Raw genomic sequence first — 72,089 nt, forward strand, 5'->3', positions numbered from 1 at the left:
TCTGTTTTTGGTGTATCTGACCAGGAGAAACGTGTCGTAGATTGCGTTGCGCACCATAGTCGAACATCCTCCAAGCTCAGTTGGCCGTCCGTCATAGTTGTGGTCATACGACAGAGTCCCATTCCCCAGCATCACCGATACATACGGGAAAGCCCTCTGGGAGGAGGAGAGGAGAGTCAGACACAAATCACTGTGACTACATCACAGACACGTTCATCTGCTTAGTACACCATTACAATGATGTGTAATGTGGATCAAAACACATGTATGTGATGAGACAACATGGGACGGTGCACTGATAATGATGATGATGATGATGATGAAGAAAACATTCCCAGCTCATGGAATAAAAAGCTGTTTTTGATGCTACCTGAGTTCCAGGTTTCGTCCTCTGCACATGTTGCAGAAAGAGAAATATGACAGTTTTTCAGATCTTTTTAATATAGTAAATAAGGGACTAGCAGGCTGCGGTGCCATGCAAGGCTTTTCTATTACAAAATACAACAATACGATAACAAAGACATGAAACGGCGGTTACCAACTCACATCATGGCTCTTGTCAGCATTGGGGTAAGTGTCCACAAATATCCCAAGTCCAACAAAGTTATCGGTGCTGCCAAACACAGGACCTGGGGAGAAATGGTGAGGTACATCAGGGTGTTTCCGCACAACAAACAGCAAAGAGTTTTAAGAGTTTAAAAAGCCCAATAATTGTGATGCTCTTGATAAACAAGGTGAAAAAAACAGAGCTCCAGCCGCAGAGAGGTTCTGTCCCTCTTTGTTCCTCCTCCTTTTTCTGTGTGTATGTCGTGTTACTGCACATATGCATGCATTTATGTAGCTTTTGAATGTGATCAAATATTTATTTCTGAAGCTTCGCTACACCTCTATAGCATTCCGGTTTCTACTTACCATTCTGCATGCGATCTTTGGTTAACCAGAATGCCAAGCCGTCCCCATTCAAGTTCTTCTTTGCCGGGCCGTGGATCTTAAAGTGCACCTTAAGCTCCCAATCCTGCAGGGTGAGAGGCTAGAAGGCAACAGAATGAAATGAGACGGGTTGTATGCAGGTGTAATGTAGTAAACAACTGACTATCCCTTTGAAACAGGCTGAGCTTGTGTAATGAATAGCGGCAGTAAATAAGAGTCTCCATTGTACATGTTATCTAACGTTTATATCAAGGTCATTTTAGGTGGGCATAATAATGTGTCCTTTAATGTTAATTTCAGTGTAACAAGGGTGTAGTGAGGCAAGATGTGAGAGGTAAAGATTATTATACAATTTAATCAGTTTTGTGATGAGACTAGATCGATTAATCGATACATTTTTATGATTGTAATATCATAATATGGCATAAATGATATCTTTTCCTGGTTTTAAAGGCTGCATAACAGTAACATGATGTAATTCTCTGAACTTTCCAGACTGTTCTAGCTGGTCTATGATCTGCCTTTACCCACAAAGTTAGAACATCCACATCACTGATGATTATTTATCAAAAATTGACCCTTCTATATCGCTTCATTATTGAGGTATTTGGTCCAAAATGATCATAAGATTTGATGATCTCCATTCTGCCCAGCCCTTTGTTTAGGGTGTGGGATGTTTACAATGTAGTGTGGGTGGTGATTTGAAGTTTGTTGCAGTGGTCTTACAATCCGACTCCACACTGCTCCCTGTCTGCTCGGCTGGTCTGGGGTCAGCCTCACATGGTCAGGTGTAACCACGGCAGTGCCCATCAGATCCCAATGTGAAGAACTAGAGAAACCCAACCCTGCAAAACAGTAACATACTAGTAAGTGATGGCATTCACAATAATTATTCAACTTTTTGGGGATTCAGAGTCCAACTATTTTGTCGATGAACAATGCAACACTGAACTAAACACTGAGAATCACTTAAAACTTCTCGCTCTGCTTAAAACTCCCTCAGGACCTTCCATTCCTGCCATCTGTTACCCGGTGTCTCCATCCTAAACACAGTGTAACCGGGGTAACAGCTGCGCATTTTCACTTTTTGTTAAACTGAGACAAAGTGTTGTCTGGTATCCAGTTTTTCATTTTAAAACTGGTAGATGCGTGGCTATGATTAACAAAGTAATGTGAAAATAAATTGTTTGGCTTCCACCCTCTTTCAGGTGTGATAATTGTTAAAGCCGTAAAACCAGATCAGGAGGGTGCCAAACCCATGTTGGGTAATTTCGCCTCCTGACTCCCTTTGGAATGAGGTGGGATCAGAACAAATGCATTATTTACAGAGTGTTGATATTTATTCATTTATTTATATAAAAACTACCAAAATTAGCCACAAGCCACGACCCCCAGGGTTCTCCCCGTCATGACACACTGACGGTCTACAAATCCAGTAGTGTTTTTGCACCAGCATCAAACTGGCATCTAACGAGCGGATATGACGTAATTCTGGTTTGACAGCGCGCAACGTCATCCCAGTTATAGCCCGCAGCGCTGTGCTTTGTTTTCTAGCTCCTCTAGATTTTAACAACTCGTTGTTGGCTAATAGTTCCCCTCCTCTCCCGTATTGGGACATCCGGGGCAAAGTGTTCTTAGTTAATAATTATACTCTGCCGCTAAGCTAAGGCTAATTTAGATATCCACGAATGTCACTAAATCGACAAAAAATGCTCATGTACGATACGAGGAACGGCTACTGCTGGATAGCCCATATTAGCTCGGTTTAGCTAAGCTACACCTGTTAGCTAATTGTCGTTCACGTTAACGTAACGGCTAACCTAGTTGACAGTCAACTTACCTCGGTACGGCTTTGCCAGAGAATATTCGCGCTTCAGAAACTCTTCTATAAAGTCCTGTTCGTCCGCCGACGACCGGCTCGTCAAAATACAAACGGTAACAAACAAACATGTTAATTCACGGACGTTTTTAAAATGAAACATTGGACATAAAGACCAGAAACTCCTCAATTGATCCAGATTTGACTTGGTTACGGTGGCAACCATCTTTACACTCCCAGTTCAAACGGGTCACGTGGTTTCTAGAAAGGGAGGAAAGAGGGAACAGTTATACTTCCGGTTGTACTTTACAAATTAAAAGCTCTCTGGCGAGCTTGATTAAATGCGTTTAAATCAAACAATGTATTCAGAAATAACTTTTTCTCTAGAGCAGTAGTGGGAAGAATATTTAATATATATACATTACTTGTATCTCAGACTTAAAATGTAAATGGCATAAATAATCAAGATAGCGCACTACTCATTGAAATGCATATTTAGTATCATTATATTTGCAGAATGTAGAATATGGTGATGATGACCCATGGAGGCTAATGGCATGGAGGTTATATGAACCGGAGTGGAAGTGGTCATTTTCCCTGACCTCTGTCAGGAGGTCCAGAATTGTGTTGGGTGTAATTCAGCTCCATCTCCTGGCAGTGGGTTCTCATGTCCAAATGATCTGACCTCTTTATGACAAAACCATACAGTATTCATAAGGATATGCCTATAGATTTTAAGCTAGATTCGTTAACACTTAGAACAGTGTGTGGGGCACGCAGGTAGTGCTGTACGCAACATTCACCAATCCACACACACACACACACACACACACACACACACACACATTCATACACCGATAGCACAGCAATCGGGAGCAATTTGGGGTTCAGTATCTTACTCAAGGTCACTTGAACTGGAGCTTTGCTGAAAACGGCTCTCTGCTGTTGCTAGAAGTGAGGTTGGTAAGAGTGACGAGAACAAACCAAAACAGTATGTTTGTGGGCTATAAAACCAAAGCAATGAAAAGACCCTAAAAGGTTGCGGTGGATCTCTCACCGAAGTACCTCTTTCACATTGAAATACTGATCAGAGCAGCGTCTTTTATAGAAAGTTGGGTTGGACAGTGACGAATAGTCAGATTGCAGCAGCACTTCGACAGTGAGATGACAGACAGGGAGGTAAACTCTGCATTTTTTTTAATGATTTCCCTCATCACAGAAAACATCTTAATGATGGCGTCTGGATCAACGTGAAATTCAATTTGACTAAGGCACAGTCAGCTCGCTCGCTTGCCCCTTGTTGTGTCTCATAAACGAGCGGCGCTTGGTTCGATTAATGGACGGAGCCAAGTATTGACACGCAGCGGTGGACGGCGGCCATGTGTCAGGATGTAGGGAGAAATTACAGTAATGCGGGGTGATGCTATTGCTCCTCGGAGACAGACAAAGAGACGTGAGTGGGAATAAGAGAGCAAACGTGAAGGTGTTTATGATCCAGCGGTGACCCGGGGGCCTTCAGCGTTTCCTGTATACGTCCCCCGGGTGGATATCATTCACTTACACTGAGAACGCTGCAGGATTCCAGCTAAACCTTGAAACCTGAAACATCAGCGTCTCGCACCTCTCCTGACAAGCCCGCGTCACCACTTTGTGTAGCCCGTAATCCGTGGCGGAGACGGTCGCGTACGCCGGGGGCCATAAATTCTGCCTCAGCTCATTGAGTGGAGAGGATCGCGGGGCACGCTGCGTGCTAGTCGCCTCCCGCTGTGACAGACTTGCAGCGTAATCCTCGTTTGCAAGGTCAAAAGATATTTTGATATCCGCCGGTCGCAGTCACAGTCGGTGTTCATCTATATTAAAGCCACCCACACCTGTTCTAGTGTCAACAATTGAGAGTGAATGTTTCCCAGGGGAAGAGGAGGCATCGCCTTTACATGACCACATGCTCAGCGTTTTCAGCGAGGCAGCCAATGTGTGTTGTACAGGTTTTAGCAATGATGGGACAATGTAAACACTTACACCACGGATTTCATCAACAATATGTTGCCGTGGCGTTTTGACGTTTTGGCGCCAGACATCCTGACGAGTTGGAGAGCTTCAACCGTTGAATTAAAACTGTTCATCGCCTAAATATCTGGTTGTTGCGTGTTCGGTGGTTCTACGAAACACCGTCAGGATCACGAGCAACAGGTGTTTCAGTTTAACAAGGGACTGTGTTATCTGGTGCCTTTCAGCTGATGGCATCCATTAAGGTTCATGGCCTAGATCATCGCTCTCTGAGGCTGACATTTTGGCGTTGAGGGAGACGTGATGTCACCCGTTGGTTTGTGGACTGACGTTTTGGCCGTCGCCACCTTGGCCTTTATGAAACAAATAACTGCGCCAAGTGGGTCATTTTTGGTGATCATCTAAAGATATGTGTTTAAAAGTTACTTGAGTTCCAAATTTGTGAGATTTTTTTCTCCTTTTTTTCCTGCTACGATTACACTGGCATTTATCATCATCTTGTCAAACTGTTTCTTTTATTCTTTATTCTATCTTGAATCTCACAATGGTGCCTCACATCACTCAAAATAAAGTTATTTAAAAGGAAAAAGGGGCACAAATAAGCACATCCACCCAGGTGTGATGATTTCCATCATTGGAGCTCAAACCAGTCATTTGTCCTGGAAGGAAAGCCGATTGTTCTCATGACGTTTGTGGGTTTTTTCTGTCCAGTGGGAAAAAGGCTTAATTGTTACTTGTGATTCGGTTGCAGCAAACGTTACTTTAAGGTTGTATAATTAAAAGTGTTTATAGAAGAAAAAGGGGCAGTGAAGATCGTTGGTGGTTTGTTACAATGACATCACCTATGTGAGCTATTGGCATTAATCATACTGCAGTTTATTTGATCGACGGTCACTATGTGGGTTTACATTGCACATACAGTATACAGCAGCCTTCTGACAAGCCTGAATGATTAAATAATGAGGAGACCTTAATGCTTCCTCTGGCAGGACGTGCCTCTGTTAATATACGAGCACTTACAGACAATAACTGTCCTTTTTGTCTGCTTAAAGAGCACGGGCATTAAGAACAGGCAAACACCTCTGGACATAAATATTCACACTATTAAAATCAACAGGCCCGAGAGAATATTGTCCGAGCGGTTACCGGGGTTGAAATATAGTGGCGGCTCATTTCAGACGCACTTTAATGAGCTTTTCATCCTCTTTGTGCTGACAGAAAGGAAAGCACATCTTCTTAATTGAAACACTCATTTCCGAACACTTTTCTCCTCAGGATGTGTTTCCCAGAAGCATGTCAACATTTGTTTTTTGGCCAAGGTGATTTCATGAATGATATTTACACAACGTAAGCTGAACTCAAACAATGTGTCCTCGTCATGCCATTCTGTTTGCATGGGTATTATAACGAGACACCATTTTCACGTGTCGATACTGCCGGCTGGTGTAAGATGGAGAGCAAGAAGTTGTCTGGCGGTTTTTGAGCACATTTGTCCACTTCAACACCTCCTCTTAAAAAGATTGACTTCCTTTTGCGCAGTGAAAAGCTACTCCGGAAAATTAGCGACAGTCTGCCAGCTTCTGTAAATTATCCTGAAAAGTGCAGCGGTGCTGCAGTTCGGGCCACTGAACTCGAATGCAAGCTGAAGAGAAAAGACAGGAGATTTAATTGTCACGGGAGATAAAGGGTTGCATCAATCACTTAAAGGTGCAATGTGTAAGATACGGCCACAAATTTACTTCAAAACATTAAAAATAAGCCTTGTAATACCATTTGTTTACCTCCGGAGGTGATAGTGAGTCACTAAAGGTCTGTTCTCAGTCCAACACAAGAGGACGAAGAAGTCACAGTCAATCATATTGAAGGTATTTTCATTTATTCATTGTTAATATAAAACATTTCCATGTCTTTTGTATTCTAAAGCAGGTGTAAGAGCTGTATTAATACTGTAGAAGTATTGAAACGCTTAGTTTAATTCATGAGTCATTATAAGTTTGTTAGTTTGTTAGAATAGAATTGTTAAACATTTGAAGCCGATTCCTCTTCGTTGGACGTAAAATCTAAAGAAAGAGATGTCGGCGTGTTGCTCTTGACTTTGCACAGAGCTCATCAGTGGAGAAGCTGTTTTACAGTTACAGCTCTCTTTCACATCCATCTCTCACCTCTCAATAAGCTAATAGGTCTAATGTGTCAAAATTGATTTCTGGGGGCCTTTTTGCCTCCTCCTCCCACGGCTCTTTCTCATCCCCTTTCTTTGCTCACCTTACTATACGGCTGATTTATGGTCTTGTTGGTGCTTGGAAAACAGCATAGATTTGTGTTTTTTTCACAGCATTGAAACTTTGTTTGTTCTGGAAAATAAAATAAATTGTAACGGTTCAATAAGAAACTTAAATAGCATATTTTATCTATTTAGCTAATAATAATTATAGGATTGATAGGTGCTTTTTTGAATACTCAAAGACTCAACAATAGTTGTTTGCTGCTATGTTAATGCTTAGCACCTTTAAACTCTAACACTCCATCTTGTAGGAGAAATAGGGCAACAACGTTGTTTTCAGGTCCTTTTTGTGCTGCAAACATTTCACCAAGTCATCGCTGTTAAATGTAATTCCTCCAACACAGTAGGTTCTTAATAATCAGATGACACACCGCTACAACACTGATGGATTATCCATGATCACCTTCAAGCCAGCCGAGCAAATATGTCTTAACTGTGATTTCTTCCAGAGGAGAGCTGGGAAATGTGAGGAATGCTTAGCGTCACCTTGTGAATCCTCTGCTTCAAACCCCCCCCCCAACTCATCCCTGCAGCCCAAAGGTTATCTGCTGCTGGCCTCGCCTGCATATACACAGTTTCATTCTAAAACACTTCGGACTGAACCGCGCTGGTGTGAATCTTGTCCGACAGCATCTCAAATAGACATTGAATATACCGAGAGCTCCACGTTGTTTACTGCTGGCTGCTTGTGCTTGTTGAAAGAGCCTCATGGTGAGAACAGAATGTTGTGAACGTGCAGCTAAAGCTAGTGTATTTAATAAAGCCAGATGCTTACCCCGGTTATATATCATATTATTACGTAAGTACAACCACAACACTGGGCCTCAGGATTATGTATGTAGGTGTTGCATGAAGGTCCCTATCATTTTAGTTTATAATGGCTTTAGTGGTTGTGATGGGAGTGACTGGTGCAATTAAATGATCTGTTATAAATATATAAAGTCTTTAATGTTTAACGAATGTATTGAATGCATTTCTTCCTTATCTCCAGATCCGATTTTCTTTCTTTCTTTTTAATTTCTAATGACAAATTAGACACAACTTTTAATATTTTATCAAATTACATCGTATGTCGTTACTGTGATCCCGTTATTTTAATCACCTTCTTCAATTCTTGGATATAATTCCAATGAAAACCTGTACTACAATGTGATACCCCGGAGCAATTTCTTTAGTCTTCAATAAAATTGAAATATTCAATTAAATTCGCCGTCACTTTGTTGGACTGAATATGACATGAAGGGAGTTGTGCTATTTACCGACTGGCTACACTTGACTTTCTCAGGTGTTGCGATGTCTGGCCCACCTCAAGACATGTGGCCTTGTCTCCTTTAACACCTCGGCTCGGCTGTTAAACTACATTCCTCCCACCTCCGAAGCCCAACTATGTTCACTCGCACTAACCTGTTACCATTCGGCCATTCATCAATGTTCGACCGTCCAAACATGAGAGGTGTTAGGGAGACGGCACGGCCAGAGCGGGTTGGAAGCGTTCCAGCGGTGCTGTGGGGAAGATTTCCAGTCAGAGGACATGAGGTCTGCAGGGAAACCACAGGGAGAATAGATCAGAGGTGTTGAATCCCAAGTATTATTAATTGTGAATGAATGACGCTTGATATAACAGCGGACTAAACTTATGTTGGGATGCACTGACTAAAAAGCTTCATATAACTGTAAAGGTCCCCCCCCCTGCCAGAAAGCAGCAGCTCTGACTTCCTGATGGACTGAAACAGTTGTTTTCATCTTTCAAAGTTATTTTTTGTTACTCTTTACTCTCATCTTTTTAACTTCCTTTTGGTCCTGGTCGCCTCAGTGGCTGCTGCGTTTTTTTCCATTTACTGTTTCAATATTTCCCTGCTCTCCCAACAGACTCTTGGCTTTAAATTATTCTGAATGCAGTGGACTCACTTTAACTTTAACAGTTTGATCTGAATTCAATATAAAAAGGTGTCGACTGTCTGCACGGACAAAGTGACATCACACCATCAGACACGCCCTTTCGTTGGGTTTTCACCTGTCTGTGCACATTCCAATATTTTCTAATTACATGGATGCAGAATGGTGGAAACCAAGCTGTACATGTCATGTTTGATACTCCATCCTCTTCTGGGTCGAGGTGGGGCCAGAGACGATCCCAGCTTTGTGATACCAGACAATCTGAAATCTCTGGAAAAAAAACAAATTGAGGCTTAATGCAGAATTAAAAATCATGTGGGATGTTCTGAGATAAACAAAAACCATTTAGTGTGTACCGGTTTGTCACTTGGTATAGCACTGAAGACTACAAGTTGAAAGAAGTGAGCCTACCAGACCTCTACAGGCATTAAACACCCAAATCTCTGACCAAACGAAGGCAGTTTAAGTAACAGTGTTGGTATCGGAGAAGCCAGCTTTGGACAAGGAAGTATCCGTTCATTGGGATTGGGACCACTTTTACCAACAATGTTACCAGAGTACTAAACCAAGCAGGGACCGTATCGCCACACCCAAAACGGGAAGGTTTGAGCAGGGAGAGTGTTTGGGCAGCGACCCAGTAGAGATCTGCGGGTTTATCCTCAGCGACAGGTTTCACACGCAGCTTGTGGGCCAAACCCACAAATAACAGCCAGGCGTCTTGTTTGCCATGATTCCCGTTCCTGTTTCAGATTACCGACTGGCTCTTTGAAGTTGGCTGATGGACAGGCAGGGTTTTCCCCTGCTTCTCTGCCAGAAAAAGATTGGGTCATCAACAGCTTTGCCACCCACTGCATATCTTGAGTGACCTCCGAATAAGAAGTGTGCTTACTTAGGCATCTGATCAGAGAGCCATCGGGGAAGCTGGAACAAAAAGTCCGGTGTGAGGTATTTCCTGATTTCACAGCAAAGTCCTCGGTGAAATACAAGCTTCAGTGTGATGCTTTTAGAAAAACTGCTGCTACCCTTTACTATTGTTTCACCAAAGGCTGTGACTTAGAAGTTGTGATGGGCTATAAATAAGAAGACGCTCATTGACAACAGGCACAGAGGCTAAAACTCCTGTATCTTCTAAGGCAAATAACTCATTTCATGATCCAGGTCATCGCATTGGTGGTCCCGTTTCTGTAAGTTACTGGTTTACAAAAAGCAGCACAATATGTACAACCTGTCATCCAGATTACAATTACATTACATTCATTTGAAGATTTTGTTTATATTGTCGTATCTTTCACAATATTTCCTGACATGAGTTTGAGTTGTAAATGTAAGTGCAGTGTTGGATCCATTGGGGGTTTCCACCACATATTCTACCACTTTCCCATTACTAATCATATCAGAGTATATGGGGATTTGTCACGCATTTACAGCAGCTATAAACACTATTTTTCAAGTAATTTGAGAATGAATGGCTAAAAATCTAAACATAATTTAGTAAAAACATGATACATATTTTGTATCTTATTTTCTCCAACTCTTGCAGGAAAGAATTATGAAGATTTTCCCTCCTGCCACCGAAGAAGGTGTAAAAGAAATATGCCTGATATTGCAATTTTTTACATGACATAGAGGGTGAGAATTTAGCGTACGCAGCATTACTACTCTTGAACCCTATTTTCGTTACAGTAGGCTGGGGTAGCGATCGCAGCTTATGAATTTTTAGCTGACAAATCTGCTACAATAGAATCAAAATGCCACAATAATCTGATCTGCTCTAATTGCAAAGCCAGGATCCTGAATGTAATGTAACGTGATATCCAGCCGGTGTCATATAATGTCAATGTGATGTCTGAAATTCTTCTTTGAACAAAGTAAAAGCCTCACCACTTACTGGATTTCTCTCTAAAGCGTTTCAGACATCCTGGAGCCTTCACCGTTGGATGGAGATGACCGCAGCAAGGAGCTTTAATTTCTACTGAGACGATTGTTTTTGTTGTATTAAAACATGCGTGAGTAGCCAACCCTTTTCACACCATGGTATTATGTGACTTCCTATTGAAAAACGCCTCCTCATGTTGACATACTGTAAGGTCCCTGCAGTGCTGCACATCACAGGTGGCACACATGTATCCTGAACCTGCCGCCCTCACTCACAGAAAGTTTGCCCCGGGACGTTCCTACGCTGTCATGGACCGTTGGGCAATAAAAAAAGGCCTGTAACCAAACCCAGAGCCTAATCCAGCCGGGACAATCGCTGGCCGGCCTGCCACGGATCTGAATCCCTGCAGACTATCCCCATGCAGCGCTGCATGGGAGGAGAGACTACACCAGTGGGGCTTAACAAAACCGCAGGCCGCTGGAATGATGTAGGAAGGCAGAGAGTGTGTGTGTAGCAGGATCTGGGCTTGATGGTGAAGTTATGGTGTTTATCATAACCTCAGGGTCACCTGACCCTCGGATGGGCAGCACATAAAAGAGTCGATCATATCTTAAAGGTGGAGAAAGTCAGACGTGCTATTTTTTCTGTCTGATGAAAGTGAATGTGCTTAATTGGTTACGTTTTGGTTTGTGTAATTTGATAACTCACTTAATAAATCTGGATTTTATTTTTAATGCCAGCAGCATTTTTTTTTCCTGCACATAAAGTAACATCAGTGAAACTCCACCCACTGTTGGGTGTCGTACTCCGTCCAAACGTGTCAAGGAGCAGAAAACAGCTTGGACACAAGCTGGAAAAGGCATCTGACCGCACAGGAACAAACTCTGAGAGAGAGAGAGACAGAGAGAGAGAGAGAGAGAGAGAGAGAGAGAGAGAGAGAGAGAGAGAGAGAGAGAGAGAGAGAGAGAGAGAAGCCAAATGTCATTAAAGAATATTTCTTTAATGATTTTCAGCGCCTTTTAAAACATGCAGATGCTTGTGTCCGGCAGGTATCAGCGGTGCGTCAAAGTGTAACCGACGTGCGTAAAAGTTCCCCTTTTATTCCTCTGGAGACCATGCGCAGCCTCTCGGAGCCGCGCACACGAGTCGGAGACGCAGCCCTTCACACCGGGACTATCTTGGCCGGACCGTCGCTCTTCTCAGTCGTGACCTTATCCTCCCGAGACTCATCAGAGTCCGGTTTGGATGCGGACCCGATGATCCGCGCGTCGCCACCGGAGCAGCCGTCTGTGGTTTTGTGCGGCGGCCCTCCCGACATCCTGGAGGACGGGACGGAGGATGAGCCGAAAGTTTATCTGGAAGCCAGCGACCTTTGGACGCAGTTCCACAGACGCGGCACTGAAATGGTTATTACGAAGTCTGGGAGGTACAGTAGGCTAAACGTCTCCCACTCACGCACGCGGCTGGGAAGCTTTTGCATCACGCCGTTGTCTCTGCTTCCCATACAGGCGCATGTTCCCGCCGCTGAAGGCCAGGTGCACCGGCATGGACAGGAACGCCACATATGTCTTTCTGATGGACATCGTGGCCGCCGATGACTGCAGGTACAAGTTCCACAACTCCCGCTGGATGGTGGCGGGGAAGGCGGACCCGGAGATGCCCAGACGCATGTACATCCACCCGGACAGTCCGGCGACGGGCGCGCAGTGGATGTCCAAAGTGGTCAACTTCCACAAACTCAAACTGACCAACAACATATCCGATAAGCATGGATTTGTATGTTTGGAATTTCATTGTGAAAACGAATTTCAGCCTATAATAATAATAATATGAAATAAATAGGAGATGATGCATGAAGTACTTCTATTGAATTGCATTTAATGTTTTTTTTAATCATAAAACTTGTTCACATTTTTATTATTTATTTACTTTTTATTTTATTTGCAGACAATTCTCAACTCTATGCACAAGTATCAGCCACGATTCCACATAGTGAAGACCAACGACCTCCTAAGGCTGCCGTACAGCACCTTTAGGACGTACGTCTTCTGCGAGACGGACTTCATCGCAGTCACAGCTTACCAGAACGAGACGGTAGGAGCTCTTTTTTTGTTTTTGTTTCAAATATATAATTATAATCCACCACGTGACACACAAGTTGTTTCTTTCTACCAATTTCCAGATAACGCAGCTGAAAATAGACAACAATCCTTTCGCGAAGGGTTTCCGAGACACGGGCAATGGGAGAAGAGAAAAGAGGCGAGTCATTCATGCATTGCATTACAAAATAAGACCTTCATATTTTTTTTTCTTTTTTTGAAATTTACAAAAAATAAAAATGCACGTTGTGCAGAATGACCCCTTTCTGTACGTGTCATTGTATTACAGTATTATTGTTATTGTGTGTGTTAATGTAATACTACTACTACTACTCCTAATAATAATAATAATAATAATAATAATAATAATAATAATAATAATAATAATAATAGTAATAGTAATAATAATAATAATAATAATAATAATAATAATAATAATACATTTATATAGCACCTTTGAAACAAGGAAAATAGTTGAAAGGGCTTACAAACAAAGTTAATAAGATAATAAATAAAAATAAACAGATATAAAAATAAAACCAAGCAATAACAACAAAGAAAATCATAATTACAATAAAACATGTTAAGTATAAAACAAGGTAAGAGTAACGGAAGCCTTTGCTGAATAAATATGTTTCCACTTCTTGTCCACATTGTTTTAAGACTGCTGCACATACTAAGAGGCTGTGATGTGAAGGATTATAAAGCAACAAAGAATCAGTAATGTGGGCAAGAAAACATTCAAATCCATTCTAAAAGACACTGAGAACAAGTGGCTTAAATTGTGGGTGATGCCCTTTCCTGTTCAGCTTGGATATCATTTTGTCAGTGGATTGTTGTGGAAGACCGGTGAAGGAATCTGTTCGAAAGAAAGCTTGATTTTTCAGCATCTTGTTGGGATAGAAAGCTTTTTGTTTTTCTCTTTTCTAACTGTTTAATTTGGATTATTTGATGTAGCTAACTTTGTACATTTCTGAAAAACCAGTTCCTCTTGGGTCTTATGGAATATGCAGCTGGTGAGCCCTTTCTTTAAAATGACATTCCCATACCACTGAACTGCACTCACACATTTTGTTTTTGAGCAGGTGCTTTCATTGGAGGGGGACGTCACTTTTAGGAGACAGGGCTGCAGCATAAAGCTGTGGAAATACATTTCAGCATTTTGGTTTGGAAGCCGGTTTCCTCGTGAGCCTCTTTTTAATACAGTTGGGTAGTTTATTGCAAAGCAATGCTTTTTTTATTTTACATAAAGCTGGAAGATACATGAAGCAGAGCTTCCTATGAAATGTATGAAGCTCTTCTTTTCTTCTTTGATTCAGTCCGGTGTCTCTTACGGTGATTACTCCTACTTATTTTTGTTGTTTAGTTGTGCAAAGGGCCGTAGACATGATCTGTCATCCCCCAGTGCAAGCGTTGAAATAATTAAGATTTGTCATATTTTATTCACTTAAATGTTCAATCATATTTCCTGTAAATCATTTTTACTCTGTGCCAGGAATAACATACGATAGTGGGGAAATAAACTGAATCATTTATTTCTTGTAGTCTAGAAAAATAACTGTTGTCTTCACAAACTGTTTAATTATCTGGTCTAAAACATGGCAGAAAAAGGTGTAATATACCCCTAAAGCCTGAATATGTATTCAAGACAGTTCCATCAACAATAATAATAATAATTAAAAAAAAATCATATAGACGATCAGCTGAGAATTATATAAAACAGAGAAAATCCCACATTGGAGAAGCTGGACTTTGGAAATGGAAAAACAATTAATTGACAATCAAAACAGCAAATTCATTTTATGTTATTTCACCTTTTGAAGAGCACTATGTCTGGAAAAGGTCAACTTTAAATTTTGATGAATCCATAAAATGATACTGAATGACATCAATATCCTTTACTTTACTGTGCAGCCACAGAAAATAAATCTCTAAAATTTCAATATAAAAAAAATTAGTTAGTTAGTTAGCTCTGCAAGAATCGACTTAATCTGCAGAGAAAACCCTCATCGTCTGAGTAACAGTCAACCAAATTCGCTGTTTCATCAAGTCAGTTTTATACGGCTGCTCCGGAGTGATTCTGTCACTCTGAACAGACAAACAACACACTTACTGTCAGATTCGGGGTAAATATCTCCTCACATTCGCCTATCTGTCCGTTGTGGCCCCGGCTCTGTACATGGGAAATAAACAGAGAGTCTCGGGCCGGCCACATTAAAACAGTTGCTCATGCAGCAGACTGGGAAACGTACAGAAGCCCTGAGAGGCAAGTGAGAGAAAAAAATAGTAGTGATCAAATTTCTAAGTGTGACCTCACTTATTTTCTCTCCTCTCTTTATGACTAAAAGTTCATGCAGGATAAGCTTGTTCCTTTTTTTCCCATCTGGGAGTTGTAGGGAGGCAGTTGTTGTAATACTTATTTTGGCCACAAGAGGCTAAATTGCACCAGTTTTCTATACAATTAAAAAACATCACCAGAATCTTTCCCCCCATGTATAAAGAGAAAAAGCAGTGGGAGAGAGATTGTTCTTTTAATGAGACGTAATTTCTTCAAATAAATGATAATACTGTTGATACTATTGCTTCTGTTAATACCACCACTACTGTTAATGCTACTACTACTACTATACTACTACCAACACCAAATGCAGTTGGAACCCAAGGGCCTGGGCTGCACGAGATTTCTGCCTAAAAGCCTATTAAGGCAGTTTTTTCTCGCCACTGTCGCTGTAACGCTTGCCCCTGTGTTGTTGGGACTTTGAAATTGTGTTGACTCTTGAAATTTTGAGCGTATTCTAGTCCTGCTCAATGTGTTAAATGTCCTAAGATGACTTCTGTTGTGATTTGACACTATAAATAAAATTGAATTGAATTGAATAATCAGTCAATTATTTTGACTTTCTTTTGTTAGGAAACTCCAACATCCCTCACAAAAGTCTAAAGAGATGCGGATGACTGACGTGAAATCTGAACCTCTGAACGAATCATTGGCGCAATATTCAGACGACTCCAAATCTTCAGGTTTGGCAAAACCTATCAAAAGCTAACTTTGACCATTATGTGAGTCTACAAAAGTGAATTAACACTAACTTTCCCATTCATCTTCTTTTTTTCCCTCTTTTTCTAAAGATGTCCATGAAAGCGATAGCGACAAATGTGATAATGTCGAGGAAGGTCCTGGACAGACGTGCGAAACACAAACAGAGCCAAAGGTTTCCATAACTGGGAGGACACTACCGAGTCCGGTTGTGGCTCGGAGAGAAATGGACCCCGGGCAAAGCTGTGCCATCGGTATATTAACTGACGGAGCGGATCTGTGCGTACCACGAGACTCAGAGGAGGAACAATTGGGCAGATTGTGCAGCGGCGTTGTGCACAGCTGCGTTTACCCACTGGGATTAAACGGACATGTTCGGGATCCCAGTGTTCCCAACGGCCTTTTCCACTCTGCTCAGGTTAACACCTGGAACAACCGTGTTGGAGACCTGAGTCTGAACAGGACTCCAAGAATGCCAGGGTTTCCCCTCGGCCTTCAACAGCACACACCTGTGCAGGTAGGCCAAGGAAAAAACATTCTAAAACACGTTGAAAAAGCTGTTGTAACCAGTGATGATAGAAGAATTTAGATCATTAGCAAAAAAGAAGCAAGACCACTGAACAGGAATAACCCAATATAATATATTATTTAAGTGCAGAAGAGGAAGCCGTAAAGGAACTTTGGCCCAAAAGTACAAGTATCTTAAATTCCAAAGTGTATTGAAGCTGGTGTGGGGCCTGAGTATTTATAAACTCATTATTTTTCATGCATTACCTTGATTTGCAAAGCCGGAAAGCCGTCAAATAAATGCAGCACAGTGCAATATTGTAGCATAAAGTGTTAAGTGTCTTTTTGTTATGAATTGAATAAACGGATCACCTTTTGTCTGTATTTGTTTTGCCTGTTGACAGGACCTGCTGAGCCTGTCGCACTTCGGAGGCTTTCTATTTTATCCCGGCTCCAGCTTCTCTCCAGCATCAGCCCAGTTCCTCGCCCCGCCAGCGCGGCCCAGAGTGGATTTCAGAGCCTATCCAAGCTTCCACGGCCGGGACTACTTCACCTCTCCTGTGATGGCTTCACCCGTTCCTGTTTTGGCTGGTGCTGGATTGAAATATCTCACCCCTGATTTGCTAATGCTACCTAAAACAGACCTGAAGGACGCGGCAGACGGAGCTGAAACCGATCGCAGTAAAGACAAGTCACACATGGCCTTCTGACTTGAGAGCAACAACCCCCTGATTTAAAGTGTTCCTGCTGGCTTGTGGTCTGCCCACAGAATCCAAATGCTGTTCACTGAATTTATTTCAGAATCAAAGCTGTGTATTGTTGAAGTCTCATACATTGAATTACATGACAGAGGACTGAATCACTGTGGGGCAAAGATTACTTTATTTCAACAAATGTAACTTAGTTTATAAATAACCAATGAAGTTATGATTTTATTGAAATTCGGTGCTGTTAAGTGGATAAATATGCTGAATTAAATGCTCTTTTTAAAAAAGAAGGAAAGAAAATGTCTTATCTTTAAACCCAGAAACATTCAAATGGCATACAAGATGAATAGCACTTAGTAAATTAACAAATAATTCAATACATATGAAGAGTTTCTCCTGTAAAACTTTTAAATTTTGTCCCATTTACAAAAACACAATTTTGAAATGAATATCTTTTAAAGAATTCTACTTTCTTTGAATTAATCTATGAGATTGTATGATTTTTTTTCTCATGTTTCTTCCTCAAAGACTGAAATGAATAAATGATGAAAAATGATCCAAAGAGTTTGTTTAACTGGTTTGAAAGCCCCATAAAGTTGGCTTCACCTGTTTTTAATAAAACATTAAATTCAAGGCAAAAACAATTATGAGTTTTTTAATTAAGAGTTTAACAGTCAAAAATGATTTGATCAGATTTCATTGACGGTCACCAACAACTCCATCCAATTCTGAATCAAACTAAATATTAATTGATGAATGGATGTATGGGAAGAACACAAGTAACACAAATGGATATAAGTGGATTTATCCTCAGCTGTGTCTCCCGAAATGATCAAAGACATAAACAAACAGCATTTTTTATTTATTTGAAAAAAAAAAAAAATAGCTATCATTACAGAAAAGAAAATCATGAAATCATGAATGGAATATTAAAATTTAAGTGGGTTCAATATTGTCTAAGGAGGTGTGGTTGTCAATAAATCTGGAGGTGGGCTAATATGACTTTGTTCAAATGTGATTTTGAAAAGTGTATATTGCCTTTTAAACTCTGACTTTCTTTTAAACTATTCATTTCAGCCTTAACAATGTCCAAATGTGGAGTCATATTGAGTAAAAGAACATCTGTATTTATTGAAGACTAAATGAAGAAACACATATGGTAAATTAGTATTACTATTATTATAAAAAAAATTAAGGCTAGAAATTATCTAATATCTAACTATCTATAACACCTACATTACAAAATATATGTATGGATTCTGTTAACACAAATGATGTAATATCTTTCTAAGGCAATATCTTAGGCTATAGCCTCCAACGCACCCTGGTTTAATGAGAAGACTTAACTCGAATGTATATAATTGTCTTTATGCTTATAAAAATATATTTATCTAATGGAAATCTCTCTAAATCCATAAATATAGATTCCATCTTCTTCAAAACTATAGTTAGGGAGTAATCTTGATAATATGATTTAAATATTTCGATCCTGTTCATGTATTTATTTATTTGGATCTTTGTGTGCAACAATAACGACTTTATGAAAATTATGTGATTTAGTTTTGAACAGGAATCCTTACTTGAAGTGTACAGCATTTTTTGTCTCTGTACTTTTCATCTTACAAATAAAGTTGCACTAAAAAAAAAGAACCTACGTCATAGACACGCGACCCAAACAAACCGTGGTAGCTAGCTAGCTGAATGTTGTGAAGTTGAATGAAGTGTTAACCTGAAAGGCTGATTTGTTCGGATGAATGTGGTGTTTTGAGGGAGACCATGATTTCAGTGAGCTACATTCTGCTGTGCGGACAGGTCCTGCTGCTACTGACGGTCATTCTCTTACAATGTCTGGGAGGAATTCACTCCCAGAACTCATCGACCACGGAGCCTCCGTCTGCTGCCCCCGGTCCGGGAGCTACATCCCTCCCGTTCAGCGAGCAGCCGCCAGACGTGGGCAAATATGAAATACCGGCGGAGGGCACGAATGATACCGAGCACTATGAGTACAAACCGCCGTCGCCAGTTGTGCTCTGCAGCTATCTGTAAGTAACGCGACGCGTCTTGCTCGAACGCCACCGTTAGCATGTTTAGCTAATGCTAACTACAAAACAAACCACCTTCAAGAAATCTTTCAAATCACGCTCACCTGTGCATTAATAATCCGGTTACGTCACCCCAAAGCAGCCCCGCTCCCGAAATGTTCCAACACTGACGTCACATTTACAATGTAATGTATGAAACAAATAGTTAGCAATTTGGGCGAATTACGTCTGAGAACATGGAGGCTAACAGATGTCTTAAAAATCCCGAAACAGGAGTTGGCCGTTGTGACATTCGATCGCCAAACTGGATTATGTAATGCATGTATCTGGAATTCAATTATTTATAGTATAAAATAACATTTCATATACCCACAAAATGACAGGTTTTCATATTGAATTGTTATTGTAGATATTCACAACATCTTTGTCTCGTTTGCCATTCGTGTGTATTGGGGCTTTCACGTTCAGATATCCACAATGGAATTTTTGATAACTGCAATAGAATTCAAACTAGATTCCCATTTCAGATATCTACAAACCAGTTGTTAATGGTCATAACTGAAGTGACGCTTTGGGGAAATCCAGACAGCAAATAATTTGTGGATGTGTGTAATTGCATTGTTTGAATGTCATAATGCCAATGCTGGATGTTCATTTTTGGTATTTTAAATTAAAATGGGACGTGACAGTTGGATTGTAGATATCTGACATGCAAATGTTTATGTTCTGTATTATGGACCTCGATGACAGAACTGCAAGAGCTTCTCTCAGGGCAGAGAGTTTGTAGAGAGCGAATGGATCCATTAGCTTTTACTGAGTGAGTGATATAGATTCTCAGCTGAGAGAATATGTTCTGCTAACATTCATGTGTTCTCCACTTAGAGGAAGTAATGGAATCTATAGTTTCCTGTTTGCATAGCAGTGTCATTAGCTCACATCCATCATTCTTTGTCTTTTGTTGTATTTATGATGAAGACCAGAGGAGTTCATCTACTGCCAAGATCCTGTAGATCATGCAGGTAACATCAGTGCCCTTCAGGAGATGGGCCACGGTTGTGTCGGGGTAAGTGTTGTTGTTTTATAAAGAACGTATTGAGTTGTCGATCGCCAGGTAATTCATTAATTTACTCTTTCTGTGTTAGTGGGGTGGCCAGACTAAAAAAGAGGTGAACCACACCCGGGTTATCTGCACTGCACTCGATGGTATTGAGTGTGCCGGACCCAGAGAATTCCTCAGAGGAAACGTACCCTGCATCAAGTAAGAACAACAAATTGTTAATCCATTTAATTCAGTTGAACATCTGTGGTGTCAGGTCTTCACCACTAGAGGGCAATGTTTACAAATGTATAGAACCACAACTTTACTTTTGTTTTGTTTTTTTTTGCCGTGTTTTCACAGTACACAGTGTTCTCCCATCATCTCTGCATTCATCAGCACATGAGCTTAATCTCTGTAGTATCTGCAGATCAGAGAGCACCTGTACAAAAACACTGCTGCTATCAACTACTTGGATAAATGCTACCATTTTGTGAAGCTTTCAATCATCAGTTTCGGTTCAGATTGTGTCCACCCATTATATTGTAGAGAACAGGTTGCTTTTTGTTATATCAGCTCATTGTAGATCCAAACTGCATGTTTCTTTTGAAGTCTTGTGGGCCGTTTCATCATTATTATATAAATATTTCCATTGTTTCTGCTTCAATATTGGCACAGTTGTTTTGTAACATATTTAACTTCACACGGAAAATGTATCTGCATAGGTTTAAAGAGTATAAAAATAAGTGAGGTTCATGGTATCAAGGGTGTTGGAATTAAATGTAACATTAAATGTTCTTTAAATATCTTCTCTTGTACCTTTCTTGCCTTGACCTTTGCACAGATACACCGGGCACTATTTCATCACCACGCTGCTGTACTCCTTCTTCCTGGGTTGTTTCGGGGTCGATCGTTTCTGCCTGGGCCACACCGGCACCGCTGTCGGAAAGCTGCTCACCCTGGGAGGCCTGGGAATCTGGTGGTTTGTGGACCTGATCCTGCTCATCACTGGTGGCCTGATGCCCAGCGATTACAGCAACTGGTGCACCTACTACTGAGACGGACAGCAGAGTGTGGCCAAGGACTCCGGGGGGGGCCACTTCTCAGTCAGACACGATCAGTTAAATATTGAGAACTCCAGCGACGTGGCCTCGTTCTGAGGGGATTTACAGCTCTGCAGTGCTAAGTGGAGTCCAGGGACATCCTGGGGACGCCTACAGGATTCCCATGGATCCTGAGGAAAATGAGGATCCATTTAATGCCACTCTAATTCAAACACTTGAATGTTCCCAAAGAATGCATACGAATGACAATTGTACTCGCAGCTTCTACAAGAACAGCGATGACAGATGATGACACAAAATTGTCAACCAAGATCTTTTAGTTCTGGTCTGCTTCACGAGTGACTGAGTGATTGATTTTATGCAGCAGGACACAAGGACACAACTGTGTTTCAAGTGATGTACCAGGGAAACGCATCGCACTCATGCTGTGTTCCCATGGTTACCAAATGGTTTGCATAAATGGATACATTGCTTCCTCGACAGTTGACGATCACTGGATGGATTTATAAGTAGCGTGCGGTAAAATAACACATCTGCAATTATAAAATCAGGTGGTTGGTTGATTTGCTTGCAGTCAGACTGAGGCTGTCTGACAAAGAGAGTCTTGGTTCAGTTAAGTCTCCACCAGAAATGACCCGAAATGGTTCATTTGTGGTGTGAAAGAAACATCCCTCGTACTTGTTTCTCACTAAGATATACAAGGTGCGGTTTCCTTCTTTACTAGTAAAAGTCATAAGCAGTTATTTCTTTATGAGTCACTGGCCTCGGTTCCTCATGTCCTGGATAATTTGGGGATTTGATGAAAGTCTGGCGCGCAATTATAGAAAATGCTACTTACCCTTCATGTACATTGGGATCCACGTTTCTAAATAGTCAGAGCCAGTTCTCTACTTTCTCTGCTGCTTTTTAATGTCGTCCAACTATGCTGGATTGGATTAACATCACAGCCTCAAGCAAACTCAAGATGGCCAGTGTGTCGTGTTGACGAGGTGATGAGTTAGTGGTTTCCAGTATTGGCCCGAGGAACATTATGAGACAGGGCAAGCTGTAAATTCCTTTACCTGGAAAATAATCTCAACTAAATCTGTGCAGTGAGGGAGGATTTCTCCTGTCTGTGCGAAAGTCTTCAGCTAAAAACATTTTTCTCCCCCGTTCTCCAGCCAGACTCAGGCCTCACATTAAATATTAAAATCTTCATCTTCCACTTTGTTAAATTTCTCATCTTTACTCGTACTGAAGGTTTATGTGCTCTTTCATAGATGGAGCAGGTTTCATTACATAAGGATCCATAAAACTCTTTCAGATCGTAAAAAGTTGAAGAAGACACGATCGTCAATGTGTCGACTCTTCTCACCCGCCGGCGCTAATGTGCTTCTAGCGGGCAATATATTTTCAGCTGGCTAAACATCTTTTGCAGGAGGAAACATCCGAGACACTGTTTCACATATTGCAACTTCACACTAAATTCACATTACGGAAATTCATACGCCGTTTTACACACATGCAGAATATGCACATAAGACATGTAATTCTCTCTGAATGAGTATAAAAACATACTGAAACATAATGTCTTCATGCTGCTTTGACATAAATATTTTGAAGTCTCTTGAGATGTAAATTGTATATAATATTTATCCGCCCAACAGAAGATCCACTTGGGTTTTATAGTGTTTTTATTTAAATCCGCTGTTCTATTTCTGTATTTGCCTGTTGTGTTTCATGTGTCGAGTCGGGAAAGACGCGTTTCCGAGAAACTTTTGTTGATTTGACAGTTTTCCCTTTTGAAATGATCTCAATTGGCTTGTTTCTGAGAGGGAAAAAAACAACAAAAAGAGGAAAATGTATGCCATTTGAGATGAAAGGGGTATATGTTAAACCAGATTCTGCTATTGTACATCATTCCTGTGCTCCTCAACTTTTTAATTAAACCTACATGTGCTCCTGGGAAACCTGATTTCCCTGCTGTGATGGTGAGAAGCATCTCATGTTGTATTTATCACCGTTCAGCCGTTATGACTCAATAAACTTACCTCTGGTACAGTGTGTTCTTAGTTTTCTGCTTAGATTTAATGGGCTGTGGTCGGCGAAGGGGAGAACGTCAATAAGAGAGGTTGTTGTCTCGACTCACTACGTCAGGATATTTTGCAACCGGTTACGAGATGGGATTGATTGATTATGTTCAGGTCCTCCACACCACATATTATTCTTAACAAAGAGGAACATGTAGAGTGAAAAAAATTGTCCACGGTGACCGTCGATGTGTGACAACCCCTCCAAACCACTAGGTGGCCCTATGTCCAGGTTTCTGGCCCTTGGTCTTACAGGATCTGGCTGTCGTCAGCGTAAGGAGCCACACCTGGGTCGCTATGGTTCAGGGATAAAAGCTCACCACCGCCCTCAGAACTCTTCTTTGGCCGACTCGGCTGCTGTTTTCTTTGCTCTGACTTCTGTTGTTTTGGTTTATTTGTGACGAAATAGCTCTTTATCACTTGTTGCAACCCTTGCATTTGGGGCATTTTTGACATGGTGGGAAAATCACAAACATGTTCCTTAATTTCCACAAACACACCGTTCATTTTAACACCAACTTAAAGTAGTCACTAGAGCACCAATGGTGGATTAATCGGGTGAAAACATTTGATCGTAACCACAAAGACCAGCTGTTTCAAGAAAATGACTAAATAATTGTGAGCTGTTTCTAAAGAGTTGCGTCTACGTTGCTGAAACAAACGTAATATTATTTAGGATATTAGTTGGTGTGAGAGTAAACTAACAACGGCCGAAATCAACCAAGACACTTAATGTTGGTTTTCCCTTTAATTTGATCTGTATTAATCTTTTATGTATGCAGTTGATGTTTGTCAATATCAAGAAATACATGTAGAATCAACTATAGTACAAAGTAAAACTCAAATGCACATAGTGCCGCTCGCCCTGGATATCAATATGTTTACCCTGACCAAAGTATTCAGTAGTATTTCTCAGAAAGTGTATATAATGTAGTATATATACAGCAACATGCAACAACCAATCAAAATACTGCCCAATATTCAGTCGACTTCTACCTGATTTGGCCAACGCTGACAGTGATCACTTCATAGTGCAAAACTTTTTTCTTGAAATCCAATAAACTGGTTTTCACCCTAAAAATGATTTCTGCTTTCCAAAGGAGTTCTGGGTAAATCTATTTTGATTCCGTATATTCGCTTCATATATTGAAGAACAATTCAGTAGACTTTCGCGGTTCGAGGAGCAACTTATTGCATTTCACCGTCTCAGTACCTGCGATGACAATAAAGTTGAAAGTAATCTAAATCTTATATAGTTCACACTGTTTAAGTAGGTTCTGTATTTTATTGATGGTAGAAAAAAAGTTTTTTTATCTCGACAGCAGGTCTATAAAATAACCTTTATTATAATATGCAGTAAAAAAGTGAGTGGAGTGTTTTATGCAGCAGTTAAAATGCGTGAACCTTATGGAACTTGAACATGTAGCATGTAGCATGTAGGCTGATTTTGCACAGGGCAGATTTTGTGCAGGTTACATATCGAACTCCCCCAACTCATCCTGAGAAATGCAAATGATGCCCTCATGATTTCTCATCAGTTCTCGGATTAAAATCATGAGAAATAGTCGCACGGTACTCTAATTCTAATTGTATCTACATGTATGCAGATAGTTGGCAAGTTTTCAAGATATCTGTCACAGTTGGCTCTGCGGCGCCTCCCTGATATTGTCTGCACGCTGATTTTAAGTTCGATGTCATAATCCTGACGTCTCAAGATGAGCGTAAACAAGCGAAGAATAAGTCTTCTTGTTTTCACGCCCCTCTCCTCGGTGGTGTAGCTTCTCTTTGCATAAAAAAGACCTGGGCAAAGTCCAGTTAGTCAGGCAGGGGTTTCCCTCCAAGTACTCAGCCACAAGGCTTCATCAATCATGGCTGAAATGACCACGATCGCTGCTTTGTACATGTCGTGGCGTCCTGATGAATTTCATTGACACATCGGCTGGTTTACTGCAGCGGTATGAACCCAAAACAAATCATTTTGTTGTGTTTAATTGCAATAAACGGATAAAAAAAGGATGCGGAAGTCACTACAATGACCTGCAGCCGACCTCTGTTGGGATGATCGGAGGTAGGACATGCAAACACTGTAGCTGCTCCATCGACACTTAAAATAACGTCATATCGGCATAAATACGTCAGTCTGTGGTTAATACACGTAGACAGCTGTAGCTTCCAAAGTAAATATTCAGTCAGTCTCTTCGGGAACGATAGTCAATGTAACGTCCTGATCCTTTCGTCTCACTGTCACCGAAAGTGCGGCGCCGCTCTGGACGGCGTCGCTGACTTCCTGCGTGGTGTGGACGGGCCGCCCGTTGATGCCGACGACGACGTCGTGATCCATCATGCCAGCGCTGCGGAGCAAACAAATAAAGCCTTACTCCACCAGACCCAGCCCAACTGGGTTCAGACGAGTCCGTTCCTGTTCCTTCCTCCTCCAGAAAGCAAGTAAACACGGGGTCATAACTTCGCCGCGCCCATGCAATGCTTTGACATTTATGTCGGGGGGATTTAATCCTGCTAATTTCTGTTATGCAGCCTGATTGACGTTACAGGAAGGGGGTGCGGAGTAAGATCAAAGATTACATTCTGAGTTCAGCAGACAACAGCGGGGGGGGTCACGTCACGCTAAATTGAAATCCTCTGCTGCTGTGTGGCGTTCAGGCTGCAGGCTTCAATGTCACGGGAGACACTGTTGGACTATTAAGAATATAGAGGGTGTAAAGAGTCAGGGAGGGAGAGAGATCCTGTCTCCACCCAGAGAAAGATGTCAGAGCTCTGCCTGCGGGAAGCACAAGTATAATGAGCAGCCGGACCAAACTGCAGCGACGCTCTTATTCCAAAAACATCCAGAGGCCTCCAGCTCACAGCACTGGTGTTGCATTTTGTAAAACCTCGTCGCATAAACAACCTCTGTCCACCACGGCTACGGTTTAGCTCCAGGTTACGCTTTCTAATGAAAAATACAACAAAACAGCTCAGTGCTGAGTTACTTTGAAACTCACACTGACGGGAAGGAGAGAACAAAAGGCAACGTGACGTCTTAAATGCGAGAGCAGCTAACACGTTGGGTTGACGTTTGCAAATAACGTTGAGATGTGTCAAGTAGGCGCTTTTCTTTAAGAAACGGGTGATGCTGACATGGAAAACTGCACATATTCATTGTTCACTCCTAAATATTCCATTATGTGAACGCACTAGTCAACTGAAAGTGTAAAAATAATCAGAATAAAGTTGCACTTTTCATATCAACAATGGATCAGATCAATTCTAGAGTGAAGGCTGTTTCTACAAAGCATTTTAGGGTCTTTTAGCTAATTTGGTAGAGTTTTATATCCCCTCCAAAACGGACTGGAACCCTCTAATAAACATTTTGTGGCTAAAGAGCCAGATGTGTTTTTCTGAGGATCGGTGAAGACCAAAAAAATAAAAGTGGGTATTCATTCTCACTTCCAACTCATCAAAAACAACCGTCATGAACTGTAGTGCGACTCCCACCTGGATGCAGCTGTTCCAGGTTTGACCTCATGAATGTAAACCCCTGAGCTCACATCTGGAAAGTTGACCTCGCGCTCCTTGAGTTCTCGGATGAGTCTGGACAAGTGGAGAAGGAGGAGGATAAGAGAAATCTGGGAACAGTCACTGAATGGAATCTGAGCCATGAGGTTGGACAGAGACGCTCCAGACTTATTAAAGATGGAGGTTTTATCAAATGAACATGTGGTATTTAGGAAATTTGATCTTTTGATGTTCACTTACGATGGTGAGAGCTGCAGCATCCGGACACCGATGTATTTCTTTTTCTGTTCTGTGTTTCCTAAAGGGACATGAATGAGTGATTGAATGAATACATTAGTATATAGTAATTATACAGACATCGGATCCCTGCTCACCGTTGACTTGTCTGTTGTGGAAATCAGCGAGGAACTGACGTATTCTGTCGGCCGGGATGGCAAACGCGATTCCTGCCGCCACTTTCAGAGTATTAATGCCGATAACGTCTCCGTCCTGTAGGAAGGAGAGCTAGAGACTAACCTACATTTTGGGCAAGTATTCTCATGTTATACAATAAAGGTTTAATCTGTTAACAAACATATGTTTGTGGTTGATAATAGTATTCAAATATTAATATAGCCCTCATCAAAACCAGCAATTACAACGTGCTTTACGAGAAGCAGACAAAAAAGAAAAAGGGAAAGAATAAAATGCCAGATACACACACATAAATAAACCCAAACATGTTTTTTTTTTATATTATTATTATGAATCTGCAGATAGCGTTCGGATTGCATCTAACTGGATGTAACTATTTCTGTGACTCGAAATTTTGTTAGAATTTGCAATTAATTTGGATGGAAACCGGGTAATTGCTTAAGCGTTTCATTCATATCTTTGATTCCCGGTGAAACAAAATGTAGTGCGGCTTACTCTTCCGATGCACATCCCATAGCTCATGGTCTATTAAATGTTCTTTTTACCTTCAATAAAAACCATCAGTCTTAGTTATTGTAGCAACCAGGGTTTTCACAGTGAAGGGCCATTTATAAAGCGCCCCGTCGGTATGGCAACTGTTCTCCTTAAGAAAGAACTGCATTTTTAAGAAAAAAGGAAGCTGGAGGCAGCAACCTTGATAAATGAATGTACTATCTGTATGATTTTATTCCACAGTAACAATGCAAGGACCTCCATAATCAGCTCTTGTCCTAAAATACTGTGAGGAAGGCTTAAATCTTGAACCTGAAGGAGCAGACGGGAGGCTTTGGGTATTAAATAAAACAAAATCATGACCTTAAGTCCTCACTGTCATGAATAAAACAAGAAAGATTGCCTACGTAGCAGAAAGCATAACAAATATGCAAATGATGGATAATGGTAGCATCACTTTGAATGCGATATAGCTCTATAAATCCTTACCAAGTTGACAAGCGGCCCACCGGAGTTGCCGTACTGTGAATCAACAGAGGAAGAAAAAAACACGTTATTACTCATTGTTACAGTGGAACAAAGATGGAGAAGACAGATGTAATGATTCGGTTTTAACGGCGGTCCTCGCTGACATTGATGATGGCGTCGGTCTGGATGTAGTCCATGTCCGAGTCGTTGAAGCCCAGCTCCACGCCGCGGCGCTGGGCGGTGCTGATGATGCCCGTGGTGACGGTGTTCTGCAGGGAGAACGGGCTTCCCACCGCCACCACAAACTCCCCGGGGCGCAGGTCTGAGGACTGGCCCAGACGGAGCACGGGCAGGGGACCCTGCAGCAAGGCACCAAAGAGGACTTGATGAATGGAAGAAGAAGGATTACTTACTTCCTAGCCCGGCTCGATGCTTTATGCACCATGGCATGATGAAACACAGAAGTAAGCATGACCTCAGACTGAACTGGATTGTGGGTAGCGTAGGCGGAAGGTTTTGACAAGAGAGAAGAAAAAAATGCATAAAATGAATAAAACATCTTTGGTCCTGCCGCATTTATCAATTTATATTTAACTAACGTGAGTCCAACAGCGTTACAGGAGTGTAATATTTAATATCTGGTTCGCTCTTTTAATAAGGTTTTATCCCATCAATGAAATCATTTCTGCCTGCAGCTCTGTGTGGTAGAAAAAGGACTGTGAATATTTGGACTGGAATTATAATCAGAAACCAGGACCTAATGGACCTGAGAGTCTCCTTTATGTTCCCCAGATATAATTGTCCATCCAGTCTCTAGGGCGGTGTGTGTGTGCAACCACTGCACTTCCAGCAGCAACATAACTCAATCTCTGCGTTATTATTAATTAACTGAGTTTCCTTCTTGATCTCTGGGTAATAACAGCTGCTCTGCTCGACTCTCTGCCTGCGTTCCCGACACCGGAAATGTTTTAGTTTTCTAAGCGCCGAGTACACACAAACTAAACAGAGCCTGAGTTTGTCTCCGCCTGACGCCGTTCCTCTCTGGGGGTCGGCCTGCGATGCTCAGCTGAATTTATAGCCACATCTCCTCCCGGAGCACGGAGTCTTATTTCATCCCAAATTTGCCTTTTAGGCAAGCTTTTGAACTCCCTCTGCAAGGAATGTAACACGGAGAGTTATAGCGTTGTAGAGCTGCCGCCGCTCCCCGATTGTTTTCAGACAAATCCCTTCACCTATAAAGCAGTCAAACACGACGATTTCCACTGACTTACTCTCCGGGCTCTGGAGGTATTCTTGTATTCAGATCAGTACTAAAAAAAAATGTTAATCATGCGCTTCATGCTGAGTGGAGTCTGTCTGCGGGAGGAGGGAGTCACCCTCTGCCATACAAAGTGTATAGCATGTCTGATCAGCGACATGTTTTATTCAGGACGACACCAGAAAAAAAAATCTGAGGCTTTGAATTTACGAGACAGACAACAAGTTGAAGCGAAGAAAAGAACGTGTGTGAAGTTATTCCACGTGTGTTCTCTATGGAACAACTTTAAATGGTGTTGACAAGCTGCGAGGCCGGAGGGGAAGAACGAGACGGACGAAGGGAAAACACTCACATCCGGTTCGATTTTGATGAGAGCGACATCGACCTTCCGGTCCACGTCCTTGACCGTGGCGTCGTACCGCGAACCGCTCTTCAGGTACACTTTGATGCGCTGCTTGTTGTTGAGCACGTGAGCGCTGGTGACGATCCAGCCGTCCTCCGACACCACAAACCCAGAGCCGCTGGACACGGAGACCTCATCGCCGGAGAACGGCACTCTGGCGAGAGGAGAGGCGAAACGAAAGACATCGTTCTGGATAGTGAAGCCAAATGTTTTCTAACAGCCAGCAAGGGGCGACTAATTGTATAGAAGTGTACGAGAAAATGACCCTACTTCTCACTTGATTTATTAGTTTATTAAAGTTTGGTTGCTCAGGGAATATGAGTGTTGAAGGTAGATTAGTTTTACCTTAGGAAGAGCTCCAGATGCACCACAGCTGGGACGATCTTATCCACCACATCAGCAATGAAGTTGAACTTGTAGCGCATGCTTTCTTGATGGTGCATTCCTTTGTGACATAGATTACAGGTTAAGACCCTCAGTTTAAAAACTAAGATTTATAATATATATAAGAATGTATATCAGCCCACCAGACTGAAATATCTCTACTTTTCTACTACGAAATTTGCCGGTCCCTTCGTGGTCCCTGGAGGATGAATGAAGCACTACCGTGACCTGAAGAGTTTTGGTTTTGAGAGCGATATCTTTAGAAGGTTCAGCAGACATGCTTGCGGCTATGACTGTTGACCCCTCATCTAAGCCCCGCCCCCTGATTCTCCTCCATTAAGCTGTCTGAGCTACTGGAGCCCACACCGTTGCGAGGTTAATTTATTGTCATTGTGCAACAGGGTTGTGAGAAGAAATGCAATTTGTAGTCCAATTTTGCTCCATAATAAAAACAAACACGCACATTAAAAGGACGTGGCATGTGGAGGGCGGGGGACGGATTTAGGATTCTCGCAGCCTGAGGAAAGAAGCTGCTCTGAAGTCTGGTGTCACTGCAGCAGATACTTCTGTAACACTCTCCAGATGGCAGCGGGGTGAACAGGCTGCAGCCAATACTGGCTGACTTTTCTTTTTCTATTTGGAAAAATAAAGAAGTGATTTCACAGAGACGCAGACAGAAGGGTCGGCAATATGCATCTGAAGGATCCGGAACGTGAAAAATGATTGATGCAGCAGCAAAATCAGACGACAGTCAGTTCCTTTTGTCCACCTTAAAACGTATTAGTGAGACATTAATTGACATGGATGCTGCAGAAAATAGCAAGAGGTATTACTTGAGTATTTCTCGCTATAAAGTAAATGATTAGACGGCGTTTTCAGTGCACATCATCACTCTGCCGCTGTTCGTGGACAAACGTCAAGAAAACATCAACAAGAAGATCAGATAGAGAATAGTACGCGCCAAAGTCATCTATTAATCTCTGTTGCCTGGCCACTACTTAATTCCTACATCTTATTAGCTGTTTTTATAGATATGAGAGTTGAAGGCCTACAAGAGGAAGTGGAAGGTCAAACCTCAAAGGTTTAAAAGGCTTGTAACGGGCTGGGCTTCGTTTAAATGCAATCTGCCCCGGACACCTGTGTTTGTGTCATGAGGGCAATCTGATAATCTGCTCTCCTCCTCTGCTCTCTAAGAAAACATGTAGTCGCTCTCCTGAAGCCACCTCGATCTGACTAATGTGTTTACAGAGATGTAAAAGTGAACTTGTCTCTGCAGAAACAACCATCCATTGCCAGGAGCTTCTTTGGCACCAACTAATTTGGCCCGTCAAAGAGCTGAACCAACAAATCAGATCCCATAACATTTACACTGTACTTCTGTGTCAGCTTTGGCATCCGTGGCTCATCCATCAGAAGAATGCCATTTACCCAACCTGTCGTCTAATCCGCTATCAGCTCTCCAAACTGTTGAACAAGTGTAGATCTGCTAATAGGACGCCGCGTCGATCACACTTGTTATGTTTGACCCTGGAATGAACTTGTGGATATCTCGTGGAAAGATTTGTAGCGTTGATACCCTGTGAGGTGTTTGGCTCCTGCTAGTGCTTCTTTTTGGATGTTATTTAAAGTAATAATAATGATCCAAAATTATGCCAAAATTGCATAGTTTTAGGTGAAAAACCTTCCAATGTCATACCGGTCCTTCTGCTTGCGATGTCTTTATTTAACTAGACCTTTGATTGTCTTGTGTTGCCTTCTTCATTGATGAAGTTCGTATTTGACTGTGAGTTCTGAATTAAAGGTGCATATGGGAAGGCCCTCAGCGACATTAACCAGGTTACACTGAGGTGCCTCCATACATCATGCCTGAGAGGTGGGGGCATGAAGAATTCTCTCTCCTCCGCTGATGGCTATGATAAGAAAGCGCCCGTTATGAAAATAGATGGAAGCAGCTGGGAAAATGAGAAGGATATATTTCCACTGTACGGCGCCAGGATTCCCTCAGGAGGAGAAAAAACATCATCATTGGAAAATTTGTGATGGCATTTTGTCTTGCTCTTCCGGGCATGAACATGCAGAACGTTGGAGGGACACTTTATCAGGCTTTCTGGGAAAAGTTTCACAGATGCATCTTATGCAAATTAAAGAGCAGGTGATTTCTTTCTTTTCAGCAACATCATTCCTTCAGTCCTGACTCATAAACCTCCACAGTCTGTCAGGTCACAGCGCATCTGCAGCTGAGGTTTTTTTTTCATAACAATGACAGACTGAAACAGATTTATTTTTAAAAGCATGCAAAGTTGAAGCAATGCAGATGGAGATAGCCTACCCTGATTTATCTCCAGGAAGGGTCAAGCTTAAAAAAAAAAAACACTACAGCTCAGCCTCTTTCTTCCGACCCTTCTGCTGCTTCGAGTCCACGGCTTTCACACTTCACACTCCAGTTTGTAACGCAGGCTTCCTGTTAAAAAACGTGGAGTTTCTAAGGCAAAGCGGAGACAGCTGAGTTTATTTGTGGAGACTTGGCAGCGCTCCTCCGGAGCCACGGAGGACACGTTTGTCTGAGTGCTACTAACCATGACAAGTAAACTTGCTCGTATCTGGAAAATTGGTGAAGTCGTTCTTTCAGAGCCTCATCTGAGACTCGGTTGTTGCCAGGTTGTATTATTATACAAGGTATGTGAAAAGCAGCAGGAATAGCATCAGTATCATTCTTTTTTTTATTATCATTATTATTATTAACATCTACTTCTACTAATACAAATACAAATACAAACAATAATAATGTAAATAATACATTAATATTATTAATAACAATTATAATAATTTAAATAATATATATTATAATATATTATATATTATTTACATTATAAAAAATAAAATAATAAATATTATTTACATTAATTGTTACAGTAGCCACAATAATAACAATAACAATCAAATTAATTGATCATCAAGTTTGCTAATCAACCTATCCTAACTTGCAGGTAAACAACTCACCTGGATCACACCAGCCTCTCTGGATCAGAATGACCGCGGGGCCCTCACCGAGCTCGGCTCTCCGGTTCTCGGCTCTCAGGCGGCAGGTGCTCGGGTAAGTCCGGCCGTCGCTGCCGCACACCGGGCCCGGGGAGGCGCACACGCAGGAGCCCGGGCCGGACTCGCACAGCAACCCTTCACCGCAGGAGAGGCCGCCGCCGCCCCTCCGCCCCCCGCATGCTTCGCCCTCGCCGGCCGCGCACACCACGCAGCAGCCGCACGCGTCCTTCGCCTCTCCGTAGTAACAGGCGCGCGGCGCGGCGGCGCACTGAGCTGCGTCGCAAACATCCGGGCAACTTTGTCTCTTTCTCAGCACCCCGGCATGAACCGCAGAGGCGAGCAGCGTGAGGTAAGATACGAACCTCATGATGTGAAGTGTAGCTGCGTTTCCCCGCGAATTGTCTCCATACTGATGCAGGTGAAGTCCATGCAGGTAGGCCAGCAGAACTGGCCCAGGGCCAGTTTCTGTCTTCCAGTAGCAGCATGCTGATGCTTCATCCCTATGTAACCACTATGGAATGCAGCCTCATCAGCTTTTATGGTTTATGTTATAGATTGAGACCCGGAGGCAAAGTAGCCTTCTGTAGTCTCTGTAGTGATGAATGGGTTTAGAAGGTTTTTTCCTTTTAGTGTGAGGCCTCGGGGCCAATTAAAAAGTAGCATTTCCAGAAGTTCATGATTAGCATTTTTTGTCTGAAGTGCACTTGGCGTTTGTGTTGTGGAGATGTCACTTTACCCACATCCCACAGCAATCAATAAATTCATAAGGTCATCGACCATGACAAGAACAAAAAACCTGTTATCTGTGGCCCTCACAGAACAATATAAGACCAATAATTTAATTTGGCCCAATTGAAATGATTGGTCGGGCTAGCTGCTTGTCTACCTGTGCACAAATTGTGACTGGGGGTCTGAAGACCAAAGACTGTAAGCATAGGAACCAGAGGAGTCGCCTCCTGGTGGTCAACGTAAATAATGCTTATGGCACTTCCGAATTGGCTTCACTTTTCAGAACCGGAGGTTGCTGCCTGGCAAGTGTTAGCAATAGAGAGGCAACGTCCCGCCCCTTCCGGTTGATCACCATGGGACATGCTTTCTAAAAAATCATCTAATTTGACCAATGGTATGATCTCTGTGCATTATTCATAATAATAATAATAATAATAATAATAATAATAATAATAATAATAATAATAATAATAATAATACATTGCTGTCAGCAAGTTTCAACTGTGCAAAGTCTGAAACTTTCAAAGCCAAACACAGAATGAAATATATACTTGATTCTTATTTTCTTTATTTAACATTGACAAACTCCTTGAACATCACAATTGAACCACTTTAAGTCTAAAGTGGAACACTTGTTGAACTTGTGTTCACTAAAGAAGGTTGTAGAATAAGAGCCGCGAACCTTTCAGAAATCCTGTTTCTTGGATAATGTGCTGATATTTGTATTGCCAGTAAATTACATGCACAAAAGAAGTTTTTCTCTAATTAGGGTCCAATTTCATGTCATACCAAAATAGCACTGGGGAATATTTATATTCTCTAATTACTCAGTAAAATGTCGGGTCCATTCTGAAGACTTGGGAAAATGTAACAACTTTTTGGAACGTTTACGTCAGGAAAATGGTAAATTAGACCAATATCATAGACCATAAAAAAGCCCTTTTCTCACTCACACTTTCTTTTCTTGGTTTTGTACTTTGCATGCATTCTAGATCCACCTCGGCTTCTTCAAAAGACGTAGTCCTCATTCTACTTTACTCAGCCCCTGATCTTCTTTTTAGACGCCATAATTAACTGTCTGCTCTCGTTACGACGGAGAGAATCGCCGTCCGCTGATCAGAGGCTGGGATCTCTCACCAAAGTGACACCTGTTGGAGGGCATTGCCTTTGTTTGATCCACAGATTAATGTACAAATTTTACTTTACTTTACCTCTGGGACTCATCCGTGCCATCTTTAAGGGGCTTCTCTGAACGAATCAAAGCAACCTTTGATCGTATCCAGATCCGTGATGTAGACGGACACTGAAATCGAAATCTAATTTAGGAACGGCCTCCATCATAGTTCGACTGCTAGATGAGGCTGATATCGGCTCTCCGGTGTGAGCGATATCATCCGATTAGATTGTTGTTGATTATAAGATATAATGGATAAATACAGCGGTCATTACCATGCATTTGTTTTAATGCCGCGTTATAGTCATTACCCCAAAAGTATGTGAGTGATTGGTTTCATCCTGTCCTTGTGAACTGTAGCTCCTCGCCTGTTGCCTCGCGTTTTAGTCCCGCCCACGGGAGATGCGAACAGAGGAGGTGAGAAAGAGACGCGAGGAGAGCGGAGGCGAAGCGTTGAACAAATGAGACATCGCTGCCTCTTAGCCATCTCTTTAAAGTCAACATTTTTGCAGTTGTTTGCACTTCTAGACATCATGACACAATTCTAAGTGGAAATGGATGGAGCCGACACTCAAGATGAGGAATGTAAGTCATATCAAAGGGAATTGTCTTTAAGGAATGCAGATGGGAACGAGACAAAACGGCGAAGGACAGAAAGTTTGATCCACTTAAATAACTACTTCAGATCACAAAGGGAACAGTCCTGCCTTCGTTTTTGTTCCTTTGCAAAGTATGCACAGGTGTTTCCTCGGTCGTGACTTTTAGCAACTGGGATGGAGATGCCCTGAGATCTATTTCCAGGTTGCATGCTGGGGGATCAAGGAGACGAGGAGGCCCAAAATAGATACATGACGATGACGTCTCCCACAAGACTAACATCAGGGAGTAGTTGCACTTTTTTTAAGTGTTATGGCATGAAAATTATGTAGAAATCCAGCCCACTGACATCTCCGTCCATGAGCGACAGCCTAGCAAGGTCCTCGGTCTCACTCAACTCCTTTTTTACAGCTCAGTGACAGCTGTTGGAAAAACAATGGACTGTTCAGCGCGTTGAGCACGATATAACAAATTGGGATGTCATCTTCCAGTGCCAAGAGCCAGAAAATTGCAACATCCTTGAAAAATATAAAAAGAAAGAAATGAGATCAGTGAGCTGCACAGGTTGTTGCAGCTCAGCTTAAAATGGGAGAATGCTCCTCCTGACTGCACACGGCAGACAATCATGGGTTCAGAGCTGTTGTTCTCACACTTCTTTCTTTTGCATTGTGTACCAACCTTTACAAGAGTCGGATTGACCAAACCGCGTATCCTTGGAGATCCACAATTCCAGCCTTACAGCATTTAATAATAACTGCATATTTCATTCATCATTTTGAAAACTGCTTTATGCACCGAGCAATCACTGCCACTTCCATATTTTCTGTAAACAACATATAGAATATAAGAAAACATGTCTCTACATATGAGGAATATTAGTATATATATAAGTATAACTATGTCGTCTATTAGAGAATATATCTCTTGGAGAACAAAAGTGGATCAAAATGCAGGTGCAGATATGTAAACATAGAGTTCATACATTAACATATCAAACAACGCATATCCTTGAATTGATTATTACTGGCACCACTATGAATGATAATGTGCATTATGGGAAGATTATTTGTATGCCTGACCATCGGCAGTGTATTAACACCATTTCAACTGTCACTCTGCTTTCACTGCGACAGGCTTTGTTTTGTTCAGCCTTCACAGGCGTTGCGTCGGTACAGTGTGCATTTTTATTTTTAATGTACATCCAAGCACCTCAGGGGGCCGACTCGGCTGGTAATTGGATGGGCTGATTAAAACATACGGAGGAGCGTTAATTTTAATGGGGACTTGATGATAATGCTAACAATTTGGGTTAAAAATAATGAGGCGTTACAAACGGCTCGGCCTTTGGCGAGAGTTCAACTACGTGGCGTTGAACAGCTTCCAGCCTCCGAACGAACCGAAGAGGAGCATCTGCCGCTCGTTGGGAAGAGCTTTTAGTCCTCCTTCCTTGTGTTGAAGAATCGAACATGAAACAATCTTGCTGCAAAATGGACATAATTTGTGATATAAACTAATACATAATGCAATGCAAAAATTAAATCAATATGTGGCGGTCAATGTTGATTTTCTGGTGGGCTGCCACAAATAAATCAATGTATGGGAAAACACTGGTGTGTGTGTGTGTGTGTGTGTGTGTGTGTGTGTGTGTGTGTGTGTGTGTAGATGAATGAACGGAACGATATTTAGATTTCAAAATCTGATCGCGTTGGAAAAGAAAAAAAACCTCTGAATCAATTTGTGGCGCTCGGTGTTGATTCTACACATCGGTCTATGTATGGGAAACACTGCATAATGTGTTGGTAAAACATCCTGTATTATGTAACATTGAGGGTCGACACCTTTCACGTCCCGCATCGCGTTTCTCTCACAGTCGACCAGACAGCAACCAGAGGGAGAAACAATAATGGCATCCGGTGCTGGAATTAAATTTTTGTTATGATTCTAATCACAGTATGTCCACGTGGTAAATAAAATACATTTAACATAGTGCAGTTAAGAAGCCTCAACATCAGAGGCAAAAAGAAACGACCTGACATTTCCATAATGACTGACTGTTACGGCGCGAGTCGTTTTTTTTCCTTCCATTTTATAGCGGCTGTCATTCCGGCTGCCCCCCTTCAGCATACAAATCCATTATTTCAGCCCGGGAAAACTCATAATTCATAAGCTTATTACAGAGGATGTGAATTAAAGAGGCTGCTCGTGTCCTTTGTGCAATTTCCTGATCGGGAGCGGCCTAGTTTTGAAAGTCAAGGACCGTTTCAAAAGCGTTTATTCCTCCAACTTGTAGAGATTCTTTCAGTGACTTTGAAAGGATAGTTTGTCCTCGTGTCCTCGCGGCGTTGGGATCGTGCTTAATGCTCGTTCTGTCCGCCTCGCCGTGACTTGTCACCCTGCTGCTGGGAACCAGGCCTGTGTCTTTAGCCACCAGTGGATCCACTTGATCATCACCTTGTGCTGCTGTTGCTCCCTGAAAGGAGCTGAGGGGGGGGTTGAATGTGGCCAGTAGGGGGCAGAAGCAATCCACATTCCATGCTGTGTGTAATCTAGTGCCTTCCTATCTTATGTGGGGCAGGAGGTGCAGCAGGGAGAACGCCTTTAAGCTCCACTGCCTCTATAGACCCAGATGCTTTCAAGGAAGGTCCGCTGCTCCCAAGGTCGGCCATCTGAGGACCGGCTGCAGCTCCTCTCCTCTCCCACTGATGACCGCCGGACTAATTGGCTGTGGGTCGCCTCAGCAGAAACGCTGAAAAAGAACGTGAAGTGAGATGACAGCCCCTCTGGACGATCTGTGATGTAGGTTTTTAAAGGTCCCATATGGCAATTGTCAGAGCAGGGGCTGTTTGAGGGGAACTCTCCACATCCTCTTTCATTAGCCCCCGTCTGCTGTCGTAGATGTGATGTAACATCCCTTTCTCTGCTAGCGGCTGTCACATCAACGGCAAGGCAAATAAGCTTAGTCATGGACGCTGCGTTCACTCCCTCGCTCTCTTTTGTGTGTGCCGATTGACGGCACGTAATCTATTAAGAGGATTTGGGCTGGTTTGAAATTGAGGGCAAACTGGTGTCTGAGAATTACTTCTCTTAATGTCAAGATATTTGATGTTGAGAACTACAGGAACAAGAGGGCGACTTCAGTGGTGATCTGGGGAAACTCATTAGCTGTGAAAGCAACATGCAGGCTACGTCTCCGTAGATCAGCGTTTCACAGAGTCTCTTGGTTCTCGAAAGGCTGGAGGAGGCATTTTGAGTCATTGCCAAGGCGATGATGCTGATATTCTGGTCCGATCTCAAAGTCTTCCCTCAGGTTAAGCCCTTAGACTTAACTGATGTCAACTAAGGCTCTTACCTTACGAGATGAGAGGTAATTGTCAAATAATCAATTTAATAATCATGATAAAAAATGATTTCAGTAAGTAGTAGAAGTATATGAACGTATACACATTTTATAATAATAATAATAATCTGCAAAATGGCTAGTTCTTATTTCCCTCAGAGATGTAGTAGAGTAGACGTATAGTAACAGAAAATGGACATACTCAAGTGAAATACAAGTACCTCTTGTACATGTAGAGTAAAGGCTAATGGAAGAGTACGACATTGTTTATGAGAGCAGGGAGTTCTTTATAGATCCATGCATTAGATCTATCTACCTTGCCCACGGACCCCCCTAGGGGGAACGAGGTCCACTCACCACATTCTCCCAAACACGATTTGTATCTCGGTTACCGAAGTGGTGCTCAATGAAAAGTGCCCGTGGTTCGTATCTAATTGATGCGTCGCCTTCGTGAAGTCGGGCTGAGCCATCGGCATTCTCCAACGTCCCCATCACCAACACACAAGTGTATTTATCACACCCACACACACACACACACACACACACACACACACACACACACACACTAACAGTTATTACATCAATTAATAACTTGCATGCAACAAACAAATGGCTCAACGGTACACTGCGCTTGACTGCTACACTTGACAGCTGCAGCTCTTCTGGTAAACAACACAACAGCTCTGGAATGACTGATTCTCTGACTTGTACTCCCCCCTACACACACACACACACACACACACATACACACACACACACGCAAACACACACACACACACACACATACATACACCACAAGGGAACACATGCTAATTCTTTACACACACACGGATACTGGGCTGGAGATAAAGCTGGTCAGAGTTCTCTTTGAAAGCAGTTCCAGCTGATTTTGTTTGCCAGATGGAGACCACACCACACAAAATGTGATTATGTAAAGATCTTTTCATAATGTTGTGTTATTACAAATGTGATTTTGAATGAGTCTTTATTACCTACGAGAACTGAAAGTTCCAGTTTGTCTTTGAATCTCTATTACTAGAACTCTGGCTAGAACCAGCTTGACCAACACAGACATTTACAAGAAATACAGCGAGGCCCCTTTTTTACAGAGACAGTTACATCCAAAATCATTTTGATGAGACGAGTCAGAGGGAGGATTCATCTTTTGTTGTTCCGCTCCTCATTGGATTTTACTTTGTTTAATGTGAAAGGGTTGTGAACCGCTGCCTTCCGAGAGTTCAGAGGCCATTTGATAAGAGAGTGGGTTGATGATTTGGCGGCGCTATTACCCCCTCGGTGGCAGGCAGACAGTGACAGCTGGGAAAGAGTGTGTGTGTGTGTGTGTGTTTCGGTGCGTTTCAGTGTGGGCATGGTGAATGTCAGGCAGATGTTGAGGGAAGCCCATCAAAGTGGAGTTGAAGTAGTTTGTTATGCTTTCAGCGCAACATCCCGAGAGTCTTTAAGGACCTCTCCAACTTTTAAAGAGCGTGGCAGCGAGACGGGTTATTACTTTGATGCTAAGATGCTGAAGTGAAAGGGTTTCGTTTTTAATTCCAAGGTTCTTGCCGGCGTGAAAAGGTGACATTGTGCCCACTGCAGCCATTTTGACGGGGTTCTTTGACCTTGACCAATCAATAGTGACAATCATATCCAGTTGATACCGTTCTGCTATCGTTAACGTTTTCCCAGTCAGAGAAATATACAAATTGAATTGCTGTTGTTTCTGTTAATTGAGTTTGTTCGCGGTGCCTCGGGGGAAGTGGAACGAGCTCTAAACACCTTTTACGTATCACCGCCTCGCAAAGTTTATATGGCAAAAGTGTTTCAGCAAGCGGTCACCACGGAGACATTTGGAGTTGGTTTTCTAGCCACCTGGCTAATGTAAATCCAATATTTGCTCTCCTTTTTAGCTGGAGTCTGGTTTCCAGCAGCTCCTGAGGGAAATATCTGATCTTTAGCTGCTCGCTAGCTTCGTCCGTCTGCCATGTGGATACTCACACTACAATAATGAGCTGGAATAGAGGCAGCATGGCCTCTTAAAAATGGTTTCCAATCATCTCCTGTAGAGGTTCACACGGCGAGGAGATCGGGGTTGATGGGGTGGTCAAACACATGACTTTCACCCAGGAGATCGCTCTTTGTGTCCCGTGAGAAAGGAAAAGTCAACGTTGACCCAAAATAATGGAACAAATGGACTTATTCAAACTAAGATGTTTTAATGAAATCTAACCTTTTTGTTTTGTTTAAAAGTAAAAAATGTGATTCCCTTAAAGCGTAATTGAAAATGCAGTTTAGTTGTTTTTGGAACATACTTACAAGGAGATAGGGCTGGTTCTCACTTTGTTGCACTGCTGAAAGAACACCATTGTTATATGCATGTTGCTTTTAATCTTAGTCATATATCTTTCGTAATAAAGTCGTCATGGTGACCTACCATCTCTAGCAGTTAATCTATTGTTATGCACACCGGGATCAAAACCAATCAATGTCTCATTTTAAAGGAATGACAAAATAAGTTATGGACACCATTAAAATCAAAATCAAACACTACCCGTCGTTGCATTTCAAATCCAACAATGAAGCTCATTTCTATTTGTGTTACCCTGAGTGACAACATGAGTGTTTTCTTTAATTGCAGTGACTTTTAAATCTGTCGGGCTGTTAAAGAGAAATGGTGGAGTAAAAACAAACCAGAAAACAAATTACAATTTTGTTCCACGAGATACATATTAACATGAGTCAACTTTTCCCAAAGAGAAATCTTGTGTTATTATTTATCTACAGGCCAAAAGCAAAGAAGTTATCTTTGTACTTGAACTAACTTTACCTTTTGATTTGAACTGTTTTGCGTCGTTTAACCGTCACTGTGTCCTCATGTTAGATGCCATAAAGATATTAAATCATTACAATGAGGTCTAAATGAGTCACTTCCTGTATTTTGCTACACTGATGGTTGACTAAAATGACATCCTGCTTAAGTTCAAAGGTCAGAGTCACCTTCAGAAGACCAATTTACTCAAGTGAGTGTAAAAAAAAGACATCAGAAGCATCTGCAAAAAGCAACAAAAATAGCTGCTGGCAAATGTTATCCATCGGTGTTTTTTCCAGCCGTTCTTTGCTTTTACCTTGACCCTCGTGAGGAGAGCAGTCGCAGCACAATCTGTCTAATAACTGTACCATCTGTCCTCAAGAGCATCAGTGGACTCGAGTTCAACCCGCCATTCTCAGAAAGCACTCGTGACGAGTGCAGCGCCTCGATACTCTGAGCTTTGACAAATCCATCCAGCGTGTAAGCATATGGAATATTTCAAATACCCAAATCAATCAGTCAGATACAGTAGACACTTTATCATACATTCCCTTGTTTGCATTTACCATCTATTTATTGGGCTTCCTGTTTTTTAATGACTGAATGAATCGTTTTTGTTAGTGTCACATTTAAATCAAATCACATCGTTGGAAACAAAGCCAGCAGTTGTTTTGCATTTCGGTTTTTCCAATTATAGGCCAACATTGTGCAGTACGGCCAGAGCCAGGCTGGGAACGCTGCCTTTACTGTCGGAGCGTCGTCGTTCAGAATATTTATGCCTGTTTCTAGTCATTGACTGTATGTGTTAAGAAATTAACAGTGTATATGGGAACTATAAACAATGTTTATTTTTTTATCCGATTACTCGATTAATCGATAGATCTGTAGATTACTCGATTACAAAAAGATTCGATAGCTGCAGCCCTACTTCATTATGTAATAACACCTGTGTTTTGCAATAATCTGCTGTAATTTAGTGAAAACGTATATATTGCAATGGTTGTTTTGAGATATTTTTTAAGGAAGGTCAAGGAATATAATGACACTATTTTTGTTATTTATTCTTATACTGTATAACTGTGTTTTGCCAGATGCATTTTGAGTAATGATTCGTACTTGGATGCATAAAATCCATCCATCCATCCATCCATTGTCTACCGCTTATCCTGTATTCAGGGTCACGGGGGGGCTGGAGCCGATCCGTGGATGCATAAAATAAACGTTTTTATAATGACTTCTATGAAGAAGTCCATTTTGGTTGGTCATTTAAATACATGTATTTTCTCATGAAAAAAGACCAACATTTTGTAATAACCACTTCAATATGGAATCATTTGATAATACAATCAATCCCAAATGCAACTAAATGTACAGCCAATAGATGCTCTCTATCTATCTAACCCTCAGTATGAAAGGTTGTCTGTCATGGCTGCTGATTGGGACACTCATGTTGCGTCAGTGTCATATCCAAGTTCTAATCATTCGACTGGCTTGATGATGTGAATGCTCCTATGACTCACTCTGCACATTCATTATAAGGAAACACCAATGTGTATTGGTTTCAGTTCATTTAGTCGTTTAGTCGTGATTTTTTTTTTTCAATGTGATACCTTCCATGCTGTAATGTAATGGACGTGGTTCTCATTTAAAATCAGAGGGACGAACACATTTCCAGGGACGTCTGGATCTTCTGGTGTGTGTCATGACTTTTCCCGGAGACCTGTGAACGCTTCTTACACCGGAGCATAACAGGCTGTTAGGAGCTCTGCTGAAGGCTTTGCACTTCATGAATATTTCATAGTTTATCCCCTTTTTGCCTTTTTTACTGGTCTCCGTCAGCGCAGACCGCTGGTTACCTTCTGCCTGCCTCATGCAAAGTGGAGATGCACACAAGAAGGAGGCGTTTGACAGTTTGTTTGGATCGAGACATCATGAGGAGAATCTAGCCTGCCTCGGCGTGACGGTAATACACGGAGAGCCGCGGTGGCGGTGCAGCAAGTCAGGAACACAAAGGGAAATATAAGGCTGTTTGTCACAAAACATGGAAACAGATTCACGTATGTTGGAGTGTCCTCCTCCAGCTTCCTCCTGATTCGGGAGGTGAAGGGACAGAAATGCTGCGTGCCGAGCTCAGCAGGCTGACAGCTGGGAGTCCAACACGATGCTTAACTGTGTTTGCATTCACAGTTCATCTCTGTTCCACTCCAATCTCCAATCTGTAGTTTCTGTTGTTTTTTGGAGACTTTTTTTTCCTTTTTTCAAAACGCGTAGCAGCTTGTTGGTGAACATTGGCTCCTTATTTCATCCACCTGAACGACCCAACCTGTGCACAGGAAGCTAGTCTTGTTAGACCTTTACATAAACCTCTCAGGTTAAATTAGCTAGGGAACAAGATACCATGGTGGACCTAGTTTCTAATTTATAGTGAAGGTTGGCGGAGTGATATGACCATGAGTGAGGTTATCACGAAGCTTTACCCACATCCTGAAAGTTAGTTTTAATCCAGTAACTACAGCCTTTATTGTTAACACTGTGAGTGATTTGATGTATATCTCTCTTAAAGGGACAGTACCATGAGCCACAGAGTGCAAAACTGTGGTAACATCCTTACCATTATGAGTACCATTATGAGAATACTGGTGGTATACCACGGTTTTATAATAACATGAGAAGGGTTTGGTTTGTCCCTTGTGGGCTGCTGTAGAAACATGGCGGCGCAACATGGCGGACTGTGTGAGAAGGAACTGCTCCCCTATTCTCATCTAACGGAAGACAATAATCCTGATATCACTACACTAATAAACACGTTATGAACATTATATTCCATTATTTCTCTCATACCCCTAATTAACACACACTGGCCTTGTTAAATCACATGCTTTGGGGTTGTTGTTTTTTTCAGGAAATGATTATTAAAGCTTGATGTGGGACGTATGAGATTTCAGGGGATCCATTGATTCAACATTTTAATGGACGAATCTGGCTTATTAAGTGCTATTATTTTGAGAGCTCTGGCTGTGGATTTTATGGGTTATGATAATAGTTGGATTTTACTTATTAAGCTAAGCCTTATTAAGTCCCTCTCGGCCTCTGTTTAGAATTTAACCTGATGATTTTACGTTCTTAATGGGTCCATACCAAATACATTTCTCGTCTAAAGCTTCCTTTTACCCCGATGATGACGGTGGCCATTCTTTTTGTCTTTGTTACTATTTTTTAAATAATTTTCAGTAAGAGACACTTAAGTCAAGCAACTGGCCAATTATAGCACATGATTAACATGACAACCTGCTGAGGTGGCTGGTGGTGGAGGGTGTAGAAAACGCTGGGTGAGGGCATCGACGGGGTAATAGTGATGCATTTCAGGTTCCTGTCACCTGAGAGAGTGAAGCATGAATGAAACAGCTGCTGCCAGGCGGCTAATGAACATACATGCTAGGCTTCATATTTTCTTCAAAGAATAAGATGTATGTGAAAATGTCTTTTGTCCATTGTTGTAGTTTGTAATTTTTTTCTTTTTAATATATTACATGTTAGATTTATTGTGTAATTCAGAGAACAGCTAAATTCATGATACAATTCCAACAGGAAGGGGAGGGACTTTGCCTTTCTATGGCTCGGTTTATACCTCGTACTGACATGTGATCTATAGCTTTGAGTATTATCTGGTCAAAGATATCAAAGCCACGGGCTTTTGCATTTAAACATGTCGCTTTCTTCAAAACTATTAAGACGAAAGCTTTAATGAACCAGAATTCTTCTTCTTGCTGAGATGAATGCTGATTTCCTTTAGAGGAAGAGTGTTTTGTGAATGCTGTGGTGAAACATATTTTGTCTACCTGCTGCACAATGACAGTACAGTTTGACTCATAATTACCATCTTTCCCCTCCTGGCTAAAAGTAGCACGAGGCGGCCGATGAGCAGATGTCATATCTTTGTCCAGCCATATATCCTTATGTGTGTCCGCCTTATGAATAATTAGCCCGTGATGGTGCAGAAGGCTTTAATCATGAGAGAGCGAGCGAGGGCAACAGCTTGTGATTGATGGGTGGCGTGCCTGCTGAGACGTGGGTGGAGGAGACGGTAATGGCACAGGCAGCGCGTCAGCAGATGGTTGGTGATATAGAGCCACAGCCTCGCTCCAGATAGGTTAATTAGCCCGATAAGTAAAAAATGTGTTGGATTTGGCACTTCGTCTGTAACTGGCTCATATTTCCTTCACATGGACCGCCACTTATCTCTCTCCGCTCGGGACTCTGCAGACGAGCCCTCGTCTGTACCGGAGCGAGAGCCAAACTGTCAGGGCTGTGCAGCAGGTGAAGTCAGCTGCTTCCTGTCATTTCACGAAGCAGGTGTCATCGCGAAACAAGAGAAGAGACTCATTAATGTAAGCAGAAGACTGGCGCATCAGGTAGCAGTGCACACCGGCGTCTCATAAAACATGTTGATGCGGTGCTCGTTTTGTGCCAAAATATGCTTCGGAGGAGGTGAAATTGCAGCCTAGCAACAATTTTTATCTTCCAAAAAGTGAGGTAACAGGTGACTGTTCTCTCCGGGCAACACTGCCTGTGTGAGTATGCATCGCGAAAACCTCTGATGTCAGCATTTTGTTTTGGCAGCCGTGTTAACAGGTTAGAGCAGCCGCTCAGCTGCATCTCTACTGAGTCGAGCTCTTGCTTTTTTGCACATTCCATGCATTTTTTTTAATTATAATACCACTAAGGGCTTAAATATCCTTAAATATAAAAACATGAACCTATCTCCGGGAATTAAAAGAGCTATTTTTGGCAAGATAGAGGTATCAGAGTAATACCACTCTGTTTTTTTTTTATCATAATGAGGCTCTTATGCCCTTTGAAATGGTTAAAATCACATTTGGAGTTCCACAGAAAGAGCTATTTGCCAATCTTCATTTGCCATTTTTTATTAATACAGATAAGAAGCCTCTCGGGACAAGACCCTTCTGGGGCTAATTGAGGAACCTCTTATCCACTACACAAGAAAAAAGGTTTTAATTAAAACATTTTTGGCTGTAATTTTTGTCTGTAATTAACAAAATATAGACAAAGTGGTGGAACTTTGGGTCTTCAAACTGGTTGCGAAAGTGAGGGACGAATACATCTGAAGCTCTCACTTTTTCTATTATAGATTTAAGGAATGCAATATCTACAGACAGCACAGAAGACCTCAAATAGTAAACCAAATTGACCCCAGCAGATCTCCCCTGTGTCCTATATGTAAAGTGTGGAGCTGCGTACAATTCTGAAATGTTATATCTGTAAAGATCCAGGGAAGTTCTTATTGCCACTGCCATCCAAAACGGGAGTCGAAGGGTGTTTGTCCCTTTCTGCCCTCCAACTCCAAACAGAGCCATTAGTCAGCATTTTTTGTGGACACTCGTGGAAAGGAGCGCACTCAGACCTTGTCGGGAGGTTTTCTGAGTACAATTCACTTCAAGTCTGCGTTGCGGTTCTCTTAACCTTTGCTCTGAACACAACGCGCTGCGGGTTCATTTCCATCCCATTGTAACACAGATTGATTAGATATTTTTGTTCGGTGTATATATGAATGTTATCTATGAGGGACAGTAGGGTTGGGCGGTACACGGCAGCAGCATTTGGTACGTTTGCAGAGTATCATGTTTTCAGTTGTTGTTTCTGCAGTTTAAACTTTCCTCCATGCCCCTGATGGCATCGCATCACATCCTGCCAGAGCCTCCACTGCTGCCCTCGCTCTGCTGTCTCGCTGCCGCAGGAAAAATACAGCAGTAGACTCCCTCTGTTCCTTTTTAAACAAATGTTGTCAAAGGTGAGCAAGCAACATTAAAACTTGAATTGACCCACTTTGTGCTGAATAGTGAGCAGCCACTGTGGCCAGCAAGCAGAAGGTATTTCATTAAGATGCGCTTATTTCTTAATACCTGCTGGCAGCGTGCTATCACCACCAGCTTCCCATTTGCATATAAATGTAATATATTTTGTTGGTGTATTGTGAGGAGGCTTTATTATGAGCAGCTCAGCACACAGACTTAAACACAGTCAGACTCTATGATGGCATTGCTCTCATCAAAGATGGGTCTCCATTATTAAGACCTCAACCACTAAAGCCCAAACAACGACCGGAATAACAGATTAGGCGACGTGGCTTTATGGCGCTTTAAGGGATTTCAAACATTTACTAGAGTCTGAGGTAAACAAAAATGCTTCTTGTTCAAAGGATATCAGGTAAAGAGAAACCTGCTCATGGAGCTGAATAATGCAAGATGCTGAGAATGATCAGAGCCTGCACAAAGCTCTCAACAGATTCCTGTGTGTACTGCTGGATGTGTGCCCCCAGATTGACATGCCCTATTTTTGTTGTTGTAAGAGTATTTTATCACGACTTGTAAAAGAAAAAATAACAATGTGCAGCGGTTGAACCCTGTGTTGATGAACGCATCAAAACAATGAGATGTCACAACAATAGTACATGCCCCACCCATGAACGTATGAACCCATATTTGTTCCAGTTTCATAGCTAACGTAGCGTACGTTCGCTACATAGCCTAAAGGTTGGAAACCCATAATAATAAAAAAAAAAAAAAAGTGTGGACAGTCGGTCTTAAAAGATCTGATTTGAAAAATTGTATTTGCTGGAAATTGCCGTCCGGCATAGCTATGTCAACAAAGTGAAGCTTGAATAACAACACACACAGAGGGAGAGCAATTACACGATATGTTTACATAGCAAATAGTTAATGCTTTATTAATCACAGAATGTCATATAGGGAACCTTGAAACATAGCGTCAGTTCAAATAATGGTCTTCAATCTAGATTTTGGCAAAGCACTCCTTCTCAGTGTTATTTTGTTAAACTCTTAAAGGGGACCTTAAGTGCTCTGTTTATGGTGTGTTCTTGTATTTGGGGCTTCTACTGAAAAAAGGTTTTCAAGCTTTAATCTTCTTCAAAAAGACTGAAATGCTCCGTTTCAGCCACTTTCTCTCTAAGGCTCTGCTCCCGAGACTGATATTTTCTGCATTGTACTGTATTCAAGCTCTCAATCAGTCAAACACGTATGTGAACGATGTTCGGAAGCCGGCAGAAAACCTTTGTCACGTCGTCGTTTTGTTTTGAATATCATAGGTGAGTGTTCGGAACATCTACTTCCTCAGAATAAGATAAAGGAGCCAAAAAAAGTGACAATAGTGAGCTGTTGTGCTGTAGTGAAGTCAGATCCTGACACTACTGATGAATATCTACATGGTTCATCCTGAACAGCAATCTGATGCTCTTCAAGAAGGGGCTTCTGAGTTCCTTAGATGTTAGAAAAAGGAACCCTCACATCAGTTTATGTCTGACAATTATATTAGGCCTTGTTTTCTGATCTGCAGTCACAACTGTGCCATTCCCGAACAGTGCTATTCAATGCAGAATAATGAAGGCTTGAGTGTGAGAGCTCCATAGTAATTAACAGCTGTATAACTTTGTCTGCAACTACTAAATGAAGAAGACTCTAAATAAATATTACTTGAAGATGTAAGTTAACACCTGAATGAGTTGATTTACTTGCCAACAACAAGCTGTCAGCAACATCAAGTTTCCATTCGTCAGCAAGTGCAGTGAAAACTTTATAAAAATGTCTACAAACTCAACAAAATAATATGTAAATTAATCTAACTTGCATGCAGAATAGAAGTGTTTCATGATATTTCTTTAGACTTGAGGAGTGGTGTAGAAACACAGCAAAGCAAAACAGGGGAAAAAAAACATTTGCAGGAAGACAAAAGAGGAACATTTATGTGATATATCACATAAGTTACAAGTTATTGATAAATGATCAGTTAACCTGTTAAACCATTAACAAATCACTGAATTTTCAATCGGGTTTTCTGAAAGAGTCCCTCTCCGTTGACATAGTGAGCCTTGTATTGGAGAGACAGGGTTCCTTGATCTTTTGAACATTTCACACAGAGCGTATCCTTGAATATTTTTTCTGCAATCTAGTGGGAGAGAAATGCAATCTACGCACATCTTTGTATTAGAGTATGCCCTTGCATTTATCGAACTACTGTAAATAATTTTGATACATGTTTTACACACTTCGTCTGTAATTTTCAGCAGCCAATTCTTCTCATCATCTCTTTGGAATTGGATGTTGGTCTATTTAAATGCTATAAGATGTAAAAATCAGACACGGCACCTTTGACAATCAATATGCTTCTGTTGTCTTGTGCACTTTGTTATGTTAAAAGACAGGGTGCTGTATTGACTGCAGGTATAGGGACACAGCTGCAGCTGACTTTAATACCAGCATATAGTTAAAAAATCCTCTCATCAAAGTCATTCGCAGCTGAACCCGGTGTCGTCTTACTGTCGCCTGATGGGGGGGGAATGATATTCCAGGGCACAAGCCTGGGTCATGGATCAATACCAGCGTCCAGTGAATCTTCTCCAATGAATCAGCAGCAGCAGCAGCAGCTCTCAGGGATGTATTACGTTGCTCGGCTTGGGCATCTGTGGCGCTGATGGACAGGACAGACACACAACAACCGCTCTTTTGGGTCATCGGACACTGGAGGCCAGCCCGGGCTGCGGGACGATAACCTCCTTCTTTGCAATATTTAAACCCGCCGTGATCCCTCCTGTCTGATGTTCCACATGGGTGCAAATAACAAGGGTGGGTATTGATAGGTGATTCGTCAAGCTGCCATGTGGGGATTGGTTTTGTATTCCAGAGGGAGCACTATGTAACCGCCCTGGATCCGAAACACTCAAAATACCACAAAGGGTTGGAATTTTCCTGTCAAAGTGTCAGGCCGGCTGGTTGAGTCACTGGATCAGTATCACCAGAGCTGCAAACATTCCTTGTGAAATGAAAAATAAGGCAGAGAAAGATTTGGACAAAGATGATGTCCCAAGTGTCAGCATAGTTTTAAAGTTTTTAAAGTAGTTTAAAGTACAACACCAGATCTCGACACAAGAGATCAGAACAGTTTACAATATTGTTTTTACAGTTAATACTGAAGCAGGCAACACTTGGTTTCAGCAGCAGCCTCCAGCTCTGGAAAAGTGAAGCTAATGCAGAAGTGCCTTAAACGTTCATTGTTTCTAATGACCAGCAGGGGGTGACTCCTCTGGCTAAAAAAAAATGAATCTATGAGAAAGTTAGACAGAGTGTATGCTTTTCTTTGTCAGTATTTAACACTTCCACAGTCTAAGTTTAATTACCCCTTATTCAGGGGTACATTCTGCATCATAGTCTGAAGCGGAGGGTCACTGACAGCTGCAGTATTTGTTAGTGGGTCATGCTATGTAGAGTCAAGGTGAAGTCTGAACAGGTGAGTCTTGAGCCTTTTTCGGAAGATGGCAAATGACTCTGCTGTCCTGACATTGGTCGGGAGTTCATTCCACCACTGAGGCGCCAGAACAGAGAAGAGTCTGGACTTTGCTGAGCGACATTTGTTTGATTTCAGCGATGGTGGAACAGCTGAAGTAGAGGAGCTTCCCGGTGGTGGACAATAAAACTCCTTAAATATTCATTTTAGAATGTAATACTGTAGCTGACACGTAAGACACGTAGCCATTCCCCACAAACACAAATAACACAGACAAAACCCATGATCTCTCACTTTGTCTGGATGGCTGCATTTCCTTACCAAAGCAAGCTGAATGTTGCACCCTCGAAAAAGTAGAACTGACAATCAAAACAGGCAATTTAACAATGGGTGGACGTAGAAGCATGCGTTTGGGACCTGGTGGTCTGATAGCCGTGTGTGTTTATTCTGTAGTGAGAGCACCTCCCTGAAAAGGGAATATAATGGAGTTTTAAAAGAGGGGAGCACTCCAACTTTGACATTTCCAGTGGGCTGTGACACTTGTTTTTAACGTCTCGTTATAATTATTTGTATTGTTACTTCTCAATGGTTAATTGTAAAGATAATTCAGATTTGTTGCTACTTTATGGTCCCTCTTTAGATTTCAACATCATATTGTAGCCTCCGTTCTATGATTCAATTTAATTGAAGTTGTGCACCTTGAACACAGACTGGCCAATTATCGTTTGATATCCTGGATATACCCTTGGAACACATTTTGTAGAGACTTCTTGCAGCCATTGGGGGTTTTCTTTTTGTTTTTCCAAAAAATAGATACTATTTATTTAGTTGGAGCAGGTAGTGACAGCATGGGCTCCATAGAGACAGAGGACAATTAAATCCCACCCACATCAGCAGGGAAAACAATTCATTGTTCTCCATTCACTTTGTATGGTGTCAATGTGCCTCCTCGTCTACTAGCAAACAGCAGATAAATCCTTAAATTGCTTCTGTATAATGGAACACACTACCAACAGTCTAAAGAACCCAGAACTAACTTTTTATAAGCTTTCCCCCTTTCTGGTCCTTATATCCCGGCCTCTGCTGATTCATTGTTATCCCCGGTTGGGACAAAATGTATCCCTCCCTCAAAGTGATCATTGCTACTACCAATTGACAATATGAAATACTTAAAACAGAAGTATTTTAACCTAAGTAAAGTGCTTTTTGTTAGCTCTGACAGCGTTACCAAGCAGAAGCATGGGGCAAGGCTTAGCGAAGGATGTATTGGCAGAAGAATACAAGGCAGAAGATACATTAGAAAACTTCCTATAGTATAGGAATTACATATAGGGTTTTCTTGGCAAGAAACCTTCACTTCTTTCACCTGAAGCCCAGAACATCTTAAAGATTTCCTCTTGGAAGAACATGTATCCTGATCAGACACATCCGGCTTCAATTGAAACATCCACTTGTTTTCCCATGTCATACATGTATTCATCACAGAACGCTCAGGGCGATGGGAAGGCTCAAAGACTTGGGTTCCCATTGATCTGTCAAAGCCCACGAACTTGACAGAGCACTGTAACAGCTTATGTAATGGTGATGACAGCAGTATTACTATTATTGTTATGATCATCATTATTGTAAGTGCAGTTTTAAAAGCTGTATTCAAGCAGTAGCAATTTAAGCAATGGCAGCATAAGTATTCTAAGCCAAGTTCAAAGTAATTTCCCTCCATAGTGGAAATATAAATTGACAAACTATTAAGACTAAAATGTATTGCTTTCAAACCTCCGCAAAGAGTGTGTGAACAGAGAAATGATGGCAAATAAATTCAAACTTGAATATTGAATTATAGAATTTCACACTTGCACAGCACTGCTCTTTTATTTTTTTCTCTCTTTATTTTCTCTTTTATTTTTAAAGATATGACAACTTGTTAGCAAACAGATAAGGCAGAGAGATCAGACAAGGAGCAACTTCAGCATTTATTTGTGTTTCTGCCTGATGAATAAGTCCAAAATACATTTTTGCTCTGTTTTGATTTCCACCAACTCCACCGACACTCCTTCCAAGTTTCCAGCAGGGTAGAATGTTCTCAGCACGTCAGGCGTCTGCTGCAATTTCGGCAACCCATCCAACCCGTCTTGGTGTTTCGTTTGCCATGTTTTTCGGGTGTACTTGTTTGCTGTGATATCACCATTCATATCTATGCAACCAATGTTTTTATGTTTTTGTTATGATTATATATACATATATTCCTGGACCTGCCTAGAATGTCCAAGTCCACGTACCACATTCTCATAACATCACTATATCACATCATCCAAAGCTATTTCAACGTGGTCATAAATCCTCTAAAGGGATTCTTCACCCTGATCCAAATGCCCAAATCACCTCAGCTGGCCCCTTTCCATTTGTGGGAATGGGAATGAAGCTACATACTGACACAACTTCAGCATACAAGAAACCTGTCACTTTGATGGAGGCCATGATGTGGACAGTTTACATCAAAGCTATGGTTTTATGTCTGCCCAAATTATCTCTCTTTTTCATCAGCTATGAAAAAAATGCAAATTTCTATGTAATCACACTGTATAAACAAGTGATATGAAAAACGTATTGGATTTTTTGCATACGAGGACCAAAAAACTAGTCCATTTAACATTTGGACAAGAAAAATGTAATCCTTTACTACGGGTTCTAAACAGTGACTGTAAGCAACGTGACACATTTCTGTTTCACAGTGCGACTTTATCACGTTGTTGACAGATGGCAATGAGAACGATACATTATTCTCTACAGTATTTTGAATGGGTCGATCAAGCAGACAATCTGCAGCCTTCACAAACATTTCACGGCATAAATATGGCAATAACTGTCTGACAAGTAAAAACTTTTTGAGTGAAAACATCTGAGTTGTTTGTCCTCATAGTAGGTGCTGATATTTAAGTTACTGAGCAGTTTTTTCAACTACATCACAACCCAGTAATTCCAACAAAAAAAGATTTCTTCTTCAGTGGGCTCTGTTGGTAATTTTTCTCAAATGAGTTATGTATGAATAGTAAGGTAATGTTATGTGATAAAGACATACAAACAGCAGTATTAACCAGGGCCAAACATCCTGAAAAATCTGCAATCTTGATTATTTTGAACATGTCTGGTTCTGAAGTTTGGGGTTTAGAAGTGTTTATTATGGTATGATACACATGATAGAAGCAGACATGGAAATCAGAGAAGACTGGGCTTTTCTTAAAGAGAAAGGCGCTAAAACGGAGCGTTTCAGGGGGATGGTGTAAACAGGCTATTGGCGGCATGAGAAAAATAATGTGTTTTTTTTTTACATTTAAGCTTGCAAACATGATCTGGAAGAAACCCAGAATAAAAGAAGGAACCTGAAAATGTGATATGTCCCCTTTAAGCCACAGATGAAGAACCATACTGGCAACCAATAGTAGTTAAGGGTAATAAGATAATAAAACTGAATTTGATTTGTTATAATAACCAACATGCCTCAAACCCTGAACCTTTACTTCAGACGGTGGAGTCATTTGTCCTATTTCTCTCATTTAATAGAGAAACAAAGATCTCCGGTAGAGCTCGGGGCCAGAGACAGATGTGCTTTAAAGAGAAAACTCCCACCATAACATTTAAGCATTGTTTAAAAAAACAAAAAAACACCTACCAGCTATGTACCTTCAATTTCCTGCTTCTGTGTTGTTTAGCAGTGAATTTTTCTTATTGACACGCAAAACTACCAGAACAGATGGCATGATGTCATGTTGAGATATTTCCACCAGCTGCAGAGAAACATTTTCAGCTGTATAAATAGGAGTAATCATCAAGTTTTCGTTTTTTTTTCTGTCCCTCGGTATCAAATCAGAATCAAAGAACAATAACATTCAATGGCCAAAGAGAAAGGTAGAGAGCTAAGTTTCTCCATAAATTCTGACCAAACAGATGGTCGTTCGCACACCCTACCCTGTATCATATATATATACGCTATATCCCCAAAAGTTTTCACTCACCCATCCAAATAATTGGAATCAGGTGTTCCAATCACTTCCATGGCCACAGGCGAATAAAAGCAAGCATCTAGGCATGCAGATTGTTTCTACAAACATTTGTGAAAGAATGGGACGCTCTCAGGAGCTCAGTGTATTCTAGCGTGGTCCTGTGATGTCAACTGTCCAACAAGTCCAGTCGTGAAATGTCCTCCCTCCTAAATATTCCACAGTCAACTGTCAGTGGGATTATAACAAAGTGGAAGCGATTGGGAACAACAGCAACTCAGCCACGAAGTGGTAGACCACGTAAAATGACGGAGCGGGGTCAGCGGATGCTGAGGCACAGAGGTCGCCAACTTTCTGCAGAGTCAATCACTACAGACCTCCAAACTTCATGTGGCCTTCAGATTAGCTCAAGAACAGTGCAAAGAGAGCTTCATGGAATGGGTTTCCATGGCGATCAGCTGCATCCAAGCCATACATCAGCAAGTGCAATGCAATGCGTCGGATGCAGTGGTGTAAAGCATGCCGCTACTGGACTTTAGAGCAGTGGAGACACGTTCTCTGGAGTGACAAATCACACTTCTCCATCTGGCAATCTGATGGAAGAGTCTGGGTTTGGCGGTTGCCAGGACAACGGTACTTGTCTGACTGCATTTTGCCACGTGTAAAGTTTGGTGGAGGGGGATTATAGTGTGGGGTTGTTCTTCAGGAGCTGGGCTTGGCCCCTTAGTTCCAGTGAAAGGAACTCTGAATGCTTCAGCATACCAAGGGATGTTGGACAATTCCATGCTCCCAACTTTGTGGACCAGTTTGGGGACGACCCCTTCCTGTTCCAACATGACTGTGCACCAGCGCACAAAGCAAGGTCCATAAAGACATGGAGGAGCTTGACTGTCCTGCAGAGTCCTGACCTGAACCCAATAGAACACCTTTGAATTAGACTGGTGTGGAGTGTGACCTCACAAATATGCTTCTGGAAGAATGGTCGAAAAGTCCCATAAACACACTGAACTTGGTGGAAAGCCGTCCCAGAAGAGTTGAAGCTGTTACAGCTGCAAAGGGTTTGACGGACGTCATATTAAACCCTATGGATTAAGAATGGGATGTCATTTAAGTTCATATAGGAGCATGTGAGCTAATACTTTTGACAATATAGTATATCTTACCTCTCTCATTGTCAGTGATTGGAAAAGAGCATAAACATCCTGTGAGAAGAGCCAAGTCATCTAATGTAGTTTCTGTGTGATCTAGTGCAGCTTCCTCACTGCGTTTTAAAGAACGGATGGAACACTTCCGAGGCAGATTTTGTATTTCAAACCAATCTTAACAGTAGTGTGTGCAGAGTCAGTGAGCGTCACCCTCAGGGTGATGTTTAACAGTGACTTGACTTTTGAAGAGCGAGAGGCAGGCGGCTCTCTGCAGTCGAGAGGCAAATCAAAAAATCAAGTATCTTTTCCCACCCTATTTATTTATGTATTTTTTTCCTTATCTGCTATTTCAGCCTCAGTCAGGCACTTCAGTTACTCCTTCAGCGGCGCATTTGAACCGAAGAACCCGAAGAAATCTGCACCCAACATCTCCGCTTCAGTTAGCAGCGATTGATTTCAGGGACGCACCAGAGCCAATACTGACTCACAGAGCTTTATTGGCTATTAGTCACAATGGGACCAATCTATTCAATTCAGCTGTACGTTTGTATAGATTATAATGCTTTAGTTTTGACCAAGTGTGTTGCTACATCTGTTTATTACATTTGGTTCAGAAAGCAGCATCCCATGTACTATGTATTGATCAATACTCAAAGCCCAGATATTTTTATGAGAAATGAAAAAGATGGATTTTTAGACTTTATTGATGTTAAGACACACGGAAGAGTTTTTGCCATGTTTACTCCCAGTAAGTGTTTATTGTCTAAATCCAGCAGGGTCACGAGTCAGGGCCGTATTCTTCAAACATGGCTTAACTAGTCCAGACTAACACTCTGTTTTATGGTTAAAAGTATTCTAAAAGGGACATTTTTAAACAAGATTCGAAGAACTGCAGAATCCAGACAAAATCACCAACAATCAAATCAAATCTAATTTGGTTATCCACATGCAGAGAACAGGGCTCAGCAGTCAAACGTAATATCATCAAACTGATAACTTATAATCAGGCTGATTGAAAGCAAGCAATGCCTGCAGTTTTAAATCCATCACTGGTTCTGGTGATTAAAAAAACCCGCCATCATCTCTGATACAAGAGCTCTAATTCCTTTCTTACGGTCAGATGATTCCTCAAAAATGTGAGAACATAGATTTCACACTTTGTGACCCACTGAGAGGCAGAATTGAGAAAAAAACCTGGTGAGCTGATGCAGTAAACTCAGAAAATCAGTCCAGGAGCCCAAATTAGAATAGTATTTAATGACGTGGATTGGATTCACCCTTTTTCTTTGGAATTTTGAAGACGTCTTGTTCTTTGTGAATACATGAAGTGTTTTGATCTTTTGTGTTTCTTTCTTATTTTCTTTTCTCCTCTTGTCCTTTTATAATCCAAGTGATCTGCCTCGGCATATTTCAACAGGTAACCCAAAAGTGTCAAAGACTCTCCCCCCTGTTAATCTACGAACTCATTACCGATGCACAATTAAACCTCAAACGCAGCCTCGGCGCCGTACAGCAGCTGCTTAATTCCTCCACACATCACACTCCATCCCATCCATTTGCCAGATGACAGATACTCCCTCGTTATTCTGCATTGATTGCTGTTGTAGCAACTCAAACAGTCACTCCACTAGCCTCCACTCTTTGCTCAATATTATCTCGCCGCTACGCCGTTCACATTTAATTAACCTGTTGGCCCCGGTCGTAAATCAATACGGAGATCAGGAAACGTGCCGCCATTTTGGCTCGGGCTATTCCAAAAAAGTCATTCTCCAAGATGACGTTGGTTTACAGATAGTTATGCAGATCAGGGGAGGGGGGTTGGGGGGGAGCTTGTTCAGACCATACAACCCACACACGACTCACATTTCCCATGTGAGCCTCAAATGACTGTGGCTGCCTTTAACTCAGCATGGATTTCTTTGTTTGCAAATGGGAAGCTGTCAAAAAGTGTTGCTCACGGCTGGCTGGACCTGCCAGGGGGGACCGACTGATAGGACTGTACTGGTGGCACCCTGCTAGCCCTGCAGGACCCAGCTGAAACTGGGCCTTCAAGTTAACCATTAAATGTGGTGACATCACTGAAAGGATGTGACTTTAATGTGGAAGAGAACCCGAAGGAAAATTATTACCACAACTGTCTGTTCTAAAAATCCATTGGTGCATCCCAATCCCCCTGTTTGATGGTTCTTCGCTTCTCAATCGTTGCCATAACGATGCACCACTAGTGGACAGTGTATGTTAATGTGGCAGACCCCTTTACATGAGTTATGGGGTATTTTGGTGTTCAGACTACGCACACATCCATACACTGATGGCAGAGGCTCCAATACAAGGTGCCAACCAGCTCATCTCATTTAATCTAATGCTCATTCACACACACACACACACACACACACCGACTGGCCGGTCTTTTGGGAGCAATTTGGGGTTCAGTCTCCTGCCCAAGGACACTTCAATATGTGGATCGGAGGAGCTGAGCGATCGAAACAGCCGATCTTCTAATTAATGTATGACCGGCAGCCTCTCCTGAGCCAGTCGCAGGATAACTTATAAAGTCTTTACACTCTTTTACTAAACTTATCGCGATAATTGTGTTGATGCCATGTGTTTTTTCCCAGTAAATAAACAAAGTTGCCAAGTGATATGTACGTCGTATCAGGACGGTTACAAAAATCAGAAATGACCTGGAGATGATAAAAGCATGTAAATGAAACTAAAAGTGACTGAAATGTGGATGCAATTAGTCCTTGAAGACCTGAGGTGCCCTCTGAAACAGCAGTCTAACACCTCAGCACTATTTGAAGAAAAACCTCAGGGTGACCAAAATTGTCGACGTTCACTGAAACCATCGTTTCTCAGCCTCTAAAGTAGATAGGAACATGAAATATGTGAATGATTGCTTTTGCCCTAATTAACATTTTAGTTGATTTTATTTGTTTTAGTAACTGTTTCCAGCTGTGTTTTCAATGCGGGAGGACAATAACCATATAAGTAAATACATGTGTGCAGTATACACAGTTAGGATACGTTATCATCTCCCTCAATTCATTTATCCATCCAATATCGATCACTGCTCTCTGAAGACATTATTACTATTATTATTACCTCCTGGCTGCACGGTGGTGTAGTGGGTAGCACTGTCGCCTCACAGCGAGAGGGTCCCGGTTCGGGTTCCTTCTGTGTGGAGTTTGCATGTTCTCCCTGTGTGAGCGTGGGTTCTCTCCGGGTTCTCCGGCTTCCTCCCACAGTCCAAAGACATGCATGGTGATAGGTTCATTGATGAATCTAAATTGCCCGTAGGTGTGAATGTGAGTGTGAATGGTTGTCTGTCTCTACATGTCAGCCCTGTGATAGACTGGCGTCCTGTCCAGGGTGTACCCTGCCTTCGCCCAATGACAGCTGGGATTGGCTCCAGCTTATCCTGTATTCAGGGTCATAAGCGGTAGATGATTATTACCTCCAGATAATTGAAAATCTGTCCCTCTGTAACAGCGTTGCATTGTGGGCAGGTCAACCTGTACCACTGGCCTGCGGCGATACTGGCTCCTCAAACATCCCCCTGTTGAACCTCTGCAGGCATCATAGTCTGATTTGTAAGTCTTTGTTGTTTTCTGCATCAGTGAGCCTCCTTCCAGCCTTCATCCTGAGACACATCTAGTGTCGGTGTGAACATTTGGGAAGTTATTGTCGCTTCAGTGACACTCAAAGTGTCATTTTCTCGATGTAAACCAATATGGACCCTTTGTTGCATTCGATCTGCTTCGGAAGTCTCGATGTTTGCTGTCGACTTAACTCAATGCCGGTCCCAACGACCAAACGCCGTTCGACGTTTTTAAAGAGGCCGGAGTCAAAATTCTGCTGGAATCATAAATCAGCTCTGACATTATTAAAGCGGTGCTCAAAGGTTTTAGAGCCAGCGAGGCGAACCGGTGCTTTGGTGTTCACTGAAATATTAGTCATGATTCAAATTTATTGGACTCCGTCGTTGTCGTTCCCAAGGTCACGTTGACCTTTTAACCTCCGACCTCCAGTCAGCTGTAAGGTGTTTTAATACCCTCATGTGATACATTTCTCTTTCAAGCATCTGCTCACATCATTAATGTGTACAATCATCACATTTAGTCACCTTTGACCAGAGGAGGGAAGAACACACGGCTTGATACGATGCAAAGAAGTAGGAGCGATTATCGTCATGTCCAGCTCATTAGCAAGCATCGCCATAACAACGGCCTCTTACTGTATTTACATTTTCATTTACATGTCAGTGACAATGAAACAATGTAAATACATGTAAAAATATAACATAAGCCCCCCCCCCAAAAAAAAAAAAAAACTGTGCATCTACTGTCCCGCAGTGTGTGTGTGTGTGTGCAGCATGGCTCTTTCAGTGTAAAATAATACACTGAAATTTATCACCTCACGTCTGGCAATTTGTAAGATGACGGAGCTCACCGTCGAGTCCGGGTGTCATTAGAATTGGAGATTTCTTGTGGTAGCAGCTACGCGGATCGTCGCCGCGGTGATGGAGCGCGTGGATACGTCTGCGTGACAGGTGACCCCGAGCAGCAGCGGGTTCTCACGATCAAGGCTCAGGGTAATTAGTTCAGGGAATAATTCACTCCAGGTTCTTCTTAACGGCTCCATACTTGAGACTTAAGTGAGTACACAGTCGGGGCGTTTATTTATTTTTTGGTCTCTTGGATACATTCTGGAGGGATAAAGCCTCCGTGCGACTTAAACTGACTGAAAGCAGATAAATTGCAGGGGAAACGGATTGTGCAACCCTCCCTCCCGAAGGCTGTTGATAGAGGATCTGTCTCTGCTGCTCCCCAGCAGCTGCCAGGGAAATGAGACCTTGAGACAGGCTGGGGAATTTTCACATTTTGTCATGTTCATTGTTTGCTGCTTCATTTTCCCCGCATACGAGTTAATGGTAATGGCACAACGGCTGACAAGCTAACAAGGGAGCTGCTATTTAAATATGAAAAATTACCTTGTTTTCTCTTTTCATCTCCCCGATATAATTAATGTTGATATAATCTGAGAATTTTCTTTGTGGTTCGGCGTATGCCACTTGACAGAAACGGCGTACTTGTCTAATTTAGTGAGATTTAAATGCAGAGGAAATTATAAATACTTTGCATCTTTTATGGAGAGGTAATATATTTTGGACCTTCTACTCGTGTCGGATGTGAAATCACCTTCGACAGTAAATGTTTAACCAATTATCACCATTTTTTAATGGATTCTGCAAGTGCTCAGATGGCGTTTACGACTACATTCATACTGAAATGTATTAGCGCATTTACTGTAGGTTATTTACATAAAAAGTAAATCAAAAACATATTGACGCAATATGCAGTTGCAAATTTGCGAGCACAACATTGCTTTGTTCATACATCGAACAGACTTGAGTTTGTCACAATGGAATTTGGGTTTTAAACATGTTTTTAGTTTCTCCTACCAACAAGTAGCTTAAATATCAGACAGCATATAAACAGATCTATGAACGCTGGAGTATTAGGGCCATTGTAGGTAAACAGCAAATAGAGCCGGGGGAAGGGGGGGCAATATTCACAGAAAAAAGACAAAAGTGGCAAATTATAAAAGAGATTATAAATGCTGTGATGGTGTATGATGCCTGTGTGTAGCCTGGCTGTGTTTAAATGATTGTGCTTTGTTAAATGTGTTTTGTGCAGAAATTGGCCATGTGAAAATGACCGTCATAGATGCTAGCCTAACTCCCAAAAGATCTACTTTCTTCTTTTTAAAAATAATTATCCCAAAAATTGGGTTTTCTCTAATTTAAGCGACTGTCACCCTCTACAGGGTGTACTTGCTAACGTAAGAGAACACACCTTTTCTAACACGAATTAAAGACGTTTTACTATATTCAGTATTTCTATTACAGGTACTCTGGATGGATCTTCCTTTGTTTGCAGCAAAGACGCTCTACGCATTCTCATACAGTAGCTTCGTCTTCATTGCTGCTGTAAATAAATACAGAGGAAGCAACCTTTTTTGTTCATTCACGGAAATGTTTCTTTCAATATCGAAGCGCTATTCAAGGGACTTCTTTCACATTTACAATCTGATGCTGCAGGAGAAGAACAAGTTTGACCTCGTGAACGTCCTCCAAATCCACACTGCTGCCCTTTATCAGGGACCCTGACCTCCCGACGGCCAATGGCAGCGTCTGTTATTCTAGCTTCATAATAAGCACCAAGGCACATGGTCAGAAAGTCTAATAACTGCAGTACATTGTATGTTTAGTGTGAGGCATTTTGTCTTTCAGTGTCCTCGCTGCAGCCTTGCAGAAGTGATGTTTTTTTTCTTGCAGGAATGTCCCTGTAGCCGAGACTCCAACGCTTCCTCCAGTTGTACAGCCTCTCCACATTTAAACGTTGAATACATTTAGAGTTCAATACATGAATCACATTGAACTCCATTCACAGATTGTTATTTACATTTTTGAAATATCGTATGAGAAGAGCTGTATGGAAATGGCGATTAAACATTCTCAATTTCTTTCAAAAAGTAAAAAAACTGATGTGCTGAATAGATTATGGGGAAAGCCTTTGGCAAATTAATTCTGACGAAGGGAATGTTGGACTCAAATGTGCTCATGAACTGTTTCTGCCGGCTGTGTCTTCCTGCATATTCCCCATAACATGCAACGCTTGTTACGGGAATGCATGAAACATGGCCAGCTGATTGAAACAAATTCCTGGAGACGATTTTCCTCTCGTAGATGTCCAGTCGGTTTACAAGTGGGCTCTTAAAAAGACCCTGGCCCGTGATTATTCCAAGCGGCACTGTGCTTCAGGTTTCCATCCAATGTTTTCATCAAAGGGCAAGCACAACTAGAATAAATCATTTTTTATCATGCGGTTATTTGAAAAATATCAATAGAGACTATCTGTAGGTGTAAGAGTTCTCGAGAGGACGTGATTATTGTGGGGCAGGTTGACACCTGAGGGTCTGCTTCTTGACACTGAGACCAACCTGCGTCGTTCTTTAAAGAGTGAGACAGAACAGCGGTGCTGCAGCGACGCGCCATCAAAGATGTCACATTTGGAGTAAGCCTTACTCACAGACTGTGACTGTCGGCTCACTTGAGTGCGTAGGAGTGTCACAGTCATTTCAACAGGTTAGTTGGTGTTCTCGCTGCTGCCTGGCACCTCACCCCCCGACTTGTGAAAATAAGATTGTAAGGATGTTCATTGCAAAGTGACATACCATGAAAATACATTTCCTGGATCCAGGTCCACCCAGCATGTGTCTGTGTGAGATCTTAGCCAGACTATGTATATTTTAAGGCAGCTCTTCCTCATGGCAGGAACATTCTCTCAAAGGTAGCATGAAGATAGCTGTCTTTTTTCACAGTTTTTTCTCGACACTGCAGTCGTTCTGTTGATTCTACCATGAGTCGTCCACGTTGTTGATGATGGTGTCCAAGGAGATACAGGCGCTGCTGGAATTGTGACATTTGTGTGCCATTTCCATCTGTTTCTAAGGAAAGAGTGGAGGGAGCTGGGACCTTTTGCAGCCCGTGTTCTTGTGTCTGGTACCCGGGGATGTAGAAGTGGAGTGTCAGACCAGTTGTCTTGGCAGAACTGTTGCAGCGGTCTCCACGCAGCAGCAAGAGTGAACTGCAGTTAATGACCCACTGAAGTCCCACGCCTGCTGCTTCACAGAGCACCGTCCGCTTGTTTCTTCCAAGTTTATTAATATTGAATACGTCTCGCGACAAAGCTTTGATTGCTGCACGTCCTCGGGTCCCCAGCAACACACCCACCGAGTGTGGAGTGGATCAGATGTAAGGTTAGTTAGAAGATGACCCTGTATCGGTTCCTTCAAGCCTCAGATACTAGAAACACTTTTTAGTCAAACGCTAAGTTTAATTCTGTGTTAAACATCTGTGAAGGCTGACCTGCATTTCAAAGTGTGTACCTCCCAACATGGGGATGTCTCACCTTCCTACCTCAGAGATACATCAAAAGCCAAATGAAAGTGGAGCACATCAAAAGTGCTGCAGCGCCAGTGTGCTTTTTCTTTTGATGGGACGCGGAACGACTCGGACAGGACGACTCTCCCGAACACAAGTAATGTGTTTACGTCCCTTCTTATTTTCCATTCGTGACAGAGGTTGGACAAAATTCATCCTCTTCTTCTGAAATACTTCATCGACCCAAAACATCAATGGAACGAGGTGGAAGGCATTGCGGCAATATCACCGAACCTCCAGAAGTCTCAGGGAAAAGCAAACGGATTCATATGGTTGTCAATTCATTGCTACAACTTAAATTACATTTGTTTTTTAAATCACGCTTTAGTCGTTAACTTGATGCTTTATACTTCTATGTAAGGGTTTCGTGTGGATCAACTTTTGATGATGCTCCTCCACGACCACTGGCATCGTATATTGCGTATATTGGGGTTTTATGCCCAGTAAGTCCTTTCTCCATAGAGTTTGCCTTTCATAATGGCTCGAATGGTTCATTTAATTTCATTATTGTCTTTATTTACAACAGAAAATGGTTAAAAGCATCATTTGCAAATCATTATTTAGTAATTCACAATTAAAATAACAATAATAAACGTTATATATGAAATGCTTTTCAAAACAAAGTGCTTTACTTGATTAAAACAGAAAAAAACCCCACTATAAAAGCAGGCAAATAAACCATGAAGACCCTGTGGTAGGTCACCACACTGCCTATTTGTCATTGCTGATTTGAAATTGTGTTCATCATCTTTGAATGTATCCAAAATGTAAATGTTAGTTCCTTCCCCCGACCAAACGATCTTCTTGTGAAGGTGGGAAATATCATTGGGCGTCACGACCACGAAGAAAACCCCATTATGTCGGCGGTGGTGTACCTCCAGCCGAATGTTCAATTTCATTCTAACGACCATCGCTGCTGCCACAAAGCATCATTCTCTCTCCGGAGCTGTGGCGTCATCACCGTGGTAACATCAAGACAGTAGAAGACCACGTCCTGCGTATCTCCGTGGGCTGCGGTGCCGAGGCATCCTAATGCATCCATTACTCAAAGAAGAAGCATGCTGTTTGACTAAATACATACATCAAATCTGTAAGAAATGGGAATAATTATTCTAAAGAGCCATTTAACGTTCATTCCTTCAACACATCCCATCGAGGCTCCGGTGTGGTGATGCATATCTGTGAGATATTATGGTATTAGAGGAGTGGACAGGATGGCTACAGCGTAGAGATTGTTCTGGGATGAAGCTTTTCTCCTTTTTTTGCAGTGTGTTTGCCATTCAAACAGCTTTTGTGTGCACGGGCCAAGGTGTGCCAAATAAATAGCGATTTCAAAATTCAATCCGCTCATCTGCTGCTGCTAAGAAGGCGCTAAGACACAAAACAATATCTCAATTTGCAAACCATGAAGTTCACAGGGTGAACAGCAGCACTGTGTGCAGAGATCAGATGGTCGTATGCATGAGGGCACGCGAGTCCCTTAAACCGGCGCTCATAGATGTAATCCTGTTTTCCTCGCGTTCCCAAACGCCTCCCCAGAATACAATTCACTCTCTCAGCCGAGAACGATGGCGATGCAGAGGTCGAGCTCGTGAGGAAACGGCAGCGTTTCTGACGCGTGTCACGTTGCGCCGAGCCGCCTGCACAACGCGAACTAGAACTGTGGTCATACGGTTGATATTTACAGAAAGCAGCTTTCCTGACGTCTGCTGTCGGCTCATTCTGTCAAAACACAAGACGAGAGGCTTTTGGGATTAACCTGCCCGGAGTGATTAGGCTGCTACATCTGTATTATTTGTTTTCACACAATAAATCAATTCTTCAAATTTTATGAGTAATATCAGCTGAGCAAAAGTGTTGTTCCTCTAGTTAAACGTCTGCTGTGCGTGCGAGGCTGAAGAAGGCCTGAAGGGCCATAAAAGGCTCGTTATGAGACAAAGCTGGCGTCTCCTTTTAGACCTCCTTGCCCAGAAATTACAACTTGATTCTACAAAATCATATGTGAAGGAAACATAACTGCTGCCTGTCTTTGTCTCTGCAGTTAATTTGCAACATGGTTTTCTCCCACTGGAATTGCAGGGTTAGGAGGTTCAAAACAAATGCTCCTTTTCTCAGCAGCATGAACCTGTTTCACCTGTTCTTAAAATAATTTAGCAGCAGCTGAGCTTGTTGCAGGTTTAAATGATCCATTAGCATATGGATCACATTGTTTGTCCAGCTGTAATATTTTTCGAAGACTGTTCTCCGTGCGTTGTCTGAAGATTTCCAATGGCAGGGTGCTGACTGATTATCGGTTTGGGACTCCTGGTAACAATCTGGAAACTGTTAAATACCCCTTGGAATGAAGCTCACATTTGAGGCTGTTGCCCCAGTCTTTTCAGAAAGCAATTCTTCACTCATAAAAATTTAAAAAACCCTTCAGTGCATTATTGTCTCTGGCGACAGGCTTTAGAACATGTGGGATAAGCCTTTTCCATCACGGGGGAACGGAGGATTTTATCAGCAATTCAGACAAGTCAGTTTATTTCTAACAAATGCAACAGTATCACCTCTTTGTCCTCGATACAAGTCTGGCAGACCCGAAACAGAGTCATTAAACCTTTTACTTTAACGTACTCAACAAATTGGCATTTTCTGTTCCAAACAATCGAGTCACATAACAATCTAATATTCCTGCAATGAAATCTTCAGGTTCCTACCTTCCCCCGGGAATACGCACCATCACTAATGGTTTGTTAGAGCAATTACCAATGTCAGGAGGCACATTCAGAAGAAACAGAACGGTACATCGCCCATTATAAATAGAGTTTATTCCAACATGTCGTCTACCAAATCAGACAAGATATTCTCTTGCAAACAATCACATTTTAGAGTGACGACAAACTGGTTCAATAAAAAAATGGCGTGTGTTCAGTTCCAGATTTATTCATTGATTAATTCGAGTTTGATGTTTAGTGATATTTTTATTAGATGTGTCCAAAGACTATTCATTCAGATTCATAGTTTTTTTTGTTCCTCGCAGCTAAATAGATTCATTGAATAGCATTATTATATCAGACTTTAATCACTTTTGGTTTAACTTTACTTTCTGTTCCGTTTCTTTTGTCAGTAATGGGGAAAAAAAACTTAATATTGGCTGCATGAAAACTTCCAACCCTTTCTGTCTTAAATCACTGCTTCTGTGGTTTTTGCTCTCTGACTTTCTTAGGGCAGCGCAGCAGGTCAAAGTTGAAGCAGATGTCAGTGTATAAACTGTGAAAGATGTTCACAATGGGCAGGTTGGATAGTAACTTCACTCCGCCCGTCTGATCATCTGCGTGCTTGTGTTTCATAATGCTCAGAGCTGGTGAGTGCGATGTCGTTACTGACAGGAATGTCTGAAACCGAAACTAAAGAAGAAGACCTGAGTCGAAATAAATAATCTCTGTAGCCGTCGGGATGTTCTGTAAATCAAAAGGCCACAGCAGACGTTAATGTGAACAGAGGCGGAGTGAAAATCGCCCTAGTTGCCTTATTAGTTATGCCTTGTGATAAATTTAGAAGTTGACTCCACATGCTAATGGGATGACCCGAGTCTACAATTAGTACGAGTCTCTGTGAGGTCGGACTGCTTCACTGAGGATGAGCAGACCAATTTAGTCTGGCCTTCAGGTTCCCTGATGGACCCTCCTTCGTGAGAGTCCAGGGCCTTAATCGGTACCCAGCTGCCGTCTCTCTTCACCACAAGGAACATCATAAATGTAATGAATCTTTTCTGCTGGCCAACTTAACCATCTGTTGGCTGTATATTCTATTCATTTTCAAGGTAGATGATGAATGTTAAAAGGTTCTTGCTATGATTTTTTTTTTTTTTTTACATTCTGAACAATATGTTCATGGTGGTGCAGTAAAATGCCAGAATTAAACCTGAAGTAACTGCACTAACCCCAAATCTTGTTTCTTAGTCAGGCTGCAGGCTCCAAGTGAAAATCCTCTTTATTATGCACATGATCTGGTGCAGATAGTCCTTATCTGCAGAAGAGAATTTATTTTAATGCAGGATGTTAAACATGCACCGTTCCTCTGCCAATTCTGTCTCAAATCGAAACGAGAGCCAGCGGTGCCGACTGCATGACTTTCCCATTGAGTCATCAGACCTCAACAACACCGAATGGCTCTGGCAACACATAAAAAACATACTGAAACACCAGGAGACCATCTCTGGGATGCTCTGACGGAGGGAAATGTGGATCCTGGAAAAAAAAACACACAGATGAGATGCCAAAGTGTAAAGTACAAAAGCAAAGAGTGGCCTTTTAAAAGCACATTGTAACGACATAGTAAATAAATATAATATAATCAGATCAGATCATAGAAGGCGGATACGTGGAGAGCAAAACGACTCTCGACAATCGAGCTATCTAACAACACTGACATTCAAAGACTGACGTTCGACCCCGGTTCCTCGAGGTGTCCTTGGTGTGTTAATGTGTACCAGGTTAGATCCCGTTGCATAGCAACCTTGCAACATTGAGAAGGAACAGGTGGACGTCGACTTGAAGTGTGCAGAGCTTTCAGTGGTCGGAAGATGAGGAAGGTCCATTAACCGTTTACAAATCGATTTTGGCAAAGTTAAAGGTTGAGTAGGTGATTTTATTCAGAAAAATGTCTGTTATATTACTTGAAATCCTCCTTACATACTGATAGCAATGAATAAATTAAATGCTCTGACAATTTTAAAAATGTCATCTGTGGCCGTGGCAGGACTGTAAAAACCGTCCAATCAAAAAAGTTGGACCGGAGAAAATACTTGGACAGCCTGCCAGTCAATTCTAACTTCCTGATTGTGGCACTCTGCCGATCTCGAGCACTCTTTTGGCATTCTGGGGGCGGGGCTTTGAACAGCTGTCTGAACAAAGGGGGCGGGGCTTTGTGATGTATTCAAAGTCAGAGTCTGTGTTTTTTCCAAATTACCTACTCTGCCTTTAAGTTGTACTTTTCTTTGTGAGAAAGTCAAAACTAGCCACCATGAAAAAATCTACAAGTGCTGTTACTTTGTTACTACGACTACTGTCATCAAAACTTTTTGTCCATATGCTTGAAACACACCAACACTCTCTTCCAAAGTCGTCTTTTTTCTTTCAACTTTACAGCTTTAATCTCAGCTGCCTAAAAACTTCAATAGCGTTGGCTCCTCTCTGTGTCCTGCTGTTATTACTGGCATGTCTGAGCTCTGCACAACCCCTTCACTCGCCCGCGGACTTCATTCTTTTGTGGAGCTGCGATTGTGATTCAAAGAATACAAATGAACGCTTACACTTGTACTGTATAAGCTCAAGTTCAGTATTGAACTCAACAGGAATGAATCACTTCATGTTGTTAGTATAAAGGCGAGCCAAGTGTATTTGTGAAGAACTTTGCAACAACAAGGCTCAAAGTGGAAAAGACAGAAAGGCATTAGTGAATCACAAGCCTATATGAACATATAGAAACCGTTTTTTAAATAAAATACAAGCTTCAAATGAGCTAGAATAAGTAAAATAGTAGAATTTAAATTTACAGGACAGCTACATGACTGTGCAAGAATACAGCAACATTGTTTAGGTCTCAGATGAGCCCACATGTCAACAATAACAGAATGATATTCAATCATGCAACGTCTGAATTTTGAATATTCAGTCCATTTCTCGCTCTTTCGCTTTCTCTATCCTTCACCGCATTGTTGTACCGTACATTAAAGTAGTTGCATAAGTTGGATTTCCAGTTGTTGCGGTTATATAAATGTAATTGATGGTCCTTTTAGAATGTTTGACTGCCCCGTTAATGCAGCTGCATGTGGGAGAATAAACTGGTATTAGCAGCAGTGAAAATGTAGCTTTGAAGGGCTAAACAACATGTGGATTGAAGAATAATATTTTGTTATATAACAACATGAATTCTGAATCGTTTTTTTCAATAAGGGCAGAGATAAGTCGCCTGCTGGGTGTTTGAGAGGAGGTGGAAACCGGTGGACTATTTCCACGCAATGCTTCCGTAGGTTATCAGTGATAATACTTCAAATGTCAAAGTGAAGCTGCAAACTGTCAGGAACGATCTCGTCCTCTCTGGTAGCAAAATGAACGCTGATGCGCCGTCTCAATGAAAAAGGAGACCCAGAGGACAATCAACGAGAACCAAGTTGGGACTAAAGATGGAAATCTCTGTTCCCGTCTTGTGGGAAAAAAAGTGCATTTTTTTATTTACATCATTAACACCGAAAGTTACATAACAAACCTACTTATTTAAGCCAAAAATCCGATTTATTTTCCCTTACCCTACAACTAGTTTCTAGTTTTCTAGTTTTGTTCCCTCAGCCGAAGTGATGGCGAGTCCGGTGCTGACCTTATCTGCTCCGTTTAATATCCCAGCAAGCAGAAATCCCATTCACAACACATATCTTGACTTGGTTTCGTTTCTGGGGAAGGTTATGGTGTTATTAAAATATAGCAGTCCATTTTAAATTTGGTGGAGTTGAATTATGATTAACTAAGTCACTGGCGGAGGGCTGTGGAGTTCGGACGACTTTTCCAGTGCAAATATGCTCATCTCGAGTCCCGTAGGCGCAGTTCCTGTCGTCGGTACTAGAAGGTATTTCAGAAGGTGATAACCGCAACACAGGAATGATCCGACCAGTGTTTTACTTGTGATAGGAAATGCTTGTAAAAGCCAGCTAGAGGAGGGTGTATAGCAGAGCAGGGAGCCAGTTAGCATCATTTGTTCAAATACTTTTGTACAAATAGTTTTGATGATGCATTTCGGTGACTCAGGTTCTCTCTCCACATGAGCACCGCGCTGAAGATTTAGCAAAGGATGCAATCAACCCCCTCAGGAGTCGACACAATCTGGCACATGGGACTCTTTCCTGTCTCAGCTAATACAACACTTATTCTTTGAAACAAATAACTGTAATTGTTTCTATGCTTCATGGAAGTTGAACAGAGATTTTAAAACTTAACATATTTCACATGCATTCTCTCTCTCTCTCTCTCTTTCTTTCTTGACCACACACTGACACAAACCAGCACTGCTTTTATAGCATTTTAGTTTGAAAAACATCTTAAAAACCCATAATTCCGTTATGCTCAGACCAGACAGGCCTCAGGGTGGGCCCCCAAGCGGGCCTCCAGAAAAATGCTGGATCATTCCCCCAATGTGTAAAAGTGTTATTGGAGGAGCGGATGACATTTTAAACAACTTGTCAACCAATCTGTGTCGGTGAGGTTCATTACCTGATAGGTGAACTTGGAACTTTGAGGGAGATAGCTTTTGAAATGTCACCCGGCGATAAAAATAAAATACAATGACTCCCAGTTCAACGCGAATATGCGCCATGTTCCCAAGGGGCCTCCCACACATGGGATCACAGCTCCGTAACCTGCGAGATTCATGTTCTGCATTTCAAAACAAATTGTACAAAATTGTGCATTCCATTCTGATATTTTTTATTTAATTCTATTAAAAAAATCAACCCTCGGGATTGTACCGTCTCCTCATTTTCATACCCACCACAGATCGTTCTTGATTTTTCGGAAGATCCGTCACCCTCATCTGGAGTGGCGAGGCAGATGGTAATAGATGTGAGATGAGACAATCCCAAAAAAAACCCGTAACAGACTGG

The 72,089-nt window shown here is 41.8% G+C and overlaps 5 protein-coding genes across 5 annotated transcripts in view; 3 read left to right on the forward strand and 2 right to left on the reverse strand.

The window, feature by feature from the left end:
* Positions 1-2,989, reverse strand: part of lman2lb (lectin, mannose-binding 2-like b) — a 4,341-nt gene extending 1,352 nt beyond the window's left edge. The window contains exons 1-5 of the mRNA XM_084024929.1: positions 2,771-2,989; positions 1,657-1,775; positions 913-1,030; positions 547-629; positions 1-156 (exon numbers count right to left, since the gene is read on the reverse strand). The exon at positions 1-156 is cut by the window's left edge and continues 6 nt beyond it. Of these exons, the coding sequence (XP_083881055.1) occupies positions 1-156; positions 547-629; positions 913-1,030; positions 1,657-1,775; positions 2,771-2,975 (681 nt within the window). The 5' untranslated portion in view covers positions 2,976-2,989. The remainder of the gene's footprint in view (positions 157-546; positions 630-912; positions 1,031-1,656; positions 1,776-2,770) is intronic.
* An 8,835-nt stretch (positions 2,990-11,824) lies between these two features.
* Positions 11,825-13,787, forward strand: tbx3b (T-box transcription factor 3b; the record flags this gene model as incomplete). The annotated part of the gene is made up of 5 exons (XM_084025713.1): positions 11,825-12,235; positions 12,318-12,585; positions 12,757-12,903; positions 12,992-13,068; positions 13,718-13,787. Exons 1-5 carry the CDS (start codon positions 11,925-11,927, stop codon positions 13,785-13,787), a joined length of 873 nt encoding a protein of 290 aa, XP_083881839.1. The 5' UTR covers positions 11,825-11,924.
* Positions 13,788-15,858: 2,071 nt separating this feature from the next.
* On the forward strand, positions 15,859-17,578 carry LOC311022794 (uncharacterized protein). The gene is made up of 3 exons (XM_084024346.1): positions 15,859-15,929; positions 16,038-16,462; positions 16,857-17,578. The coding sequence occupies exons 1-3, from the start codon at positions 15,860-15,862 to the stop codon at positions 17,160-17,162; spliced, it is 801 nt and encodes a 266-aa protein (XP_083880472.1). The 5' UTR covers position 15,859; the 3' UTR covers positions 17,163-17,578.
* Positions 17,579-18,843: 1,265 nt separating this feature from the next.
* On the forward strand, positions 18,844-23,352 carry tm2d2 (TM2 domain containing 2). Its single transcript, XM_084024421.1, has 4 exons — positions 18,844-19,201; positions 20,177-20,264; positions 20,344-20,459; positions 21,082-23,352. Exons 1-4 carry the CDS (start codon positions 18,936-18,938, stop codon positions 21,293-21,295), a joined length of 684 nt encoding a protein of 227 aa, XP_083880547.1. The 5' UTR covers positions 18,844-18,935; the 3' UTR covers positions 21,296-23,352.
* Positions 23,353-25,527: 2,175 nt separating this feature from the next.
* Positions 25,528-33,711, reverse strand: htra4 (HtrA serine peptidase 4; the record flags this gene model as incomplete). Its single annotated transcript, XM_084024399.1, has 9 exons — positions 25,528-25,721; positions 26,866-26,961; positions 27,127-27,184; positions 27,261-27,375; positions 28,282-28,314; positions 28,425-28,619; positions 29,871-30,075; positions 30,267-30,366; positions 33,306-33,711. The coding sequence occupies 9 exons, from the start codon at positions 33,709-33,711 to the stop codon at positions 25,556-25,558; spliced, it is 1,374 nt and encodes a 457-aa protein (XP_083880525.1). The 3' UTR covers positions 25,528-25,555.
* Between the last annotated feature and the right edge of the window lie 38,378 nt (positions 33,712-72,089).

The sequence above is a fragment of the Eutrigla gurnardus genome (assembly GCF_963514095.1).
Source record: "Eutrigla gurnardus genome assembly, chromosome: 13".
Taxonomy (NCBI): domain Eukaryota; kingdom Metazoa; phylum Chordata; class Actinopteri; order Perciformes; family Triglidae; genus Eutrigla; species Eutrigla gurnardus.

Excerpts from the sequence above, each read along its gene's own strand:
- tm2d2 (XM_084024421.1), top strand. The coding sequence starts at position 18,936 with ATGATTTCAGTGAGCTACATTCTGCTGTGCGGACAGGTCCTGCTGCTA. Across the intron at positions 20,265-20,343 it reads TGGGCCACGGTTGTGTCGGG|TGGGGTGGCCAGACTAAAAA; the intron begins GTAAGTGTTGTT and ends TTTCTGTGTTAG. Across the intron at positions 20,460-21,081 it reads GGAAACGTACCCTGCATCAA|ATACACCGGGCACTATTTCA; the intron begins GTAAGAACAACA and ends ACCTTTGCACAG.
- LOC311022794 (XM_084024346.1), top strand. The coding sequence starts at position 15,860 with ATGACTGACGTGAAATCTGAACCTCTGAACGAATCATTGGCGCAATAT. Across the intron at positions 15,930-16,037 it reads AGACGACTCCAAATCTTCAG|ATGTCCATGAAAGCGATAGC; the intron begins GTTTGGCAAAAC and ends CTTTTTCTAAAG. Across the intron at positions 16,463-16,856 it reads AACAGCACACACCTGTGCAG|GACCTGCTGAGCCTGTCGCA; the intron begins GTAGGCCAAGGA and ends GCCTGTTGACAG.